Raw genomic sequence first — 72,089 nt, 5'->3', positions numbered from 1 at the left:
GAATCGTTGAGCTTAGCTTACCTGGGTTGTTTAGAGTGTGTGCTGTGCATGTGTAATGCAGAGGTCAGCAAGAGGCCTTGGGCAAAGTTTACATGGTCTTTACTACTTTATTTCCAGCTGCCATGTTTGCCCAAAACCGTATCACCTAACTCTTTAACCAGTAAGACTGCATGTTTTATATTGGAGTATTGGCTGTCCAGTTTGGCACTGAGACATGCCCTCAGGCAGATAGCTGTAAAACCAGGAAACTCTCCCATTGATACTACCTATTTCCACCTGTAGACTTCCTTTCAATTTCCATCTGTTTTTGCTTACTCTCTAGTGCTTTTAGGTCGTTGTTTTCTAGGTCAGCCTGGATGAATGTCAGTTTTGTCAGTGTTTTCAAAGAACAACTTTTGGTTTTATTCATACTTTCTTTTTCTATTCTGTAATTTCATATATATCAGTTCTAATATTTATTATTCCCATCCTTTTGGAAGCCTTGAGGTTAGCTTGCTCTTCTTTTTTCCTATTTTGTTAAAGCATAAAGTTACATTATTGATTTGGTAACCTCCTTTTATTAGAATATATATTTATACATTTTATTTTTATCATGAAGTGATTTCAAAAGAAGAGAAATTGAAAGGGAGAAAGTATTATATCCTAAATGGCAATATACAATATATGTACAATCCAGCTTAAAATATAAATAATTTCAATAAAGAACTATTCCCTAATCTTTCTGGATCTCATTATCCAACCTCCCAACCAGAGTTAATCATCATTTTGAATTTGAAATAGTGGTCCAAATTTTTATTTATTGCTTTATTGTTTTCTGTTTTAATATTTAAATTGTATCATTATGATGATTCATTCAGCTCTGTATGGTTCATTTCTAGAGCTGTATAATGCTCTTCTGTATGCATCTACTAAAATTTATCATCTATTCTTCTGCAAATAGACATTTTAATTATTTCTAAATTCTTGTGATTTTAAATACTGCTCCTGTGAGCATTCTTTTTTTTTTTTTAAGGATTTTATTTATTTATTCATGAGAGACACACATGAGAGAGAGAGAGAGAGAGAGAGAGAGAGAGGCAGAGACACAGGCAGAGGGAGAAGCAGGCTCCATGCAGGGAGCCCGATGTGGGACTCGATTCCCGGTGTCCAGGATCATGCCCTGGACTGAAGGCGGCACTAAACCGCTGAGCCACCCGGGCTGCCCTCCTATGAGCATTCTTGTATACATCTTGTTAGAGTACATATTTAAGTGTTTCTGTAAGGCATCAACCTAGAGTGGAATGGCATGGTAAAGCATATGCATCTGTTCATATGCAACTTTACCAGGGGTTCACCAACTCAATTTCCTCTCTCTTTTGTTTTTTTTTTTTAATATATGCATTTACAATTGTAAGTTCCCTAATGAGCACTGCTTTTGCTATATTCTTACAGATTTGGATATTTTATTATTTTCATTCATCTCAAAGTATTTTATTTTTTCTTGAACTAAATAAATTATTATTTTTCCAGTTTTATTGAGAAATAGGGGAGCCCGGCTGGCTCAGCGGTTTAGCGTCGCCCTTGGCCCAGGGAGTGATCCTGGAGACCTGGGATCGAGTCCCGCGTCTGGCTCTCTGCATGGAGCCTGCTTCTCCTTCTGCCTGTGTCTCTACCTCTCTCTCTCTCTCTCTCTGATGAATAAATAAATAAAATCTTAAAAAAAAAAGAGAGAGAAAAATAATTGACATACATCCCCAGCATGGTTTGATTTACTATTTTGTAGTGATTACCACAATAGATTCTGTTAACATCATATAGATACAATAAGAAAAAAAAGAAAAAAGAAAAAAATTTTCTCCTTGTGATGAAAGTTTAAGGATTTACTCTCTTACTGACTTCCCTGTATATCATACAGCAATGTTAGCTATACTCATCATGTTGTATATTATATCCCTAGCACTGATTTATCTTCTAAAAGGAAGTTTACCTTTTGGCTGACTTCAAAGTATTTTCTAATTTTATTTATAAGTTCTTCTCTGACCTACAAATTGTTTAAGATTATGTTGTTTAATTTCTACGTATTTGTGAATCTTCTATATTTCCTTCTGTTACTGATTTCTAATTTCATTCCACTGTGGTCTGAGAAGATACTTGGGGTGATTTCAATCTTTATAAATTTATTGAGACTTGTTTTGTGACCTAACATGCTGTAACTGGAAAACATTCCATACACACTTGAGAAGAATGTGTATTCTGCTGTTGAGTGAAATGTTCTACATGTCTGTTTGGTCTAGTTAGTGTGTAGTGTTTTTCAAGTCCTCTATTATTTCATTATTGGTCTTCTGTCTACTTATCTATCCATTATTGAACATGGACTATTGAATCTCCAACCATTATGGTAGAACTATGTGTATTTTTTCTTTCAATTATGTCAGTTTTGGGACTCTTTGTAAGTGTATATAATTTTATAATTTTTATGGCTCCTTAATGAATTGACTTATCAATATATAATGTCCTTCTTTGTTTCTTGTAATAATATTGACTTAAAGTTCATTTTGCTTCATATTGGTATAGCAATCCCAGTTGTCTTTGGTTCCTATTTGCATAGAATTACATTTTTCTATCCTTTTACTTTCAACCTGTTTATGTCTTTGGGAGAAAGTCCCTTTTAGACAATATATAGTTAGATAATTTTTTTCAAAGATTATATTTATTTATTTGACACAGAGAGAGAGAGCACAAGCAGGGGGAGTGGCAGACAGAGGGACAGGGAGAAGCAGGCTCCCTGCTAAGTCTGGGGCCTAATGTGGGGCTCTATCCCAGGATCTGGGATCATGACCTGAGCTGATGGCAGCTGCTTAACCAACTGAGCCACCCAGATGCCCCAGTTGGATCATTTTTAAAATTCATTCTGCTGATCTCTGTTTTTTAATTGGAGAGTTTAATGCATTTACACTTAAAATAACTACTGATAAAGAAGTACTTCTGCCATTTTGCAGTTTGTTTTCTGTATGTCTTATACCTTTTTGTTCCTTAGTTATTCTATTACTGCCATTTCTTTGCTTGTTTTTTTTTCTATTTTATTACTTTGATTTCCTTTTCATTTCTTTTTTTAAAAAAGATTTTACTTCTTTGAGACAGAGAGAGCATGAAAGAGAGTGTGAGCATGACCGGGGGGTGGAGGGGTAGAAGGAGAAGCAGACTCTCTGGGGCCTGACTCCAGGGTCCTGGGATCAGACACTTAACCAACTGAGCCAGTCAGGTGCCCTCATTTCTTTTTCTTTCTTTTTTTTTTTTTTTTTGGTATAATTTTTATTTTTTTTTCCTTAGTGGTTACCCTGGGGATTGCAATTGACATCTTAACTTTATAACTTCTTTATAAGTTTATAAATTTCTATGATAGATTTATAGGTTGGTTCTTTGTTGGGACGCTCCTTCAATGCCCTGCCAGAACTTTGCCTTACCCTTTGCTTTTTGCCTGCACAGAATTTACAGGCCAGCCAGAGGTGAAAGCTTTGAGTATTCTTGGGCTTTTTCTGAGCATGTGTCCTGCCCTGGGTATGTTCTTGGCCTTCTTGATTCCCTGTATACATGGGAATTTTTAAAATCCCTATTCCCCCCGTATATCTCCTTTCTTAATTCCTTCCATTCTAGTCTGTCTCTTTCTTGTCTCAAGTCTTGTCCCTTGCTCCAGGCTGTGGTGTCTCATAACTTTGCCTTTAAATACATTTAAATGCTTTCAGCAAAAGCTACCCAGAAGTAGTCTCAGCCCTGGGAATGCTCTGAGTAGGATGGAACAAAGAGAGACCTTTGTGCAGTTCCCTGAGGGAGCTGCCAGAGAGGTCAAGACCTATAACCACACTGTTTGGAAAATAAGGTTTGTATTGCTTTTCTGGCACTAGCAACCTGCATGAGGGTTGCAGGCTGTCATCCTCATAGCTACCTTTATTGTTGTTCTTTGTCTTTATAGAAATACTTTTTTAACTTCAAATTAAACTATTGTATAGGCATTGGGCTATTCGTTTTATCTATTCCTTTTTTAAAAAAAGATTCTATTTTTAAGTAATCTCTACACCCAATGTGGGGCTCACACTTACAACTCCATGATCAAAAGCTGCATTCTCTACCTTCTGAGCCAGCCAGGTGTCCCTACCTATTCCTTATTGAGTGAATTCTGGTAATATCTTTCAAGGAGTTTTTCTGTTTCATCTAAGCTATCAAAAGTCCTGGCATTAGGCTACTCATAATAGTCTCCTAATGTCCCTTTGACTATATGATGTGTAGTGATGCCCCTTTTCTTATAAAAATATTGGCAGTTTTTGTCTTCTGTTTTCTTTTTTTTTTTTTAAATCTTATTTATGTATGAGACACACACACACACACAGAGGCAGAGACACAGGCAGAGGGAGGAGCAGGCTCCATGCAGGGAGCCCGACATGGGACTGGATCCCAGGACTCCAGGATTACTCCCTGGGCCAAAGGCAGTGCTAAACCACTGAGCCACCTGGGCTGCCCCTGTTTTCTCTTTTTTTGGTAAGTCTATCTAATGTTTATCAGTTTTGTTGATCTTTTAAATCTTTTGTGTTTATTGACTTTATTGTTTTTGTTTTCGTTTTTCTAAAAATTTTATTTATTTATTTATTTATTTGAGAGAGAGAGAGATAGTGACAAAGATACGGAGAGAGAACATAAGTGGAGAGGAGAGGGAGAAACAGACTCCCCAATGATCAGGGAGCCTGATGCAGGACTGGATCCCAGGACCCCAGGATCATAACCTGATCCGAAAGCAGATGCTTCCCTGACTGAGCCACCCAGGTGCCCCAGTGCTGGTTCTTTATATGAAAGAAAAGTGTGGGGGAGTAGGCAGGATTTCATCCTATCCATAGGGGCGGCTGATTACCACATGCGCATCTATCCTACCATAGGAGGCTCTCTCAGTTTTCCTACTTAACCTCAGTTATTTATCACCATTAATCTGAGGCATGGGGGATGATAGGTGGGCAATTTAAAACACTGCAGTGCTCTCTTAGCACAAAGCAGTAGCTTCTTTCTTTACCAGGTCTTCTGGTTGTGGTAAGTTTTCTTTTTTTTTTTTTTTTAAGATTTTATTTATTCATGAGAGATGCACAGAGACACAGGCAGAGGGAGAAGCAGGTTCCCTGCAGGGAGCCTGATGTGGGACTCCACCTAGGTCTCCAGGATCGAGACCTGAGCGGAAGGCAGATGCTCAACAGCCACCCAGGTGCCCTGTTGTGGTACGTTTCTGAGTAGGTTATAGAGTTGTGCAAAAGTTGATTCTGGTTTAGCCAGCTCATTAGTTGCTTTTGCAGAGAAGCCCTGGAATCTCTACTCCATCATTTTCAGTTCATGTTATATATTTTAATGAACATAGTTTTGGTCTTTGAATAAAATTCTATCTGGTAGATTGAAATAATTTACTTATAATTTTTCTATCATTGAATATTTAGCTAGTTTACAATTTTTTGCTATTTTAGGTAAGGTTACAAGGAGCATCTTTGTAAAGTAAACTTTTACCATTTCATTGGGTTCTTTCTTTTGGATTTATTTCCAAAGTGTCATTATGAGGTCTGAGAGTATAACCATTTTAACATTCCTAATGCTATTACCAAATTGTTGAAAAAGTTGTATCATGGACATCCCCGGTGGTTCCGCGGTTTCACGCCGCCTTCGGCCCAGGGTGTGATCCTGGAGACCTGGGATCCAGTCCCATGTCGGGCTCCCTGCATGGAGCCTGTTTCTCCCTCTGCCTTGTGTCTCTGCCTCTCTCTCATTCTCTCTCTCTCTCTGTGTGTCTCTCATGAATAATAAAAAAAAAAAGTTGTATCAATTTGTACTCCAACCTCATAAGTAATTTTAAACTTTGAATTTTTCTACAGTGGTCCTGTTATTGGCAAAAGTCTTTATGAGAAGTATTATATGTTTGAACTTAATGAAGTGCTTCTCAAAACTGCAATGTGCGTAAAAAATTAACAGCAGATTTTGTTAAAAATGTAGATTTGCTAAATATAGTGCATCTGGGGTGGATCTCAAGTTCCTGTTTTTCTAATAAGCTCCCAAGTTGTTCTGATGCTGCTGGTCTGATCCCATTGCAAGTAGTAAGGCTTTAAGAGGCTTAAGCTGTGATAGAAAAGGAAGTGGGAAAGCCTTTACTGAGTTTTAAAAATGAAGCAAGTTTGAGAAATGTCACTTTTTTAAAAAGTCCCAAAGAAAGTAATCTCCCAAAATTGTCTAAATTAAATCAAAGAAAAAGAAAAAGATGCAGGGTTGTAGATGATATTAATGAAGGGGGGGGGGGGCGTTAAAACTAGAGATACTGCCTGTGGTTTGGACTAAAAGACTCAGGTTGGAGAGCCTCTCTCTCTGTAAGGAGTATGCTGAGGCTTGAAGCCTGATGTTAAAATTAATGTTAAAGATAGTTTTTAAAATCTAGATAAGTAACATTTTCAGTTTTGTCAATCAAATGTATAAGTCTCTTTGGTATCATGATTTTCTCTGTAGAAATTTCATATAGTACACAAATATGTCTAAGAATGTTCTTTCCAAGTTAAACAGATGGTTATAGATATCTGTATTTCTCAATAGGCTAATTTTAAAGATTATTGCTATTTTAAACAAATTCAAATTTCTTAATGGATACTTGGATCTTTAGTCAAGGCATTCAACCCATCTACACCCAAGGCATTGGCTAATTTAATCATTGAGTGTCCTAAAAAATAAAGGATAAAATTATGTAAAAATTTATTTTCTGTTTACATCATTAGACATCATAGTTATATACATGATTGTCATTAACCTAACACAGAGACTGTCTTTTTTGTGTCCTCTCCTGGGAATGGGTTAAAAAAGTTATGTACATGCCCTTTGGCCTTTGTGTGTCTCAAGTCAATTCAGTAAGTGTTTATTGAGAGAATATTTATTGTCCTAGGCTTTTTATTACTTTAACTGTGAAATAATTACCACATAATCTTATTCAGGGAGGAACCTGGCAAACAAATCACTGTGACAGTCCATCTCTTGGTATGCTACAAGTTGTGTTGGGTTGAAATTAAAGTGTAGTATTAGAGATTGCAAGGTGAAAAAAAAATGACTGTCACTTTTCTAGTCATTTTTAATCAATGACACAAACAAATGTCAAATTGTTCTTGCAAGAAATAGTGGTCTTCAAATGTTCAGCATTTTATAAGTGGGTTTATCACTATGTCACAGTTGTGAAGACAGATGACCCTGTAGAGTAATATTTCTTAGCCTAAAACATATGCCTCTTTTTATTAAATAAAAAATTCATACATACACACACACCATCCAATGAGGCTCTGATATTAATCCCCTTCTCCTCATTGCTAATAATCTGTCTAGAAAGCTCTGGGCCAGGCAGGATATGACACTGTTATTTCTTCAGTAGTCAAGTCTCCTAGCTCCCTGAAGATTAAATATTAAGATCAAGTATTTCAAATGTGAACAAATCTGCATGTAGACTTAACTTTAAGGGCCATGTCAATATTAAGAGTCACACCCTTAACATAGTGTTAATTTACTGGTATTGGCATTGGTGCATTAGTGTTCCATGTAGGACAATTCACCCTTCATGCTTGGAAGATAAATTAAGGTAAGAATGCTTTTGCTCTATTTTTAAATGATTCCATGGAAGTTACTGCTTCTTTCTTGATACTTTCCATTATTTTGTGGCTCCTCTTCCAACTCCTAATTTTTGCCTACGGACCTGGGCCAGTGTAGTAGGCAGAGTTCCTGGGGATTCCTGTGCTGAGGCAAGCAGGGTGCTGAATGGTGAAGAAGGCTAGAGGGCTCTGTTGGAGGAAGAATGTGGGCTCCCTTCTAACTATATGGCACAGCTACAGATCTCCACCAGGGAAGAAATGATTAGGGGTACTGCTAGCTATGGGAAGCCCCAGAAATTAAATATCCAGTGCCTACTGGGTTCCTATATCTTATAGAGCAAGAGGTAGTGAGGGCAGTTTATTAATTCTAGTCCAATATTATGAATTTGACCTTATTTTGTGAATGAATTTATCAGTATCATATACAGTTGTGTTTCAACTCTAGCTCTCCATTGGGATAAACTGGCAAATTTTTAAAAAAAGATTTTATTTATTTATTTGAGAGAGAGAGAGAGCACACATGAATGGAGGGAGGGGCAGAGGGAGAGGGAGAAGCAGACTCCCCGCTGAGCACAGAGCTATTGCCAGGCTGGATCCCAGGACGCTGAGATCATGACCAAAGTCATGCCAAAGTCAGACGCTTAACCAACTGAGTCACCCAGGTGCCCCTCAACAGGGAAACTTTTTTTTTTTTTTAATTTTTATTTATTTATGATAGTCACAGAGAGATAGAGGCAGAGACACAGGCAGAGGGAGAAGCAGGCTCCATGCACCGGGAGCCCAACATGGGATTCGATCCGGTGTCTCCAGGATCGCGCCCTGGGCCAAAGGCAGGCGCCAAACCACTGCGCCACCCAGGGACCCCCAACAGGGAAACTTTTTAAAAACTCCAGGGCTTGGGCTTCTTTTCAGATCAGTTGAATCAGAGTCAAAAGACAGCAATTTTTTCTTGGCCTTGGTAATTACCCAAATGCAACAAGGAGAGTGAGAAGCAGAAATGTAAAAGCCATTTTTGATAGATTTAGGAAATACCTATAATCATGAACCAGAAAATATGAAGAGGGGCTGTATGAGAGAAGGATCCTCATAGCTGCAAAACTCAGATCACATCAGCAGGAGATGGTTCTCCAAAACTTTATGCATGCCTTGATCTGAAAGGTAAAAATGTCTTTGGATTAATAGGAGTAGGATAGGCAAGCTGGTAGCAGAAGCTTCCCTGCAACCCTATTACCTTCTGTAGTTTCACTTCCTCTGTTTCTAGGTAGCTCCTTCAAGGATCTTAACACTAAGAATCCTTCAACAGTCCCCTCCTGGACAACCCATTAATACTTTCTGTTGCCCTTATTCACCTATGTCTTCACTTCCTTGCTTACCCAATTAAAATTCCATGATTGGCTATTCTAATCAGTTATTTGCACATACCCTCAACTTCTCTGCCCTATCTTCACTTCCTCTGACTCACCTTGGAAAACTCCAATCCCAAAGGAGCTAGAGAAAAAACAGCAAATAGATCCTACACCTGGCAGAAGAAGAGAGTTAATAAAGATTCGAGCAGAACTCAACGAAATAGAGACCAGAAGAACTGTGGAACAGATCAACAAAACCAGGAGTTGGTTCTTTGAAAGAATTAATAAGATAGATAAACCATTAGCCAGCCTTATTAAAAAGAAGAGAGAGAAGACTCAAATTAATAAAGTCATGAATGAGAAAGGAGAGATCACTACCAACACCAAGGAAATACAAACGATTTTAAAAACATATTATGAACAGCTATACACCAATAAATTAGGCAATCTAGAAGAAATGGACGCATTTCTGGAAAGCCACAAACTACCAAAACTGGAACAGGAAGAAATAGAAAACCTGAACAGGCCAATAACCAGGGAGGAAATTGAAGCAGTCATCAAAAACCTCCCAAGACACAAAAGTCCAGGGCCAGATGGCTTCCCTGGGGAATTCTATCAAACGTTTAAAGAAGAAACCATACCTATTCTACTAAAGCTGTTTGGAAAGATAGAAAGAGATGGAGTACTTCCAAATTCGTACTACGAGGCCAGCATCACCTTAATTCCAAAACCAGACAAAGACCCCACCAAAAAGGAGAATTATAGACCAATATATCCCTGATGAACATGGATGCAAAAATTATCAACAAGATACTAGCCAACAGTACATTAAGAAGATTATTCTCCATGACCAAGTAGGATTTATCCCCGGGACGCAAGGCTGGTTCAACACTTGTAAAACAATCAATGTGATAGATCATATCAGCAAGAAAAAAAACAAGAACCATATGATCCTCTCATTAGATGCAGAAAAAGCATTTGACAAAATACAGCATTCATTCCTATCAAAACTCTTCAGAGTGTAGGGATAGAGGGAACATTCCTCAACATCTTAAAAGCCATCTACCAAAAGCCCACAGCAAATATCATTCTCAATGGGGAAGCACTGGGAGCCTTTCCCCTAAGATCAGGAACAAGACAGAGATGTCCACTCTCACCACTGCTATTCAACATAGTGCTGGAAGTCCTAGCCTCAGCAATCAGACAACAAAAAGACATTAAAGGCATTCAAATTGGCAAAGAAGAAGTCAAACTCTCCTTCTTCGCCGATGACATGATACTCTACATAGAAGACCCAAAAGACTCCACCCCAAGATTGCTAGAACTCATACAACAATTTGGCAGTGTGGCAGGATACAAAATCAATGCCCAGAAGTCAGTGGCATTTCTATACACTAACAATGAGACTGAAGAAAGAGAAATTAAGGAGTCAATCCCATTTACAATTGCACCCAAAAGCATAAGATACCTAGGAATAAACCTAACCAAAGAGGTAAAGGATCTATACCCTAAAAACTATAGAACACTTCTGAAAGAAATTGAGGAAGACACAAAGAGATGGAAAAATATTCCATGCTCATGGATTGGCAGAATTAATATTGTGAAAATGTCAATGTTACCCAGGGCAATTTACACGTTTAATGCAATCCCTATCAAAACACCATGGACTTTCTTCAGAGAGTTAGAACAAATTATTTTAAGATTTGTGTGGAATCAGAAAAGGCCCCGAATAGCCAGGGGAATTTTAAAAAAAGAAAACCATATCTGGGGGCATCACAATGCCAGATTTCAGGTTGTACTACAAAGCTGTGATCATCAAGACAGTGTGGTACTGGCACAAAAACAGACACACAGATCAATGGAACAGAATAGAGAATCCAGAAGTGGACCCTCAACTTTATGGTCAACTAATATTCGACAAAGGAGGAAAGACTATCCACTGAAAGAAAGACAGTCTCTTCAATAAATGGTGCTGGGAAAATTGGACAGCCATGTGCAGAAGAATGAAACTAGACCACTCTCTTTCACCATACACAAATATAAACTCAAAATGGATGAAAGATCTAAATGTGAGACAAGATTTCATCAAAATCCTAGAGGAGAACACAGGCGACACCCTTTTTGAACTCGGCCACAGTAACTTCTTGCAAGATACATCCACGAAGGCAAAAGAAACAAAAGCAAAAATGAACTATTGGGACTTCATCAAGATCAGAAGCTTTTGCACAGCAAAGGATACAGTCAACAAAACTAAAAGACAACCTACAGAATGGGAGAAGATATTTGCAAATGACATATCAGATAAAGGGCTAGTTTCCAAAATCTATAAAGAACTTATTAAACTCAACAGCAAAGAAACAAACAATCCAATCATGAAATGGGCAAAAGACATGAAGAGAAATCTCACAGAGGAAGACATAGACACGGCCAACACGCACATGAGAAAATGCTCTGCATCACTTGCCATCAGGGAAATACAAATCAAAACCACAGTGAGATACCACCTCACACCAGTGAGAATGGGGAAAATTAACAAAGCAGGAAACCACAAATGTTGGAGAGGATGGGGAGAAAAGGGAACCCTCTTGCACTGATGGTGGGAATGTGAACTGGTGCAGCCACTCTGGAAAACTGTGTGGAGGTTCCTCAAAGAGTTAAAAATAGATCTGCCCTATGACCCAGCAGTTGCACTGCTGGGGACTTACCCCAAAGATACAGATGCAATGAAACGCCGGGACACCTGCATCCCGATGTTTCTAGCAGCAATGTCCACGATAGCCAAACTGTGGAAGGAGCCTCGGTGTCCATCGAAAGATGAATGGATAAAGAAGATGTGGTTTATGTGTACAATGGAATATTACTCAGCCATTAGAAATGACAAATACTCGCCATTTGCTTCGACGTGGATGGAACTGGAGGGTATTATGCTGAGTGAAATAAGTCAATCGGAGAAGGACAAACATATGGTCTCATTCATTTGGGGAATATAAATAATTGTGAAAGGGAATAGAGGGGAAGGGAGAAGAAATGGGTAGGAAATATCAGAAAGGGAGACAGAGCATGAGAGACTCCTAACTCCGGGAGAGGAACTAGGGGTGGTGGAAGGGGAGGAGGGCGGGGGGTGGGGGTGACTGGGTGGCGGGCGCTTAGGGGGGTACATGACGGGATGAGCACTGGGTGTTATTCTGTATGTTGGCAAATTGAACACCAATAAAAAATAAATTTATTATTAAAAAAAAAAGGAAATCTCCAATCCCACTTTAATTGAACTTTCTCCATTCTGAGTTTTGACTTGTGCAGCTGAATGTGGGTGGAGAAAACCCGATGTTTCTGAGTCTCACTATAAATTCTTGATGTCTAGCAGACTCTTAGTATTACCTGGTTATCAAACTACATTTCCTCGGTCCTTTCAACCTCCTGCACTTCTAGATGACTTCATTTTTTTATCTTTAAACCCCAACGTCTCCACCCACTCCCAGCCAGATTCATTGTCAGTTGATGACCTTATTTCCTATGCATAGAAAAAAAATAGAACTAATTAGTAAACAGAAGACTCAGCTATCATTAGTGTACCCCTATAACCTGACTTCTTTTACTTCTGGCAGCCCTGGAAGTACTCTGCTCAAGGGAACCTGCTGCAAGAGTGTAGTTGGATGATGGTCTCCAGTGGACACACGTAGGGTTTTACTGCAGAGTTTACATGGGAGCCCTCCCTTTCTTCACACATCTACTCCTCTTCTTGGGTGTCTCCTAAGCAAGGACCGAGTACGGCAAAAATAGTAAAGCTATATCATTTGCCCCACACATGATTCCTCTAATAGGCAATCTCTGCTCAAAGACTTCCTATTGACCCAGTCAAGACTTTCTGAGTAGCACTTCAGTCTGAGTCTCTTCCTATTCAATCCCCTTGTTTTCTTTTTTTTTTTTAAAGCTTAGTAGAGATATAATTCATATACTATGCACTTCACCTACAGTGTTCAATTCAATCATTTTTATTATAGTCACAGAATTGTGCAACCATTATCATGATCAATTTTTAGAACATTTTCATTATCTTAAAAGGAAACTCATACCTTTTAGCCCTCATGGTCCAAACTGCCAATTCCTTACAGCCTTGGACAACCATAAATTTACCTTCTGTCTTTCCAAATTTTCTCCTCCTGGATGATTCATAGAAACAGTCTTGTAACACCTGGTCTTATGTGACTGGCTTCTTTCACTTAGCATGTTTTTGAGGTTCATCCATTTATCATGGCTTCCTTTTTATTGCTGAATAATATTCTGTTATATGGATATACCACATTTTATTTATCCATCCATCAGTTGATAGATACTTGAGTTGTTTCCACTTTTTTAACCATTATGAATAACAGTGCTGTGAATATGTGTGCAAATTTTTGTGAGGACATTTGTTTCTATTTCTCTTGGGTATATTCCTTGGAGTAGAATTGCTGGCTCATGGGATAGCTCTGTTTTTAACATTTCCATGAACTACCCAATCCTCTTTTATTTCTTCTTTTCTTTCACAGGTCTCAGACTTGCATCATGGTCTGAAGGCTCTTCCCACCTGCTTCTTTTACCGTTCATAAGAGTTTCTCCCAACAAATCTCTTTCACATCTAATTTTATCCTGGGATCTGCTTCTCCTAGGACCCAAACTTACACATCCTGGATGAATGCTTTGTGCTGCCATGTAAGGCCAAACTTTTCTTTTCTTTTTTTTTTTTTTAATTTTATTTTATTTATTTATGATAGGCACACAGTGAGAGAGAGAGAGAGGCAGAGACACAGCCAGAGGGAGAAGCAGGCTCCATGCACCGGGAGCCTGACGTGGGATTCGATCCCGAGTCTCCAGGATCGTGCCCTGGGCCAAAGGCAGGCGCCAAACCGCTGCGCCACCCAGGGATCCCAAGGCCAAACTTTTCATATGTGATCTTGATCTATTTCCTCTTCCTATTCAAGGACATAAATCCAATACTTTCCTTCCTCCTTCCCTCATCATGAATTGCTACCTTTATACTGAACCATTTCATTGGATTACATGCATGCTGTTCTTTCTCATGATTAATTATTTAATTAATGAAATCATTTTTTTCTTGGCTCTGCTTCCCCTTCCAGTACTTCCAACATTTCTCTCTTCTCCTTTAATAAAAATGCCCCCTAGTAGTTGTCTGTATCTGCCATCCTCAGTATCTCTGCCCATCCTCTCTTGAACCTATTAGATCAGGATTTTGCCTCACTGATTTGTAACTGCTTTTGTCAAGGTCATCATCAGTGACCTCCAGTGTTAAATAAAATAGACAATTCTCCATCCTTATCTTACTTGGTATAGCAATATTTGATGTAGTTGTTAGTAACCTTTCTTTAAAATACTTCATTTAGCTTCCATATCATCATACTGTATTGATTTTTTTTCTCCTATTTTGCTGGTCCCTCCTTGTCAATCTCATTTGCTTGTTCCTCATCATGTCTGCAAACTGTGAACATTGGAGTATACCAGTTCTGTGTCATTGGACCTCTTCTCTTTTCTGTCTAAATCTACAGTCATTCTTTTGGTGATTTCAGCTAATCCCATGGCTTTAAATATAATTTGTATTTGTATGTTTATGACTGTCAAATGTATATCTTTGGTTCAGACCTGTCTCCTAAACTTAGGTCTAGTGTTAGCTCCTTATCTGACTTCTTTTGTTACCTAATAAGCTTCTCATACTTAACATATCCCAAACTGAACATAGCTTCTTACCCAGTCTTCTTCATCTCAGTTAAAGATAACCATCCTTACAGTATCTCAGGCCAAAATCTTGGAGTCATCTTTGACAGCTTTCTTTCTCTCACACCCTGGATCCAATCTATTAGCAAATCTGTTGATTCTAACTTCAGAACATATTTAGAATGCTGTAACTTCTCACTGCTTCCAAGGCTATCACTCTGATCCAGTCCAAACCATTTCTCACCTGGCCTTTGGGATAGGCTCCTTATTAGTCTCCATATTTCTACTTTTCGCCCCTACCATCTATTCTCAACACAACATCTAGAATTATCTGATTAAAATGGAAGCTGCCATAATAACTATCAAAATATTTCTTTGGGACAACTAGGTACAATTTCAGTATGAATTGGATAACACATGATATGAAGGAATTATTAATTTCTTTGTGCTATGATACTGGCATGATAGTTATGTTTTTAAAAAGTGCTTACTAGTTTGAAATAGATACAGTTAGAGGTGCACACTAAAATATAGGGAAAAATTACATGATAAACAGGGATTGCAAAAAGTTTAGAGAAAGGTAGAAAAAACAAGATTGGCAAATGTTGATAGTTCTGAAGGTGAGTGAAATAGGCTTAAGAAAATTTATTATCCTGTTTCCAACACTAGAAGAGAGGAGGAAAATACCTTCAAAGTCCTCAAGGAACTAAGGCATGATCAGGAAATTTATGGTAACCAAACTTGTTTAAGTAGAGAAGAAACAGAAAAACATTTTTGAATGTGCACCTCTTAGAGACCAGTTTTCAAAACCTTCTTGAAGAAACCACTAAAGGCTTAGAAGAAACCATAGCAAAATGACTGATGAATGTTCCCTCTCTGTTATTGTAGAACTAAGAATACTGTAAACATGGAGGTTATAGCTGCAGAACAGAATGTAAATTTTTAAAAGAAACCACATAAGTTATCAAAACAGGTCAAATGCTACCCATTTTTTAAATATTTTTATTTTTTATGATATTTTCTAAATATATTTTATTTTTTTTCTTTTAATTTTTTTATTGGAGTTCGATTTGCCAACATATAGCATAACACCCAGTGCTCATCCCATCAAGTGCCCCCCTCAGTGCCCATCACCCAGTCACCCCATCCCCCCACCCACCTCCCCTTCCACCACCCCTTGTTCATTTCCCAGAGTTAGGAGTCTCTCATGTTCTGTCACCCTCTCTGATATTTCCTTTTGGGTTTTCTATATATACTCTCATGTCATCTGCACATAATGAAAGTTTTACTTCTTCTTTACCAAGTTGGAGGCCTTTTATTTCTTTTTCTTTTCTTTTTTAGATGAGGGGAGGTGCAGGGGAAGAGGGAGAGAGAAAATTTCAAGTAGGCTTTTACACACTTATTGCAGAGCCTGACACCGAGCTCAGTCTCACAAGCTGAGATCATGACCTGAGCTGAAATCAGAGCCAACCGGTTGCCCTACCTTTTATTTCTTTTTGTTGTCTAACTGCTGTGGCCAGGAATTCCAGTACCATATTAAATAACGGTAGTGAGAATAGACATTTCTGTCTTGTTCCTGACTGTAGAGGAAAAGCTCTCAGTTTTTCCCCATTAAGGACATATATTAGCTTTGGGTTTTTTCATAGATAGCCTTTATTATGTTGAGGTATGTCCCCTCTAAATCTACTTTGTTGAGGATTTTTATCATGAATGGATGTTGTACTTTGTCAAATGCTTTTTCTGCCTCTATTGAAGTGATCATATGGTTTTATCCCTTCTTTTATTAATGTAGTGTATTATGTTGATTGATTTGCAAATATTGAACCACCCTTGGGGCGCCTGGGTGACTCAGTGGTTGAATCTCTGCCTTCAGCTCGGGGCGTGATCCTGGGGTCCTAGGATCAAGTCCCACATCGGGCTCCCTGCAGGGAGCCTACGTCTCCCCCTGCCTATGTCTCTGCCTCTCTCTGTGTCTCATGAATAAATAAGTAAAACCATTTAAAAAATATATCGAACCACACTTCCAATGCAGAAATAAATCCCACTTGATCATGGTGAATGATTCTTTTAATGTATATTTTGAATTTGATTTGCTGGTATTTTATTGAGAATTTTTATATCCATGTTCATAAAAGTTTTTGGACTATAGTTCTCTTTTTTAGTGAGGTCTTTGTCTGGTTTGGGCATCAGGGTAATGCTGGCCTCATAGAATGAATTTGGGAGTTTTCCTTCCTTTTCTGTTTTTTGGAATAGTTTGAGAAGAACAGGTACTAAGTCTTCTTTAAATATTTAATAGAATTCAACTGTGAAGCCTCTGGCTCTGAACTTTCGTTTGTTTGGAGATTTTTGATTACTGATTCAATTTCTTTACTAGTTATTGGTCTTTTCAAGTTTTCTATTTCTTCCTGTTTCAGTTTTGGTAGTTTACATGTTTGTAGGAATTTATCCATTTCTACGAGGTTGTCCAATTTGTTGACATAAAGTTTTTCATAATATACTCTTGTAATTGTATTACTGTGGTGTTGGTTGTTATTTCTCCTGTCTCATTTGTGATTTTATTTATTTGGGTTCTTTTTCTTCTCTTTTTAATAAGTCTGGCTAAACGGTTATCAACTTTATTAATTCCTACAAAGAACCTGCTCTCAGTTCATTAATCTGTTCTATTGTACTTTCGGTTTCAATATCACTTATTTCCTCTCTAACCTTTATTATTTCCTTTCTTCTGCTAGCTTTAGGCTTCTCTTGTTCTTTTTCTAGCTCCTTCACATGTAAGATTAGGTTGTTTATTTGAGATTTTTCCTTCTTGAGGTAGGCCTGTATTGCTATATACTTTCCTCTTAGGGCTGCTTTTGCTGCATCCCAAAAGTTTTGGACCATTGTGTTCTCATTTTCATTTGTTTCCACATATTTTTAAATTTCTTCTTTGATTTCTTGGTTGATCTGTTCATTGTTTAGTAGCATGTTGTTTAACCTCCATGTATTTATGGTCTTTCCAAATTTTTGCTTGTGGTTGACTTCTAGTTTATTAGCACTGTGGTCAGAGAAGGTGGATGGTATGACTTCAGTCTTTTTCTATTTTTGAGGCCTGCCTTGTGACATAATATGTGATCTGTTCTGGAGAGTGTTCCATGTACATTTGAAAGGAATGTATATTCTGCTGTTTTAGGGTAGAATGTTATGAATAAGTCTATTAAATCCATCTGGTCCAGTGTGTCATCCAAAGCCATTGTTTCCTTGTTTACTTTCTGTTTAGAAGATCTGTTGATCTGAGTGGGGTCTTAAAGTCCCCCACTATTATTGTGTTACTATCAATTAGTTCCTTTGTGTTAGCTATTAATTGTTTTATGTATTTGAGTGCTCCCATGTTGGGTGCATAAATATTTACAATTGCTATTCTTCTTGTTGGATGATCTCTTTATGATTATATAATCCCCTTCTTTGCCTATTTTACTGTTTTTGTTTTTAAGTCTATTTTTGTCTGATATAAGTATTGGTATTCCAGCTTTCTTTTGATGTCCACTTGCATGATAATGTTTGTCCATCCCTTCACTTTCAATCTGCGGGTGTTTTTCAGTCTAAAAAGGCTACCTCTTTTTTTTTTTTTTTTTTTTTTTTTTTTTTAGAGGGAGTGAGCAAGAGAGCAAGATAGCATGTGAGCAAGGATAGTGGAGCAGAAGGAGAGAGAGAATTTTAAGCAGGCTCCGCATTGAGTGTGAAGCCTGACACAGGCTTGATCTCACAAGTCAAAATCAAGAGTTGGATGCTTAACTGATGGAGCCACTCAGGTGCCCTTAAAATGAGTCTCTTATAGGCAGCATTTCTATGGGTCTTGGGTGTTTTCTCCCATTCTGACATGCTATGTCTTTTGATTAGAATGTTTAGTCCCATTTAAAAGTAATTATGATTAGATATGTATTTATTGCCATTTTATTGCTTGTTTTGTCATTGTTTCTAGAGATTTTCACTGATCCTTTTTTGTTTTTTGTCACTTTTGGTCTCCTTTGCATTCAAAAAGTGCCCTTTAATATTTCTGGAAGGGCTGACTTGGTGGTCATGAACTTCTTTAATTTCTGTTTGTCTGGTCTCTCCTATTCTGAATGATAGCTTTTTTTGGATAGAGTCTTCTTGGTTGCAATTTTTTCCTGTTCAGCACTTTAAATATATCATACCACTCCCTTCTGGCTTGCCATGTTTCTGTTGAGAAATCTCTAGCTTGCTTTTGGGTTCTCCCTTATAAGTTTAGGACTTTTTTTGTATTGCTGCTTTTTTTTTTAAGATTTTATTTATTTATTCATGAGAGACACACACAGAGAGAGGCAGAGACATAGACAGAGGGAGAAGCAGGCTCCCCACAAGGAGCCTGATGCAGGACTCAATCCTGAACCCTCGGATCATGCCCTGAGCTGAAGGCAGATGCTCAACTCCTGAGCCACTCAGGCATTCCTGTATTGCTGATTTTAACATTTTTTATTACTGTATTTTGCAAATTTAATTACAATATGTCTTGGTATTGGCCTGCTTTTGTTGATTTTGATGAGAGTTCTCTGTGCTTCTTGTATCTGGATGTCTGTTTCCTTACCCAGATTAGGAAAGTTTTCAGCTATTATTTCTTGAAATAAATCTCCTCCTCCTTTTCTCTCTCTTCTTCTTCTTCTTTTTTTTAAGTTTTTATTTATTTATGATAGTCACACACACACACACACACAGAGAGAGAGAGAGAGAGAGAGAGAGGCAGAGACACAGGCAGAGGGAGAAGCAGGCTCCATGCACCGGGCGCCCGACATGGGATTCAATCCCGGGTCTCCAGGATCGTGCCCTGGGCCAAAGGCAGGCGCCAAACCGCTGCGCCACCCAGGGATCCCTCTCTCTCTTCTTTTGGGAGTTTATAATATGAATGTTTTTAGGTTCGATGGAATCACTGAGTTCCCTAAGTCTAGTCTTGTGTTGCATAATTCTTCTTACTCCCTTCTGTTTAGCTTCATTATTTTCCTTTTTTTTTTCTTGTTATTTTCCATTATTTTTTCTTCTAGGTCACTAATTAGTTCTCTGCTTCTTCCAGCCTGCTGTTCATTGTATCATTCCTGTTTCCAATCTTGTTTATTGCATTCTTCATCTCTAATTGATTCTTTTTTAACTCTTAAATCTCTATAGTGAAGATCTCATTGATATCTTCTATTCTTTTCTCAAGCCCAGTGACTATCCTTATGACTGTTACTTTAAATTCTCCTTCAGGCATGTTATCTATATCTGTTTCACTTAGATCTCTGGTCTTATTTACTTTTTCGTTTGGGATAAATTCCTTCATCTTGGCATTTTATCTAAGTCTCTGCCTTCTCTGTGTTAGAAAAGCCTGTTATGTCTTCTGCTCCTGAAAGCATTGGCTTTTTGAAGAAGAGGTCATATAGTGACTACTGCTTCATGGAGTGTCTTTGGTTTGTGCTGTGTGTTCTCTGTTGTGGTTCGGCTGCCCTATCCTTCAGACCAGTCATTTGCAGAGCTGTCCTTGCCTGCTGTGGGCAGTGTTTGGTTCTGGCCTGAATGTGGTGAGTAGGGGTGCTCTGGTCTCTTTGTCAAATGACACCTAACACCAACTCCACCAGAACTGACACCCTGCAGAGCTCTCTGATTGGGATACAGGATGAAGGGAGGAGTTCATGTTGGTCTTCTCAAGGAGGGGCCTGCCATTGACTTTTATTTTTTTATTTTTATTTTTTTAAAGATATCATTTATTCATGAGAGACACAGAGAGAGAGGGGCAGAGACACAGGCAGAGAGAGAAGCAGGCTCCATGCAGGGAGACCAGATCACGCCCTGGGCGGTGGGCGGAAGGCAGGCGCTAAACCGCTGATCCATCCAGGGATCCCTGCTGATCCATCCAGGGATCCCTGCCATTGACTTTTACAACTCAGGCTTTGATCCCTATTGGTTGCAAGAACTCATGAAATTCAATCTCTCTCATTTTTCAAGCCAATGGCTTTGGGGAAATGTTCTTATTGTGTGTGCACCTGTGGTGCTCTTCTCTCTGTGCCTCTCTCTCTCTCTCTCTCTCTCACTCTCCCTTCTCTGTGACCATGGCTCACTCACCTCTGCATTGTGATCCGACTCTTCCCTAAAGCATGTCTCTGCACTTTTTACCTTCTTCAGTATGGTCTCTTCTCTCCCTTTATTTTTAATTCTTTTTAATTTTTATTTATTTATGAGAGAGAGAGAGAGAGAGAGAGAGAGAGAGAGAGAGAGAGAGAGGCAGATGGAGAAGCAGGCTCCATGCACCGGGAGCCCGACGTAGGATTCGATCCCGGGTCTCCAGGATCGCGCCCTGGGCCAAAGGCAGGAGCTAAACCGCCGCACCACCCAGGGTTCCCTCTTCTCTCCCTTTAATTGTGGAGTTTGTTCATCGGTCTTCAGGTCAATTTCTGGGATATTTAGGATGATTTGATAGTAATCTAGTTGCGTTTGTTGCACAAGACAAGCCTAGGGTCCTCCTACTCTGCCGCCATTGTGAAAAGTGAGTTGTTTTTCTTAAGTCCATAAACGTGCATCTAATTTATAACACAAAATAAAATGTTTTAAAATTATCTTTCACCATCCATCTCTTGTTTCCCTACACATACTGCAGCAACATGAAATAAAGATATCTTCTTTTTGGGCATCCTCCAAGTCAGGTTCCATATTTGGACCTCACATATCTTTCATCATTCCCCCCCCTTCTCTGCACCATCTGTTTATTCCAAAAATCAGTCTAAGCTCTAAGCTCTTCAGCTGTTTCTTTACTTTTCACTTCACCTATTACATGGATTCCCTACAACAGCGGTTCTTAAACTTTTACATGCATCAGAATCATTGAGGTCTTGTTAAAAATGCAAGTATATTTGAATGTGATTGAATAATTACTTCATTGGTCAAGATGGTTGGTAATTTTACAATCTAGTATTATTATGTCTACTTTAAAGTATATTAAAGACAAGTGGAGGCAAGGATGGGAAAAATAGTGGCTGTATGACAAGCTAGTGAATGTGTGACATTTGTAGCACACCTGTCACATAACAGCTGTTTAATAAATATTTGTTGAGCTATTGGAATTCATGTGATTTGGAATTAAAATTACCTAAAATTAAAGATTCATAGCATCCAGAGCTAGTGAGATTACAGAGAAATGGACCTATTATGAAATTTTTGGAGATCAATTTGGCAATAGCCACCATATTTTAAATATGTATTTCCTTTGGCCCAGATAGCCTAGTGTCCATCCTAGGGAATAGCTTTGTGCCCATGAAATGTATGTATAATGATGTGCAAATTTAGCACTGCTTGTAATTGTGAAAATTACAAGCCTAAATGTTGATAAATGGAGGATTATTTAATAAATGACGAGTTGCCTATTAAACACTGTATGAGAGTTGAAAAGCATAAGGGAAAGCAATAAATGTTGAGTGAAAGATTTCCAGTATGTGTTAAGTGAAAAAATGGTCACAGAAAAAAAGTGTAGAATTATCTATTTTGTTTATAGAGCCCCAAATTATATCTATAGGAGATATGTAGGAAAATCCTTAGGAAAAAGTCTGAAAGGTGATACACCAGACAATCATTAGTGGTTGCCTCTGGCAAGGGAAGAGGGACAGGAGAAGAGGACCAAGGGGGAGCTTCTCCTTTGTACACTTTATAGTCGATATTATTTGGAACGTTTACTTGTGAGATCAAAAAAGAAAAAAGCTTGCTCAATAAATGTTCTTAATCCTTTAATAAGGACAGTAGATAATAGCATAATAAGGATAATAGATGCATGATTCTTGCTAAATACTTCATTACTTTAGTGCTGCCAATTCCCAGAACATGTCCTGTGAGTAGTACAAGAGTTGAATTGGCATCTGGTCGGAAGGCACACGATACTAAAATCTCTGTAGCATTAGACTGCCTGACCCAAAGAGTTTGCCTTTGGACTATGACACCATTTCTTTTTTTTTTTTTTTTTAATTAATTTTTATTGGTGTTCAATTTACCAACATACAGAAAAACACCCAGTGCTCATCCCGTCAAGTGTCCACCTCAGTGCCCGTCACCCATTCCCCTCCAACACCCGCCCTCCTCCCCTTCCACCACCCCTAGTTCGTTTCCCAGGGTTAGGAGTCTTTATGTTCTGTCTCCCTTCCTGATATTTCCCAACATTTCTTTTCCCTTCCTTTATATTCCCTTTCACTATTATTTATATTCCCCAAATGAATGAGAACATACACTGTTTGTCCTTCTCCGGTTGACTTACTTCACTCAGCATAATACCCTCTAGTTCCATCCACGTTGAAGCAAATGGTGGGTATTTGTCGTTTCTAATTGCTGAGTAATATTCCATTGTATACATAAACCACATCTTCTTTATCCATTCATCTTTCAATGGACACCGAGGCTCCTTCCACAGTTTGGCTATTGTGGCCATTGCTGATAGAAACATCGGGGTGCAGGTGTCCCGACGTTTCATTGCATCTGAATCTTTGGGGTAAATCCCCAACAGTGCAATTGCTGGGTTGTAGGGCAGGTCTATTTTTAACTCTTTGAGGAACCTCCACACAGTTTTCCAGAGTGGCTGCACCAGTTCACATTCCCACCAACAGTGTAAGAGCGTTCCCTTTTCTCCGCATCCTCTCCAACATTTGTGGTTTCCTGCTTTGTTAATTTTCCCCATTCTCACTGGTGTGAGGTGGTATCTCATTGTGGTTTTGATTTGTATTTCCCTGATGGCAAGTGATGCAGAGCATTTTCTCATGTGCATGTTGGCCATGTCCATGTCTTCCTCTGTGAGATTTCTCTTCATGTCTTTTGCCCATTTCATGATTGGATTGTTTGTTTCTTTGGTGTTGAGTTTAATAAGTTCTTTATAGATTTTGGAAACTAGCCCTTTATCTGATAGGTCATTTGCAAATATCTTCTCCCATTCTGTAGGTTGTCTTTTAGTTTTGTTGACTGAATCCTTTGCTGTGCAAAAGCTTCTTATTTTGATGAAGTCCCAATAGTTCATTTTTGCTTTTGTTTCTTTTGCCTTTGTGGATGTATCTTGCAATTGGCATCTGGTCGGAAGGCACACGATACTAAAATCTCTGTAGCATTAGACTGCCTGACCCAAAGAATTTGCCTTTGGACTATGACACCATTTCTTTTTTTTTTTTTTTTTTAATTAATTTTTATTGGTGTTCTGTGGCCGAGTTCAAAAAGGGTGTTGCCTGTGTTCTCTTCTATGATTTTGATGGACTCTTGTATGACACCATTTCATGCTTGCTCTCTAACAGGTTAAGGTGGCAGTGACAATAAAAGAAAGGAAAAACAAAAGCAAACACAAATAAACCAAAGCACCATTATGCAAAAGGAGAAAGCAAAGAAATGGTATTTTTTTCCCTCCAAATGAATGGTTATATCAATATTTACTTGAAGACAGTATTAGGTGTGGATAAGGGAAGAGAAAGTTGTGTTTTAGGCTTTTCTCAGTTTCAGTCTGAGGAATGTAGGGGTGGTGTATTTCCTATACTGCTGTAACTAAATATCACAAACTGGGTAGCTTAAAACAACAGAAATTTATTCTTTCACAGTTTTGGAGGCTGGAAGTCTGCACTCAAGGAACTGGCAGTGTTGTGCTCTCTCTGAAGCCTTTAGAGGAGATTTCTGCCTTGCCTCTTGCAGTTTTTGGTAGCCTGAGGTGTTCCTTGGTCCAGATGCACTACTCCAATCTCTGCCTCTCTTTCACATGGCTGTTTTGCCTTGTGTGTCTGTTTTCTCCACTTCTCATAAGGATACAAGTCATGGAGTGCCTTAGTGGCTCAGTTGTAGGCTCAGGTCATGATCTCTGGGTCCTGGGATGGAGCCCTGCATCGCCTTGGGCTTCCTGCTCAGTGGGGAGTCTGCTTCTTCCTCTCCTTCTCCCTCTGCCCCTCCCCTAGCTCGTGCACTCTCTCTCTCTCAAATAAATAAAATGTTCATTTTTTCTTTTTTAAAGATTTTATTTATTTATTCATGAGAGAGAGAGAGAGGCAGAGACACAGGCAGAGGGAGAAGCAGGCTCCACGCAGGGAGCCCGATGTGGGACTCGATCTCCAGTCTCCAGGATCATGCCCTGGGCTGAAGGCGGCGCCAAACTGCTGAGCTACCTGGGCTGCTCTATACCTGTTTTAAGTAAAACATTCTTTTGTAAAGTAGAGCATGATTATAATAGACATTTTGCATCTTTCACCAAATAATTATCCTCATTTGAAGAAGGTTATTAATTTCTGCTTTACAGAGGGGAAAACTTTGGGTTTTCATGCACCGAACTTAAATTTATCTGGGTATCTCAAGGGACAGAGGTTCTGCTTGCCAGGAATACCTTTATCTTTGGGACTATAAGGAAGGGATGAGAGATTTGATGTAGAGATAGGGATCTGCTGAAGTGCAGAGGAGGTTTTGGACTATTTTTCCTTCCATATCTAACCAAACTTTGAAATGAATGATTCTAAAATATCTGGATGATTCAAAGTGAAAAAAAAAAAAAGAAAGAAAGAAAGAAAAGAAACATTGCTTGCTCATCTGTCTACCTGATTCACACTCTTAACTTTGTCTTTTGGTTTATATTACCAGACATAGAATAAATCAGCCTTTGTCCATAGCTACTCCCCTTACCTTCAGAAAAGTACTCTTACCTATCTTGGAAAAACAAAGTAACTCCCAGTCTATCCCCAAACATTTGCTTGAACCTGTTTCCCTTTTCAAGGGCTTTCCTATGTCTTTTCTTTGCTCTCACTTTTTTTTTTTTTTGCTTAAGAATGATGTTTTCATTATTTCATCATTTAATGCATAGTTTTTTTTAAAAATCCAAATGCAAGTCTTTGCATTTATTTCTGTTACAACTCAGCCCTATCATTCCAGCCCATACAGTTCTGTGGAATGTGATAAATTGTGACAAATGCTTCAGGATTACTAATAAAATCCAACATATTTATTATACCTCCCAGCTTGGTGGTATCTATAAATTGACCTTATCACAATGGTAATATGCATTTAATAGCTGTACTAAGGGTTTAAAAATACCTTTTCATCTAATCTTCAAAATGACTCAAGGAAGATATTTTATCCCCATTAAAGTGTTGAGAAAAGAGAAGCTTAGAAAATCTAAATTACTTCCTGAGTAAAGGCTGGGATTTATACCTAGGTCTGCCAGACTCTCAAGCTTCAGTTCTTAAACCCTTGACCATGTATTTTCAACCTTGGCTTTGCATCAAAACCACCTAAGAACTTTAAAAAGAGATAGCAGCCAAAGCCCCATCTGACAATATTGTCACAGTCTTATTGCAGGTGCCTAAGTATAGCTTAGTCGAACTTCCGTTCATGGCTTAATTTTTATCACTGCTGTATCCTGTGGGGGTGTGGCTTAGCAAGGTGTTATGAGCTACTTACAAGTGTGCCTGATACCCGCTCCTTTAAAGCATTAGTGATTTTAAGGGCATTCTCACTGGGCGTGGAGGCTTGCATGTGTAAGCTTACTAAGGACTAATAGGAAGCCTAGGACCAAACCTTTGTGTTTATGGAGTCTTATGACTCATCTTGGCATTTTCAGTGCCTTGCTTTACTAATTAAGCTACATTAACAAATGTTTATGGCATTGTATGCTATGTTAGTGAGTGTGTGGGTATGGGTTGTGTATTAAATAGAGGGATAAAGTTAAGGAAACCCTATCTATAGATAGACTGCGAGATAGGCATATAAAGTCGTTTTGTTGAATTAACTGGGGTTGTGATGTACTTGTATAAAATTTAGATGAGGCTTATGGATGTTGCATAGACTTAGTCCTGTTTTTGGGGTTTCGCGGGACATAAATAAGCATATAGTAAATAACATGAATTTATGGGGGGTAAGGGAGGTTTGGATTAATTTAATGTCTCGCATGTGTGCGCATACGTGTATACGTGTGTATGTGTACACATGTGTATGTGTATACGTGTGTATGTGTGTATGTGTGTATGTGTTCCTGCCATGTTTTGCTATAGCTGAAGGATAGGATCTTGCTGTGTGCCATACACACCACCCCACAGGTCACAATTAGCTACTAATTTTTACTTTTAGATATGGCCATACAATCAGTTTTGAATCTAAATATGTAATCCTCCAACCCACATTTCTTATTTTTCCATATTGTGTGAAAGAATGTCATAAAAAACTTGCTCAAGTTTGTTCTCTTGGGGGCCACAGGGTTGCTCAGTTGGTGAAATATCTTTTGATTTTGGCTCAGGTTATGATCTCAGCTTTGTGGGACTGAACCCCATGTTGGGCTCCTTACTGGGCATGGAGCCTGTTTAGGATTCTTTCTCGCTCTCTCCCTCTGCTCCCCTACCCCCACACTCTGTCTCTCAAAAAAAAAATTGTTCTCTTGGAATTCTCTTTTATTCTTATAAAAAATAGGGATATCCTTCTGAAACGTTTGCCCAGGGAGCAAATTTCTAGCCCTGCCACTACCAGGGATCACATAAAGAGCCAAACAATTCTCTATAGGGTGAAAAGAACTCAACATTCCAGGACAGTATTGACTTAAAAATCATACTTTCTTAGTGAGAAAAGAGGTTTCCATTCTCTGAATGACACTAAGCAGGTAACTTTATCTTTTTGGGCAGGTAGATAGATTTCTCAATTCTATAAACCTAAGAATAATGTATTTTCTTTCCAGTCCACCTGTCTTCCATATCCAAATCACTTTCATAAAAAAGTGTCCCTTTGTAGAGGCTCATTTTTCAGGCAAACAGTCTTGACCAATGGAATGTAGAAAAGGGGACCCACCCCAAAATATCCACATGCCTTAACTGACCAACAGGCTACTTACACTTAGGCATGGTTACCAAAAACAGGAGAATTCCATCATTGCCATAGGTTTTCATCTTTTCCCTTTTAAGAAGGGCCCCCAGGGGCACCTGGGTGGCTCAGTGGTTGAGCTTGTGCCTTTGGCTCAGGTCATGATGATCCTGGGGTCCTGGGATCCAGTCCTGCACCAGGCTCCCTGTGGGGAGCCTGCTTCTCCCTCTGCCTATGTCTTTGTTTCTCTCACTGTCTCTCATGAGTAAGTAAAATCTTAAAAAAAAAAAAAAAAAGAAGAAGGGCACCCACCTACCACCTCATTGCAGACAGCCTCTCCTTGGCTGTCCTGCCTGCCCCATCTCTTGCAGTGTAGTCAATAAACTTCTATCTCCTTGTTCTGTCTTAGGTGAACTCTTTCACCTCCTGAGCATCTACACTGTTTCAGAGTTCTAAAATGGGCATTTTTTTTTCTCACAAAAGAGAACGTTTCCATTGCCACAGTTCAGATAAATGATTTTAATCTTAGGGGTGACATGAAGGACAACTTTGCCTTTTTATCTTGTGTAGGTCTGTGTTCTGGTTTCTACTCTTGTAACAGTTTTCGTTTGCAGGAAAAGGGAACTCTTGTGGCGGTTGCCGCTTTTGACTTCTTCAGCCTTTAGGTTGTAAGCAGATTTTAGATTTGCCATTGACTCCAAACTATTTTGATTCCCTTTTAGATATTACAAATAAGGACTCTCCAGTGTATTTTGCTTGTAGAAGAGTAGCCATAGGGATGCAGTTCTCCTGTAAACCTCTCCCCCTTATGAGAAAACAAGAGCTGTAGTTCATTATTTACTTTAAAGGAGTCAGTGTGAATTCAAGTCATTTCCTATCCTGCTATCATTTGCTCAAAGACCTTTTGCAATGGATCTTATGTAAGAAGAAATGCAGGAGTTGCTTTTCTGAGTGGATTTAAAGAAATCATTAAATACAAGTTAGACCTGAAGCTTGGCATTGTTTGTGATTGTAGAAACAAGGGCTATAAGTACATCAAGTCTTTCAGATTGAAAGAGGGCTAAAAAGTGAAAAAGACGCTACACAGTTGGGTCCCAGGCTACTCCTTTGGACTCCTCTCTTACCACTGTCCTCTCCTTCACTGTCTGCCAGGCATAGTAACCTCTTTCCCGGTCCTTGAACTTGTCAAGCACATTCTTATCTCAGGGTCTTTGCCTTTACTGGTCTCTCTGCCTGAAACTCTTTTTCCAGGTACTCACTTATTCTCATCCCTCACATCTCTGCTCAAATGTCTGTTACTCTGGGACGTCTCTCCTGGCTGCCTTCACTAAAATAGCACAGTGCCTCCTCACTTTCTATTCCTTTGCTTTGTATTATTTTTCTTAGTAGCAATTATACACTGGCACATTATGCATTTAAGGAATGTTTGTCACTTTACCAGAATACATGCTCCAGTAGAGCAAGTAGAATGCGGGTTGCGATGACACTGCACCCTCCTTAGGGCCCTTACAGCCCTGGCACCTGGCAGAGGCTATGCGAATATTTGTTGAAAGAATGAATGGGCCTTTTTGGGCTGGTGGGCTTTGTTTCTCCTCATTCGCCGGGCGTACTCGCCAATCCGCAGGCAGCTGGGAGCCTCGTCCCACCCCCACCCTCCTCCAGCCGAGGCGATGGGAGGGAGTCAGGCGCTCAGGATTGCAGCTGCAAGACACGGCGGGCGCAAACGCCGCCCCGACCCTGGGCACCCCTTCCCCTCCGCCCGAAGGCCTGGACTGGGGAAAGCCAGGTCAGCTGCACGCGAAACGTGGAACCGAAAGCAGAAGAGGTACGAACAGCACAGCAGCGCACGGAAGGAGGACGCTGTGGTGCCCGGCTGCGTGCAGAGGGCGCCTTCCCCGCTGGGCTGACTCATCCCCAGCCGCCTCCACGGCCGGCGGACACACACACACACACACACACACACACACACACACCCACTCACTCACTCTCTCCCCCTCCGGTCTGGGGAGGGTCGGGCCCCGCGCCGGCGCTGAGCTCCCGCTGGCTCTGGGGCCCGGCTCGCCAGCTCCAGCTCAGCTTCCCCGCCCGCTCACGCCCGGGGAACGCCCCGGGAATCTCCGCGCGGCCCCGCCGACTTCCCGAGAAGCCCGGGGCGTGCGTGGCCGGCGCTGGCCACGCCCACTGCGCGCGCACCCGGAGAAGGGCGGTGCTGTGGCTCGGCGCACGCGCGCAGGCGCAGGCGCAGTCCGGGGTCGCGCGGCCGGCCCCCGCCCCCGCCCCCGCCCCCGCCCCGCGGGACCGCCTCAGTCCGCCGCCAACCGGCCTCCTGAGCGGGTACCTACTCCGACGCGCCCCGGGCGCCCGAGCCAGTGTCGCCTGAGGCGCTGGGAAGACGGTGTGACCGGGAGCGGGTGGAGACGACGCCTGTGACGACGGGCTTCCCGGCGGCCCGAAGTGGGAGTGGTGTGGGCTTGGCGGAAGGGAGAGAGGAAGAGGAGCCGAAGGGGGCAGCGGCGGCCGCAGCCAGCGGCCTCCCCGCGCCCTGACAGGCTGGGCCGGCGCCCGGCGCGCTCGGGACTTGCCGCCGCCGCCTCGGCCGCTCGGCGCCTGGGCCCGGACTCGCGGCGCGCGTCGGGGCGGAGAGCTGCGGCCGCCGCGCGGGGACAGGCCCAGGGCTCGCCGCCCAGGGATGTGAGTGGGAGCCGAGCCCGCGCGGGAGGGCCCGGGACGGCCCGGCCTGGAGGACGCCGGGACCCCTGCCCACGCCGGGGGCTCCGCGGGCGCCGCGTCGGAGCAGCCCCCGCGGGCCGGGGGGCTCGCCTTCGCCGCCGGATCGCTGCAGCTGGTGCGTGCGATGGCTGCGTGGCCTCTGGGTGGGGGGCAGCGCGCGTCCGCCCACCTCACCTCCCTGCCGCTGCGGGGGGCGTAAACTGGTCGGCGGGGACAGTCTTCCGCTTGGAGGGGAAGCCGGCGGCGGCGCGTTTCGCTGTCGCCGTCTGCATCCATGTGCGCCTCGCATCCGCCTTCCCCCCTCGGCTCAGACCTCTTCCAGGAGGTTCTAGACGCCTGAATCGCCTGGGGAAGAGCATCTATCTCCCCTGGATTTCTGCGGTAATAACCGCTGTTGCTGCCCTTTTTTTTTTTTTTTTTTTAGGTTTCAGAGTCAGGCGAGGGAACAAGATGTGAACTGTTGCGCTTCTGCAGAAGAAGGCCCTTCCTCCCCTTCCCGCGAAGGTGAGTGCGCGGTGTTCGCGGCGGGCAGGGGGGCTCCTTGCGGCTCGGTCCTCTGGAAATGGCAGCGCCGGACTTAGAATGTTGGTCCGCGGGGGCGATTTGGGGGGTGTTTCTGTTGCTCTCCGACCCTTCGAGAGACCTTCGCTGCCTCTTTCCCCGCTGATGATTCAAGTAACGAGACTTTGCGGAAGCAGCATTTGCCAGTTTACCCGTCCTCCTCCAGTATCCAGAGAGTGTTCACCTCTCAAAGAGGAACGTTTTCGACTAATAACAGATACCTGTTGAGAGGACACTGCCAGCTGTTCTTGCTGGAGCCTCTGCTACCACAACGAGTGCTTCCTGGGTGGTTTTATCTGCCTGTTTGCTGTGTCGGTTGAATTTACCCAGTTTGCTTTCCGGTGGTGGTTAATCAGGAGAAACTCCTTTTGTCTGAATGGAAGGGCAGAAGCGGCTGAATATGTCAGAGATGGGGGGGGGTGGAGGGGGAGGAAGACCGTGGAGAAGGAAAGTAGAAGTGAGACTGAGAGAGAGGACAGTCGCTTTTGGTTTCTTAATAGGTTTGTACAAGTGTGAGTCGTTGGGCTCCTGAAAATATTCTAAGCAACACCCAGCAGATTTGAAGATGAATAATCAACCTTTGACCTCTCTTTCCCCACCCCCTTCACCTTTTCTCACGAATGTGAAAATCACTAGCTTGCATGTGCAACAACGTTATCTGTTAGAGTGTAACAGATCTGCACGCTGGTTGTGTCCAGCCCCTGCCTTAATAGTACACGTATTTACTTGTAGAGGAAAGCGACAGTTCTTGCTGACTACATAAGCATGTAAAGCTTGTTTTTCAAGCTGAGACAAGTGTCTCAGGTATGGGAAGGGAACGTGGTCTCTTCTCTCTGCTTCACCTGGCTGTTGCTGAAAGGCCGGATGCTTTTGAGGCAGAATAGGGAAATGCATTGGCTCTGGAATCAGATCTGGGTTTGAATCATGGTGTTCCTGCCACTTAATAGTTGTATTATTTAAAATGTCTTTGAGCCTCACTTTTCTTAAAAGGTGGTTGTGACGACTCAGTAAGATTATGCGTGGGAAGTAGTAGTACATTGCTTGGCTACTGTTGAAGTCTTGGCTACTCTCATGGCCGGGCAGGCAAAGGGGATTTAGAGAAGGGCAGAATCACTCAGCATGAGGTGGTCTGCCAGGGGCCTGTGTTTCTTCCTCGTTAGTAGAAGGAGAAAGACCACTTTCAGGTCTTGAACTGGTCGAGGGGGTCTTAACAGCCTTTTTATGGAAGGGTTCCACTCTTCTCTCTCCCCACACCCCCTCCCCCATCATTGCGCGGCCTCTACCGACAGTTGTGCTGCCCTCTTGTGGTTAAATTGTGCCAGAGCTTTCTTCCGCTCCTCCCCTCTTAACATTTTTTCCCTCCCTCTGTTTAGGCCCCTCGCCTTTGCTCCCAGTTTCCCAAACTGTGTGCTGAGGTGCCCTAGAGCAGCAGTCACCTCAGGCTTGAACTGTTTGAGCTAGTTCACAGTTTCAAGATTAAATCGACACATTTCTTTTCTACAATGCCCCATCTTTGCAAAGCTGTCTTTTAAAAGTTCCTCTGATAAAAAGCAACTACTGTGTGAGAATCAATGTGATACAGGAGAGTGTGATGTCCAATTTGATTCCAAGAAGTTGTACAAGGCTGAGCAAGCACTACGTTGTAAAAATACTAAGTGATTTGAATTCATCTACTGACCTTTTTCTTTTGGCTTAGGGGTGCTATGAAAATATTACTAAGAACTCCCTGAATGGAGAAACTTTGGGAACCTTTTGCTTTGGCTTTTGGTTGGCTTTTCTGATATATACAAAACATTTTTGAAATGGAAAAACTGCATTTTTTTAAATGTTGGTCACTGATTCCTATCTCCACCAAAAGTATTGATACAAAAATTGGTAAAATTATTGATACAAAGCTAGTACCAGCTGGTAGTGGCTTAGTATATTTCCTCTCCTATTTAATATCTTTATAGCTTCTGCCCATTCCTTTCATTTTGAAGTGAATTCTATTGCTTATTTGTCATTCTAGTCACTTCCTGGTTTTTCCAGTCCTCCTCTTCTAGTGTTTTTGAGTGTCTCCTTAGACTCACCATGCCCCTAATGAAAAATCATCATTTTTATACCCCTTTGGAATTTTCTTCTCTCCTGGTCATATAGGCTTTAAATTAGGCACCATCTTTAAACTACTACTTTCATGCGCCTCTTGAACTAACCCATTCAACATGTCCTGTCTATATTTCTTTTATCTCTCATCTCTCCTTGCCTCACTTTACCACCTGAATTCCAGGACTTAGTTCCCTGAGTCTAGAATGTTGAAAGTCATTATCAGCCTCTCAGAATCTAGCATCTCTTTCTTCTGTTCATCTACAATAGAAATGTCACTAATACTCCTTTTTGTGGCATTCCTTTGCCCCCAAATCTTCAGTGAATTCCCACTTTCTACCTGTTAAATTTAACTTTCTCTTTCTGGTTCTCAGGATAATTGTCATAATTTCCTGCCCTGTTTATTCAATCTTTAGCCTAAGGACCCACAATGAACATTCTCTGCTATGGTCTTTCAAGCCGCTTTTCACGTTTTCTGATAATGGTTATGCTTATTTCAGTTTTTAACTTCCGTTTATGTTTTCCATCCTTCTTCAGTCAAGCCCAATTCTGTATCTCTACCACTCACTATTTCGTAATGAAGGAGGGCCTCATTCTCATTTGAAAAAATGAGGATGACTGTAGCACTCTTTCTATAGGATTGTAGTCAGAATGAAGTGAATTAATACATGAAAAGTCTTCAAGACCAGTGCCTGGCATATTAAGTACACCTTAAGTTTTAGCTTTTGTTATTATAATTATCATCACTATTATTATTACTACTATTACTATAATTATACTCCTAGCTAAAATTCAGCCTAATTTCTGAAACTGTTTCTCACTAAATTTTGTTTTTTTCCTTTCCATGTTTTTATTCTTTTAGTTACAGAGGATCCTCACATAATTTGTTTATATATCCTGCTCTGATTGTTTGATAATTTCCTTAGTGTTAACCTTATCTTTTCAAGTTGATCGTATACCCTTTGAGGAATACATACGTAGAGTGCTGAGCACATGGGGAAATTCTGTAAATGTTGTGTATTAAAAAGCAATTTTAGTCACCAAACAAATATCTATTAATACTTAAAATGTAGAAGGTACATTGCTATGTCCAAAGAGATGCAGAAAAATATAAAATAGGTTCCTTTCATTGAGAACTTAAAATGTAACTAGAAAGATAAGGTAAATAATAAAAGTTATAGATATTTGAGGCCACTTAGAGGTGAAGTGAGCAGGGAAGGCTCCAGAGAGGAAGGAGGTATTTTGCATAAGAGGAAGGACTGTGTATAGGTCATAAACAGAAGCAAAATTTGCATGACATTTTCAGAGATCAGTACATAAGACAATTTGAAATGAAAGTTTGAATGGCAGGGTAATAAGAAATCAGGTTGATAATATAGATTGAAGTTACATTTTGGAAGCCTTTAAGTGCTAGGATGAGAAGAATGTACATTGCTCCATAAGTAACAGAGAAGCTTTAAAAGTTTGGATTGAGAAAAAGCATATAAGAGAAGTATTTTCGGAAAAACAAAGTGGCACGAGTGGCACAATGTAGAATATGAATTAGAGAAATGATAGACTAGGAAAATAATTTAGGCCTAGTGTTTGGATTTAGTGAAAATAGGGCTGGAGAGCTGTGGCATAAGACTTCATTCTAGATTGGATAGGAAAGGAGGATGTGGTCGGGGGGAGGGGAAAAGGAGTAATCAAAGATGACTTTGAAGTTTTGATCCTCAGTGACATAAGAAATTGAAGAGTGTTGGAATGCCAGGACATCTTGAGAACATCTGGGCGAGTCTATGAATTTTGTACATTGGGAATCTGAGGCCTAAAGAGATGTGAAAATGTGTCCAAAGTGACCCAGCTAGTTGGTGACAAAGAAAGAATTAGAATTTTTTAAATGACAGTACTGACAAATAGATATGAAGGTTTTAGTAGCTGGTTGAAGAGATTCAAACAGCTGGACTTATATTTTTGATGTTTAATTTGACGTGACAGTGAGATAAGTGAAAATAGATAGCTAGACAGTAGATGAGTGGAACTTGGTAGAGAAGTTTAAGGCTGGAATTGTGGTGGTCAGAAAGAGCGGTGGACCTGAAATTGAGCCTTGACAATTGCCCATAATTACAGGGTGAAAGAAGAGCAATTGGCAAAAGAGATAGAGAAGGAGCTGTCAGTCTGAGAGGCAAATGGGTAGGTAGATTAAGAGGGTGGGAATGATTAACATGTTGATTATTGTTGATCACTGTGAAGAAATGAGAAGAGTCACAACTAAAAAAAGACCTTAAAAATTTCCTAACATGAAATTTAGAAAACTAGAAGATGAAAGTTGGTTTTAGGTTTCTGCTGCAGAAATACCTACTGTTAATATTTTATTCTCTCTAGTATAATATATGACCTTTGAGTTTGACAGTTGGGTAAGTAATGGAGACTTCTATCCAAAGTTATCACTGGGACTAAAGATGAGAATTTTAGGTATAATAAAGATGGTAAGTATTTTTGACCGTTTCTGTCATTCGTTTCCTTTTATATCACACTGTCCAGGTACTGCTCTTCCTTGTGGGAATTAGCCTTACACTTATATTATTTGAATGAGTAGACATTCAGTGGTTCTTACTAGACCTTCAGTGGTCTAGCAGGTTAGACAAATGATCTCTGGGTGCATTCATACTAGTAAAATCTGAATAGAATGATAAGGTATTAATTTCTAAAAGGAAAGAGAAACCCTTGGTTAGATAACTTGTGAAAGTGAAGGTAGCATGGTTAACAGTGTTTAGGAGAGCTGGGAAGGGCAAAAGGAAGCATTATCTCTTTTTAAAGCCTGTACAGTTTAGCTATCAGAGGTGGACTAGCTTGAGATAGTCCATGGGCTGTTTTGCTTGAATGCTTATTTTCATTTCCCAAGGACGTATTTTGGCCTGTTTTTCTGCTGTCAGTCCTTGGGATTAGGGTATTCATTGTTGCTTACTAAATGACTTTAATACATTCTGATTATAAAATAAAATGCCACTAGGTAATATTTTGTAATATGAAAGGCAGTGTGATGTGAAGAAGTGCACTGTTTTTGGAAATCAGGGGATCAGGGACTAACTGCTGTCAACATGAGTTTGAACAAGTCACGCGATCATTGAGCCTCTTTTCCCTCTTATTTGGAAAATGAGGGAATGGAATAAATCTTTGTTCAAAAATACTTTGTTTATTTTAGAAACGTGGAGTCACATGGTAAAATGTGAATAAACTTAAGAGTTACTACGGTTTATAGCAAGAAACAGCCTCTTGCTCTTTCTGCATCTCTGATTCTTGTTTTCCAGTAAACCACTTTCAGATTTCCTAAGTGTCTTTTGGTGCTTACTTCCGTTTTTTTCTAAATACCACAGTCCATCATCAGTAACACCCTTCCTATCCTCTACCTGTGCCTACACTCCTTTTCCCCTTTATTTACTTATTTGTCTTGTAAATATTTTGAGAGAGAGTGTGTGAGTGCATGAGCAAGGGAGGGGCAGAGGGAGAGGCAGAAGCAGACTCCCTGCTGAGCAGGGAGCAGGATTTGGGGACCATGACCTGAGCCACCCAGGCGCCCTTGCCCTTTTACCCTTTAAAATGAGTGAACTGGTCAGGGTCGCATCTAAGGCTTCTCCATCTGCATGTGCAGAGAAACCCATCTCCTTTTGTCTTCAAGGACTTTGCTATTGTATTTCTCTCTCTCTCGCACTCTGTTTTTCCCCCTGTTGACTCCGTATGTTTTCTGGTTGCTGTTGCTATTTACTATAGTGATAGAAAACAATTGCTTTATTAGGCTCACAGATATTATGGGCCAATAATTCAGATAGGCTACACCAAGAATGCCTTGTTTTTATTCCACAATGTCTAGAACCTCAGGAAGACTTGCTGGTTGGGGGTAATTTAAAGGTTGGGGACTAGAATGTGAAATGGGAAATCTTGTTATGGCCATCTCTGAACAAAACTCTTGCCATAGTTTGACACCCCCCCCCCCTTTTTTTTTGCCATACTTCACATGCCTCACATGCAAAATACATGCAAAATACACTAACCCCCTTCTCAGAGACCTGTAATTTACATCCTATCATGATACCAACTCAGGATGTAGTATCCTCATCATCTAAGTCAGATCCATATGCTGTTGAGGTTCCTTGGATATGGTTTCTTGAGAATGATTTCTCTTTAACTGAAGACCTGTGAAGAGACCAGGAATGTGCCCCCATGGGATTAACATTCAAGATTGGAAAGGCATGTGTTAATTGCATAGACATTACTGTTCAAAAAGAGGGATAAGGGAGCCATATGGTAATAGTCCACTGCAATTCTGAAACCTAGTGGGGCACATGCTGGCAGTTCCTTGACTAGAGGTCAGTCCTACTGTCTGTACATTGTTCCTAGTTGGCAGTGACTGCTTCTTTTGGTCATTGATTTCACCTTCTGAATCATTCATTTTTTCCCAAGGGAACTGATCTGTCTTTGCAACTGAGTAGCCATCTGAACTTGCTTACTGCCTATAGTCATTCAGAAGCATCATATTAGGTAGTTACTGCCCCTTTTATTGTAAACTGATATAATTCCTTTAAAAAGTGTGTGGACTTCTGTGTATCAGTTCATAATCTACTCCATCAGACAAAAGCCATACCTACAAATCTCTTAGGAGTTTTTCTTACCTTAGGCTCCTTGTGAGGCTACTGTAGAACAATACTTTTAAGATCCTTAGATAATTTTTTGTCTGAAAGGATCAGTGAGGTACTTAGATCTTTCTGAGATCTTATAGTCCCACTCTAGATTTAAGAAAGAGCCCTGAAGCTCTTTCTTACTGTAAGAACACTTTGCTGGCTGAGAAGAGTATTCTGAGCCCTTGAAATTGACTTGAAATTGCTTTCCAAAAGTGATGGCTGATTTTTTAGCCGTCTCATTTCTCTACTCTCTTAGTTACAAAGGTAGTTAGAAGAAGCCACCTGCTTTTCTTCAGCATTCTACCTAGAATCTCCTTAATTCATTAGGTATACATTGCATTTTCCATGTTACTGTAGGTGATAGTTCTGTCAGACTTTTCAATACAGTAGAACTAAGGTCTCCTTTTATTCAGCTTTCCAATAGCATTTTCCTTGCTTGTCATTAAATTCTGACAGCGTGATTGAGGCCCTTTTGCTTTTATTAAATCTCCTCAAGCGCCTTTAATTATGTGAGCTCAAACACCAGATGGGCCCTCACCTGTTCCTTAGCTGTACTAGAACTGTTTCCTAACCTGGTGGTTCTCTTCATAATTTACCTTGAGAGCTAATTGAAACACAAATTGCTGGGCACCACCCCTGGAGTTTCTTTTTTCTTTTCTTTTCTTCTTTTTTTTTTTTTAAGATTTTATTTATTCATCGTAGACATAGAGAGAGAGAGAGAGAGGCAGAGACACAGGCAGAGGGAGAAGCAGGTTCCATGCCGGGAGCCTGACGCGAGACTCGATCCCGGGTCTCCAGGATTGTGCCCTGGGCCAAAGGCAGGCGCTAAACCGCTGAGCCACCCAGGGATCCCCACCCCTGGAGTTTCTGTTTGAGAAGGTCTAGAATGGAACTTAGTAATTTGCATTTCTAGCAATTTCTCAGTGATGCCGAGAATATTGATTTGGGGACCAGACTGAGACTCCCTGGTTTGAAACAAGTTGGCACGGGAACAACCCCTTTCTGTCTATGATGTTGCTGTTCACAGCTTTTCTTGATAGGCCTAGTACAGTGTCTTGGAAACAGGATTGCTGTGCGTTGAAGAGTCGGTCAGGAGCCTATCTTAGGGTGTTATGCTGTGCACGTTTTATTGGTGTACCATGTTTGATTTGTCCCTGATATATTTGGAGTTTTTCTGAGAAATGGAGCAGTAGGGCAGCATCAGCTTCTCAAAATACATTTTCAGCCTTTAAAAAGAAAATCAAGCAAATAGGGCTTGGCAAAGTTTTTCTATTAAGGACCAGATAGTAGGGATCCCTGGGTGGCGCAGCGGTTTGGCGCCTGCCTTTGGCCCGGGGCACGATCCTGGGGACCCGGGATCGAATCCCACGTCGGGCTCCCGGTGCATGGAGCCTGCTTCTCCCTCTGCCTGTGTCTCTGCCTCTCTCTCTCTCTCTCTCTCTCTCTCTCTCTCTGTGTGACTATCATAAATAAATAAATAAAATTAAAAAAAAAAAAAAAAGGACCAGATAGTAAATATTTTAGGCTTTGTGGGCAAGATTGTCTCAGCAGCAGCTACTCAACTCTGCCTTTGTGGTGCACAAGCTACCATAGACAGTACATAAATGAATGGACTTGTAAAGATTTATTTATAAAAACAGGCAGCTGGCTAATTTGATCTGTGAGCTGGTTTGCCAGTTCCATTTTACTCCTACTTGACTCCACATTCTCTTCAAGCTACTGCTTGCCCCATTGTCTATTTTCTTTAAAACTCTTGGGAAGAGTTGTCTGTATTTTCTCTTCTTTTTATTCACTCAAAAAATTTATCAACTCTTTTTAAAAGATTTTATTTAGAGAGTACTTGAGTAGGGGGAGGGGCAAAGGAGAGGGAGAGAAAATCTTAGGCAGACTCTACTCTGAGCACAGAGCTTGATGCAGGGCTCAATCCCATGACTCAGAGACCATGACCTGTGCCAAAACCAAGAGTTGGGTGCTCAACCACTGGGCCACCCAGGTGCCCCAAATTTATTGACTTTTTGAACAGGTCACACATTTAAATAGAATTGAAAAGTATTTTAGAGAAGTGTTTTATAATTCAGAAAGTATTAAATATCTTTGCACATATGTTAATATGCATGTATGGAACCATAACTATAGGTTAAATACAAGAGGAATTGCTGATTCAGAAGTGGTATATGTTACTAATTTCAATAAATACTGTCAAATTGATCTTCATAGAAATGGCAGTTTGTATGTTTCTACACCTGTTCTCAGATGGTTTGGTATTTGTCAATTTGAGATGTAAAAAATAAAATCTTACAGTTTTAGTTTGTTCTAAATTTTCCTTTTCTGGAACTTGTTTATTCATCTCCTAGCCCATTTTCTTTTCTTCTTCTTCAAGATTTATATATTCTGGAAGGAGAAAGTACCTGCGCAATTCTTTTGCTTGTGAGTGGGGGCAGGGACAGAGGAAGAGAATCTCAAGCAGACTCTCAGCTGAATGTGGAGCCTACCTCGGGTTCCAGTGCCAGAACTCTGAGATCATGACCTGAGCTGAAACCAAGAGTCAGAGATTTAACCGACTGAGCCACCCATGCCCACCTGACCCATTTTTTTATTGGATCGTTGACCTATTATTTTGATTTGTGGGAACTCTTTCCAGGCTAAGGAAAATAGCTCTGTGTTTGTGAAATAAATTGTAAAATATTTTCCCCAGGTTGTCGTCATCTCTTTTTTACACTGTAGTGTGATTTTTGTTTGTCATGCATTCATTTTTGAATTTTTATTCTATTCTATTGGCCATCTTATTTATTTATTTATAAATTATACTTAGATCTCTGCTCTAAAATTATATTTTGAAACTCCCCCATGCTTTCTTGATTCACCTGGAATTTATATTGGTGCAAGGTATAAATGAGATCCAACTTTTCCCCCTCAAATTGTTGTTCTAATACTATCTGTTGAATAATCCTTTTCTTTGCTGTGGGAAATGCTAATGTTTTAAATTGTGTATATAGTTGTGTCTGTTTCCAGCCTTTGTTTTGTTCCAATAGTGGCTCCTATGAAACTACTATGATTTCAAGGTCAGGAAATATTTCTATTAATTTCTTTAGTTTCAGGTTCTATACAAGTTTAGCATATGGAAGGAATTTAAATGTTTGAAAATAAAATGAATAACTCAACAGTATAGGGTTATAAGTAGATCTTTGTGCCTACTATTCGATTTAATCAGTTTCTTCACTCTTTACACTTGGATTTAACCTTGGTTTTCTGTGTATTACTTCTTTTTGGCTTATTGTGAGGTTTTATTTTTTTGTATTTGAATGGGTATTTGTTAACTTGTGAGTCTGTTCTTATTAATCTATTTTTGGCCTTAAATTGTGAAAAACTAACAATATGGTGTATCTTTTGCATATGAAGAGAAGTTTGTCATTTCATAATAGCAATCCACAAGATAGTCCATTTGAGACTTGGATTTCCTTAAGTTCTAGTATATTGGTTTCATAAGGGTTTGACATGGCAAGATTCATTAGGAGAGGATTTTAAGACTAGGGAATGACCCAGAGAAGAAAATGGTGAATAATTGTGTCAGTCCGTCTAATTTATGATGGGAAATTGAGGAAGTGGAAATTAATTCAAAATAGAAAATGCTTCAGTGTCTAGAGAATTTGTGTGAACATAGTCCTCATTCTTTGCTTGTTTGTCCATAAGTGCTTATTTTATTTTTTATTTGATGCATTATAATCTTTTTAAAATTTTTTTTTATTTATTTATGATAGTCACAGAGAGAGAGAGAGAGAGAGAGGCAGAGACACAGGCAGAGGGAGAAGCAGGCTCCATGCACCGGGAGCCCAATGTGGGATTCGATCCCGGGTCTCCAGGATTGCGCCCTGGGCCAAAGGCAGGCGCCAAACCGCTGCGCCACCCAGGGATCCCGATGCATTATAATCTTTAAAGAGTTCTTACAGAGGAATATCTGAAATAATGTTCTGACATGGTGTATTTTTAAAATCATTATGAACTTAAATTCATACTGACTTCAATAACTGAGATGTTTTTTGAATGTCAGTAAATGATAGTACTAAATACTTCACTAATAGGATTAAATTTCCTGTTTCTATAGGCAAATTCATCACTTCTGAAAATTAAAAATTTTCAAGAACCTTTTGATGATATAGGTTTGGAATATGATGGTTTTCAAAGGAGATCTTAAAGGTGACCCCTGGCAACTTTTAAAATGTATTCGAAGCACTTTCCCCAATTTTCATTCACATTTTTTTTTCCTGTGTGTTTTATAAATTTGAAATACACCTTTTCCTATGGAGTCATCATTAAGCACAATTCTAAAAGTAGTTCAAAAGTTACTCCCTAAGACTAAAAATAGGGAAGGGGATAAATTTGTAGAATAATTTATATTTTCTCACCTTTCTGTTCATATATAATTCATGTCTGGTTTCCTAGGAGGACTTATAAATTGCATTATATGTTATATATGTACTTTTGTGACTGGTCCCAGGTAAAATGGTTTTAGTAACCCTTAAATTGACTAAGTTTTCATCTTATATCCCTTGTTTCTTATGTGAAAGAATCATAATGTTTTAAAAAATATATATTTGCATATATTTTATACACTCTTCTAAGAGGCATCAGTAGTATACAAACTTTGAACAATATTTCTTTAAATAGAAAAAATTCAAGTGAATAAAAGTGATTATTTAAAAAATTACATTCAGCAATCAGAGGTGCAAAAAGAATTGTAAATGCTGCTTATGATTGACAGAACTTGCTTAAGTTTTGATATCTTTCTGGATGTTTCTGTGTAGTGACGTGAATAGAGTCCTTCTTATTCTAATTTGAACGTATAATTCAGCAGTGTATTGTGGGGGTCTTTCCATTTCAGTGGTTAGAGATTCATTTATTCATTCAATCATATATTCAGTCCTTTTTTCACCCAGTTCAGAGGGTCAGTCAGTTCACTCCCATCAGTTGCTTACTCTTTTGTCTGTCATTTACTTATTCCATCAGTCACTCATTCATTCTGCTGGTTAGTAAGTCACATTACTCAGTAGATGAAGCTAGTTAGTCACTTACCCACCTACACATACACTCAAGCAATCAGTTAGCATTTAATCATTCATTAAATAAATCATTAATATAATCATTTAGTAAAAACTTATGCAGTGCCCATTTTGTGCTATATATAGGATATAATGCACAGGATATAATGCACAGGATATAATGAAAGCCATGATGTAAGCTATCATTTTTAGTATCTTCATCATATTTTCATTGGCTAAGCATACCATCATTATCAGATCCTTTTAATGTTATCTAAGTTTTTTTTTTCATTATTATAAAGTGTTTCATAGAATTCATAGATATGTATCCCATTACTCTTATCTTTTTAAAAGGAACAAATTCTTAGATATTGTTCCTTTCACATCTTTGCCAACACTGGGTTTTGCCAGTCTTAATCTTTGCCAGTCAGATAGGGCAGAAATAATATTTTTATTTACCTTTTTCAGATTATTAATGATAATCAAATTTTCATTTTAGGGAATACTTGTATTTTTTTGTGAAATGCCTATTCATGTTCTTCATCTATTTTCTTACTGATTAATGTGATTATATTAAACCTAATTGATTATATTAAAACTTTGCGGCATATGTTTTTCTCAGAGAAGCTTTTAAAAGCCTTTAAGTCTTTATTTTCTGTATTCTTTGCTGAGATGTTAGGTTTGGAAATGATGCACATACACAAAAGATTTTTGGTATAGAATTAAAGTGATAGATTTAAAACACACCAAAAAATGTATTGAAAATATCTAATTTCAGATGTTTAAGGGGGCAAGTAAGAAGAGCAGAAACTAACAGCATTGTTTTTTAGAGTATTTACAAACACTTGAAAATATTTAAGTCATTTTGAAGGAGTAAGATCCAAATAAAAAGAGAAGTTTAATGGAAAAGTGAAATAAGGGCAGCCCGGGTGGCTCAGCGGTTTAGCGCCACCTTCAGCCCAGGGCCTGAGCCTGGAGACCCAGGATCGAGTCCCCACTTCAGGCTCCCTGCATGGACCCTGCTTCTCCCTCTGCCTGTGTCTCTGCCTCTCTCTATCTCTCTGTGTCTCTCATGAATAAATAAATAAAATCTTAAAAAAAAAAAAAGGAAAAGTGAAATAAATGCATATACTCATTGCAGAGATTGTTTCCAGTAACAGTTATATGAACTTTGAAGTAATTTTTGGACTTTGATATGTGTACTTTCAGTAGTTTTCTTTTTTTAATTTTCAAACATTTCCTTAAGGTCAATTTTTTATAAATATCCCGTATGTGCTTAAAAATATATGTTGGGTGGAAGGTTGTAATATATTGTCATTTTTCTAGTGGTTTGTGTCCTGTTTATCAACTTATAGGGCTCTTAGATATTGGAGATATCTACTCCTTTTTTGGTAAATGAATTTCAAATATTTAATCTTCATATTTTTTGGTTTTGTTTATGGTTCCTTTTCTCTAGAGAGATTGAAAATTTAATATAACTTTTTCTTTATTGTACATTTAGAAAACTTGCATGTCTTCACTGTCATTAATGTGTTTAAAAGGTTGGTTATAAGATAGTAAGGAGAAGTAGAGACGGGGGAACTGGAGATAGAGATGCATATCCTGCTTAAGGCTTTGAAATTCAAGTGGTTATAGGGACCTTGGGTGGCTCAGCTATTGAGCGTCTGCCTTCAGCTCAGGGTGTGATCAGGAATTCTGGGCTTTGCTGCTTGGAGCCTGCTTCTCCCACTACCTATGTCTCTGCCTCTATGTCTCTCATGAATAAATACATAAAATCTTTAAAAAAAATTCAACTGGTTATAAAAAATGCTTTATTAGCCAAAATAAATATGGACCCATACAGCCAATTTGTGTGACTTTTGTTATATGAGTTTTGGGTTTCCTATCTTGTATAACACAGTTTTTTGTTCCAGCTAAAAGTCCTATCAGAGGTTCTTCCAGTATTTTCATTATTTTATTTTGGACATCTTTTTTTTTGTTAAATATTTATAGATAATTTTTTAAAAAAGATTTTATTTATTCATTCATGAGAGATAGAGAGAGAGAGAGGCAGAGAGATAGGCAGAAGGAGAGCCCGATGTGGGACTCAATCCCAGAACTCCAGGATCACGCCCTGAGCCGAAGACAGATGCTTAACCGCTGAGCCACCCAGGTATCCCTAATTTTTTTTTTAAAGATTTATTTATTTATATGTGATAGACATAGAGAGAGAGAGAGGCAGAGACACAGGAGGAGGGAGAAGCAGGCTGCATCCTGGGAGCCCGATGTGGGACTCAATCCCAGGACTCCAGGATCACGCCCTGGGCCAAAGGCAGGCGCCAAACCGCTGAGCCACCCAGGGATCCCCACATCCCTAATTTTTAAATATAAAGTATAGATTTAGCATGTTTTCTTTGGTTGTACTGTCAGTTACGCCAGTGTTTTTTGTAAATAAGTATCTTTTTTTACTGTATTGAAATGTCATCATTATCACCTTAAGTTCCCATATATACTTGGATTTATTTCTGGATGCTGTCTTTGTCCACTGATCTATGTGTATGCCAGTCCTCTTTTGGTTACAGTTTTTTAATAGTAAGTTTTAATATATAATGGGGTAAATTTCTTTGTCATATTTCTGACAAATATATCTATGACAAATACGAGAAAGGAAAAATAGGAAAAAGCCACAGACAGTTCGTAAATATACATGGACAACAAATATACCTAATCTTCACCAATATTTAGGAGAATACAATTAAAACTTCATTCCTTCTTTCCCAGTGTGAGATTTCTAGTAGATAGTATGGAAGCTATGGAGGAAAAAAAAAATCCGTTCCTTAATGGTAATAACTTTTAAATTAAATGCCTATCAAATACAATCATACAGAATTTAACAGGATCTGCATTTAAAAAAAATACCTGGTTTGCATTTAATCTTGTTTTTAGGTGGTAGACATGTCCCTATCTAATAATAATGAGATCCTTCCATTATCCCAGACACTCTTCATTAGTCCTTTTGTACTGTTACAGCTTTTATATGGATTTTAAAGCATATTTTGAACAAGTAAAGAAAGATCACCAAATAACTGCTTTTTGTGTACCATGTTTTGGTTTGATATGTCAAAATCACAGCCTTTTTCTTTAGCAAATACTTCTAAGTTTTGGATAATTAAAATGTGTAATACCTCCCCTCCCACAACCAGAATATTTTAGTTTTAACGCATTCAAAACCCCTGCCTTTACAAAATTTAGTTTGTGGTTTTCTATTAAGTGTACTTAATATAATAGTCTCTACCATTTCTGACTTTGTAACATTTTTTGCTAATATTCATATTAAAAAAAGAAGTACAACATAATGGATTAGATAGTGTGAATAGGAGATAAAAACGCTTAAAAAGCTATCTCCTTTTGAAACCTTTTTTTCCCTAAATTAATTTTTTCTGTATTCTTGATAACTATATCTAGAATCTGTTTTATTATGCCATGTTAGGAAGACCTTCTATTTTTGACAGAAGAAGAATAGTCACTCTCTCTTTAAAGAACATACAAAATTGAATCAGTTTACATGTAATTAATGTAGTTAAAATTAGTGTAACTCCATTTTCTAGCAGAAATTGAGGAAGAACAAGTCTTAGACCAAGTAGTCGATAGAGCATAGACCACATCTCCTTTTCTTCTTTTTTTCTTTAATAATAGCATAATTGTATAGAATGGCTGTAATTAATGCTGTAAATAATCCACCCTTATCCCCTGGAAGCTTCAGTGTGCTTGAGTAAACTTCTGACAGTATTTGTTTTTTTTTGTTTTTGTTTTTTTTGTTTTGTTTTTGTTTTTGTTTTTCTGACAGTATTTGCATCTATAACCTACTGACTCTTCTTGGAAATGTAGGAAGTCATGCTTGCAGCGCTTTTGGTGGGCCAGAAGTGCTGTGAAATTAACACTCCTGGGTGCAGCCCTCAGCCACAGACTTGGACTCTCAGGGTGTGATACTGTATAAATAGAACAGTTGAACATATTTTATACTGTTTCTGAGAGCTTTTCTGAGGGTTAAGCCCACTGTGGTAGCTGATTTAAGAGTGCAGATTTATTGGTTGTCTTGCCTTCCCTATACCACTTCTTTCTCTGCCATTGTTACCCAAACTTAAAAACTAATATACTTTCTTTTGAATCCTGTATCAGGTTTTGCTTCTAGGAATATTAAAATTAAGGCAGTATGACTTTGGGGGTAGTGTGACCAAACTTCAATGAGAAGTTTCATTTTCAGCAGTTTTATTTTTCAGCATGTATGAATTGCTGTATTTTTTTCACCCTCACTGTACATGTGATTGGAAGAGGAAAAAAGGAAAAGGGAAAAAAAAAAAAAAGAGAGAAAAGCTCTAGTGTTGTCTAATACAGTGTGAGGAGAAAGGAAAGTGCTTGTCTTTGGGTGAGATTATTTCAGTTTATTGCACTTAATCCTTACAAAAATACTATGAAATAATAGATGAAACTGATTTCAGAGATACATCACAGGGGACAGGATTCAAACCCACTTGCATGGGATCCCTGGGTGGCGCAGCGGTTTAGCGCCTGCCTTTGGCCCAGGGCGTGATCCTGGAGACCCAGGATCGAGTCCCATGTCAGGCTCCCGGTGCATGGAGCCTGCTTCTCCCCTGCCTATGTCTCTGCCTCTCTCTCTCTCTCTCTCTCACTGTGTGCCTATCATAAATAAATAAATAAAAATAAATAAACAAACAAACCCACCCAGTTGCATTTCATCGGAGATACATCACAGGGGACAGGATTCAAACCCAGTTGCATTTCAAACTTGGATCCTAAACCAAAGGCTATATATATTCTTCCTTTTTTTTCCTTTTTATTTTAGTATTTGAAGAAAAAATTTCGAAATATTCTTAACATAGAGGAAAGTAGAAAATATTAATCTGTATTTGCCATCCAATTTTATTTTATTTTTTTAAAGATTTTTTTTAAAGATTTTATTTATTCATGGGAAAAACACGCACACACACACACACACACAGAGAGAGAGAGAGAGAGAGAGAGAGAGAAAGAGAGAGAGAAAGGCAGAGAGACACAGGCAGAGGGAGAAGCAGGCTCCATGCCGGGAGCCCGACCCGGGACTTGATCCCGGGTCTCCAGGATCACACCCTGGGCTGAAGGCAGCACTAAACCGCTGAGCCACCCGTGCTGCCCTGCCATCCAATTTTAACAGTATTTGGTTACTTTTTGCTTTAGATCTTATTTTTTTAAAGAAATAAACATCATAGTTTCAGTTGAAACTCCTCTACCTATTCCTACTCCTGTGTCTTGACCCCCATTTAACTCACTAGAGGGTAGTCACTAGCCTGAAGTTAGTATCATTTTCATGCATATTTTAAACTTTTACTACATATATGTATCAGTGAATAATATGGTAGTATTAAATCATGAATTTAAACCTTAAATTGTATCATGCAAAAAAAAAATCAGTCTCTTGCTACAACTTTTTAAACCTCACTTATCTTTATGACAGTCATGTATCCATGTTTTGATATATAGCTCTAGTTCATTCATAAAATTGATGAATATTCTTATTGTAAGAAGATTCTACAGTTTATATATCATTTTTTTCTACTGCTCAATATTTAGGTTATTTTATTTTATTATTTTATTAAGTTTTCATTTTAATTCCGGTAGTTAACATACAGTGTTATATTAGTTTCAGATGTACAATATAGTGATTTGACACTTCTGTACATTCCTCAGTGCTGATCAGGACAAGTGCTCTCCTTAATCCCCATCACCTATTTCACTCATTCCTCCACTCACCTCCCCTCCTGTAATAATTTCAGTTTGTTCTCTATGGTTAAGAGTCTGTTTCTTGGTGTGTCTCTCTCTCTTTTTCCCTAGAAATCTGAAACACCTCATGAATTTGTGTGTCTTCCCTGCACAGGGGCCATACTAACCTCTGTATTGTTCTGATTTTAGTATATATGCTGTCAGAGCAAAGCACTATTTCAAATAATACCACTGTGAACATTATGCAGGAATTTCTGGTTTGTAGGATAGTTATATCTTCTGATTAGTTAAATGTACCCTAACTGCCCTCTAAAACCAGTTGTTTGAAGGGTTCTACATCCTCTCATCCACACTTGGTATCTTTAGACTCCTTGATTTTGGCAGCCTGATTGGCATGATTTGATATATTAATTTGCATTTACTTAACTATAAGTGAGATCTACCATCTTTGTTTATTGATCTATTCATTTGCTTCTTTTTTCCTTGGGGTTTCTTTTGATTTTTTTTTTTTTGTAGTTTCTTTAAGTTTTGTAGCTTGGCTAATTTTAATCAAGAATTGGTACCATTTGACGCCGGTCAGCTTGATAAAAAATGTCCTTTTTTGCTGAACTTTCTGTATGATTTTTGTTATATGTCTCTTCTTAGCACTGTATACCTTGATTTTTAAAAAGGAAATCCAGTCTGGTGTACCAGAGTGGCTCAGTTGGTTAAGTGTCTGACTTTGGCTAAGGTCCTGATCTCAGGGTCCTGGGGTCCAGCCTAACATCAGGCTCTGTGCTCAGCCAGGAGTCTCTTTGTCCCTCTGCCCCTCCTCCTGCTTATTTTCTCTCTCTCTCTCTCTCTCATTCTCTCTTTCAAATAAATAAAAAAAAAGGCTTAAAAAAAAGAAGAAATCCAGTCTGATGTTCTTTGTCTTTTATTTTTATTATTTTTTAAAAAAGATTTATTTATTTATCTAATCTATCCAATTTATTTATCTATTTATTTATCTATCTATTTATCTATTTATCTATCTATCTATCTATCTATTTATTTATTTATGACATAGAGAGAGAGGCAGAGACACAGGCAGAGGGAGAAGCAGGCTCCATGCCGGGAGCCTGACGTGGGACTTGATCCCGGGACTCCAGGATCACGCCCTGGGCCAAAGGAAGGCACCAAACCGCTGAGCCACCCAGGGATCTCCTGTTCTTTGTCTTTTGGAAGGTGAGTTTCATTGGCTTATTATTTACATTTATTGTATTTGTTGACATTTGGACTTAAAAATTTTTTATAGTCCTTTGTTTTGCTTTTAATTTTCTTTTTTTCTGCATTCTTACAGATTATAAATCTTTTCAATTGTTAACATTTTCTGACATGTATACTTGAATATTCACTTTTATAAAAAAGCTCAAAATTATTTAGTATACCTCTCCTACTAAATAGGCAAGGAAGAATCAAAAGCTATCTTTTTATTTTTTATTTTTTTATTTTTTTATTTTATTTTATTTTATTTTTTTTTCAAAAGCTATCTTACTTTCATCTAAAGTTTCAGTTTTTCATGTTTCTTTTTAGGTTTTCCATTTTTAAAAACCTGTCAGTATCTAATACCCCTTTTTTTTTTTTTTAAAGTTTCTTTTTTTTTTAAGATTTTATTTATTTATTTATTTATTCATGAGAGACACAGAGAGAGAGAGAGAGAGAGACAGGCAGAGGGAGAAGCAGGCTCCATGCAAGGAGCCCGATGTGGGACTCAATCCTGGATCTCCAGGATCACACCCCAGGCTGCAGGCGGTGCTAAACCACTGCGCCACCGGGGCTGCCCCTCTAATACCACTTTTACTGTAGTTAGAGATCAGAATCTTTAAGAGGAAAATTTTGTAGTAAATATTATGAGCAACTTTTGTTTTTAAATGTACATGAGAGATGAATTGTAAAATATAAAATAAAATATGGGACTTCACTCCCTGAAATTTTCTAATTGAATAACCTGAAAACACTCTTACTAAGAAATGCTAGATGAAATATAACAGACATCCCTTAAGAAAGCTTTTTTCTTAGGGAGAATTTTGAACATACAAAAGTGTATATATAATGGTATAATGAGCTCTTACACAGTAATCACTCAGCTGCAATAGCCCTTATGACCTGTGGCCATTTCTGTGCCAGCTGCTTTCACCATTAATGTGTTATTTTGAAGCACATTGTAGACATATCATTTCTTCCATTAATATTTCAGTCTTCAGTCTGCGTCTCTAAAATACAAGAACACCTTTTAAAAGTAAAAACATCACAATTCCTTAATATCTTTAAATATTCAGCAAGCATTCAAATTTCTGAATATTTGATATACCATAAATGGCTTTTTAAAATGGTTTTGTTTTCTTTTTTTAAACTAGGATCCAAATGAGGTCCACACATTGTGACTTTACAGTCTTTTAATATTTCCTGCATCCCTTGGCTTTTTTCTTTAGTAACCATGTTGGTTATAGTTTGCCACACTCTAGATTTTGCTGATCCCATTTTCATGGTGTAGTTTAAGGTGTTCCTCTGTTCTCTGTTGCCTGTAAATTGGTATTTTGCAGACTTGATTATATTCAAAATTGTCCTATACCACCCAAAAATATTTTCTTACATATTCTTGTCTTACTGTTTTTTGTTTTGTTTTTTTTTTTTGTTTTTTTACTTTTTTCAGCTGATTACCTTCAGAATTCCCCTTTCCCTTGGAAATTTGGATTTCTATAGCATTTGTTTCCTGTTCTTTACCTTCACTGCATGTCCCTTTCCCTAACGGTATCCTGTCACATCTACTCTAGGGTCTAGAGGAAGTATTTACAGTGCTGTTTCCATAGGGTAATATTTATCACCCTAATACAAAAAACAAAAATCTTGTCCTTTGGATTAATATGATACAGTATATTATCATCCTCAGTCTCTCCCGTTGTCCTCTGCTGTCCTTTACTTGCCTACTCCTATGTTATTAGTTGAGACCTTTTGGCATCTAACTTGGTTTTCCTCTAAACTCCCTTTCCTGATATTATCATAGGTTATGTCATTATCTGGGTGAAGAACTCCCCTAAAGATACCTTCAATTTTCTTAATATATTTGACTCTGCAGTGTCATCCACACTCGACAGCAGTACTGCTTTCTCATGACCTCATTCTACTGAAGCCCTGTTATCATCTCAAGTTACTCCATTTCTGAAGTTGTACCAACTTCATATTCTCTCGTTATGTTCTCTTGTATTTTTTAGGTCTTTTATATTGTATTCCTGTGCTCCTGATCCTGTTCATGGCTGTTCTAGGGTTAATACCTCCCTCCTTTGTTTTCCCCTTCTTTCTTTGGTGTTATCACTGTTGGCACCTCCAGTAGCTTAAGAGTGATTTCTTATTTTTTTGTTCTCCTTTGGTCTTTGTCAGCAGCTATCCTGTCTCTTTTCTGCTCTTTACCCTTAATAGCCTTGCTAACTTGTTTTCCTTTTTCTCATTATTCTTCTTAAATCTTTCCTTTAGATATTTCATATACATTGGTTTAAAAAATCAGATCATACAGAAGAACTTAAAATGGAAATACAGAAGAACTTAAAATGCAAGAACCTAAAATGACAAGTTTTATTCTTTCCACCTCAATCCTTTTCTCCAGTTAGTTTTTTTTTTTTTTTTTTTTTTAAGATTTTATTTATTCATGAGAGACAGAGAGAGGCAGAGACACAGGCAGAGGGAGAAGCAGACTCCATGCAGGGAGCCCGATGTGGGACTTGATCCTGGGACTCTGGGATGACGCCCTGGGCCAAAGGCAGGTGCTAAACCACTGAGCCACCCAGGGATCCCCCAAGAAATCATTCTTAATTCCTCATATATCAAGCTGATTACCATGAATCTTCTTATAGGTGCTCATGTTCCAAATATTTAAAATCCACTTTCCTTTCAGACTTACTTTTCTGTCTTGGTGCTTAGCTACTCTTTCTTTATACTTAGTTGCTCAAACAAAAATCTCAAATTCAAATTAGATTCTTCCCTTGCCTTCACATACAGTTAGTAATAGGGTGGATCTGTGCGGGAAATCTAGGTAGTACACACGCCCTGTCCTTTCACCTTGTGTATTCTATTACAGTTCCTGCAACACTTTATGTATTCTTTTATATATGTCCATATTATTTCCTTTCTAGCCAAGAAATGGCTGTCACTATACTTGGATGTTTGACTATGATTTAGGGAGGTATTGCGTTAGATGTAATTGGCCAAATGCGAACTTTAAAAGTATGTTTGGCAGCCACATATCTGGTAGAAAGAGCTTTTGAGGCAGAGTGTTATCTTTCTTTTGGAAAATGTTGAATGTGTAAATGAACATGAGGTAATTTGAATGAGGTCAGATGATATCATAGTATGTAAACAGAAAAGTGATGGAATATATTTAGACTAGAAAATTTGACATGAATAAGTTTAAAAATTACAGAATTTCTTATAAGCTAACAAGTATGGTACATACCTGTTTTATATAGGTTTTGGCTGAATTACTCCTAAAATATCTTTGTAAAGAGAGGGGAAATATATAGGTAAGCACAGTATAATGACATTTTATCTTGTTTTTGTCAAGGATTCATAAAGCAACATTTTATATTTTACTGTATCACAGGAAATTTCTTTGATGGTTATGGATTATTGTGGTATAGTCTCCAAAATAAGCTCTATTCTGTGAACATTGGCTTTAAGCGATTTTTTTTCTACTTCTATTTTTTTATAAAAAATAATAGAGAATAGTGGAAACCAATATACACTTACAGGGAACATGGCTAAATTTCAACAAATAGAATATATTCCAAATATTAGCAATTAGCAATCATTGCAAAAAATATTTTATGAAATGTATACCAGAGTTGTTTTAAGGTAGCCTAGAGGCCAATTAAGACATTTTAAATAGTATAGCAAAGAAAAATTCTACTTAACTAGGGGATCCCTGAGTGGCGCAGCGGTTTGGCGCCTGCCTTTGGCCGGGGGCGCGATCCTGGAGACCTTGGATCGAATCCCACATCAGGCTCCCGGTGCATGGAGCCTGCTTCTCCCTCTGCCTGTGTCTCTGCCTCTCTCTCTTTCTCTCTCTATAACTCTCATAAATAAATAAATTAAAAAAAGAAAAAAGAAAAAAAAAAGAAAAATTCTACTTAACTAAAGAGGTGATAGAAGCAAAAAACTAAGGGAAAGAACACTGATGCCAGAAAATAGGTTTTTTAGGAAAGGATTCTTTTATTTTAGTGTATAGTAAAGCCAGTTTCTTAAACTGACTAATTTAAAAGGTGAGGCTAAAAAACAATTGATATTTCTTGCTATTCCCTTTTTAGCTGTCATTCCTCAAGTGTCAGTTTAGTCTTTGAGGAGTGTAGGGATACAGAAAAAGAGGTCCATTAATTCTATAGCATGCTATTAGTGTAATTCTCAGTGTTTCTTTGTCATTACTGTGGGAAATTTGATAAAGAATATCTGAGAAAAAAAAAAACATCGGAGACCTTTTTTTTTTTTTTTTTAACAATAGTTGTTGAAAAGTAGATCCAAATTCTTACTAATGATTTCTATTGAAGACATGATGTTCCCGTTACCATTGACAAGACGCTCATATTGGACTTTCTCTGCCCTTGTGCAATTCACACATTATGTAACTTTTCTTGGCTGATACTATACTTGGATGTTTGATTATGGTTTAGGGAGGTATTGCGTTAGATGTAATTGACCAAATGTGAACTTTAAAAGTATGTTTGGCAGCTACATATCTGGTAGAAACCAACAAATCTAAAGTAGGAATGAGAAGAAGTAAGGACAACAGAAGTTTGTTTTGATGCTAACAGGTATCTGAGGGAATTGTTTCACATTTTCTGTGTAAGAATAGGCATACTTTTTAAAAAACTATTTTAATCGGTCCTAATTCACATACCATATATTTTGCCCCTAACCATACGTTTTTGTTTTAAATTGTAGAAGCAAAACTAGAGTCTATATGAAAGTGAGTAGTGAGAAATTGTGTTTAGCTATTATTCCCAACTACTTTAGTATGTAGGTTTTATGCTTTTCTCAAACCATTCTCAAAGAATGGTTTCTAGGCTTATTGGGTTAGGATAAGGGATTATGAAGATGACAACCATTTGTCTTCTTGAATGGTATTATAGACGAGGAACAGAAGGAAAGTTCTCCATGTTATAGATTTTTCCATTCATAACTTTTCCTCACTAGGTTCTGTGATTTGAGCTAAGAAACCATATCAGATCAAACAATAGGCTTAAAGAGTGAGAGTATTTTTGTGCTGTACTTCAGTATTTTTGCCTCTTTTATCAGAAGCTGCTAAAATTAGTAATTATCCCTAAGGATAAAAATTGGTGAGGGAATGTCTTTTTGGATGCATTTCTTTTAAAAAACAAATGTGCTTTTATGGGAAATTCTTTTGATTTAAGTCTGTTTGGGCTTAAGGTAACGTATCTTTTTGACTGAGTTTGCATGTAAGCAGTACTTTGTATAAATGCAGAATAAGGGAGCCCTGGAAAAGCAGCAGTTCAAAGAAAAGATTTATTTACTAAAGTGTTTTAAAAGTTGAGATTTGGATAAGCTTATCAGTTTGGTTTTGGTTTGGCTGCATATAACCAAAAATACAAGATTTTTGTGTTTCAAGTAAAAGAAGTGTGAAACTGGATTATGCTGGACCTTTGGCTCCATGATTATTAGTTACCAGCCATCTTTTTCTTTTCCTGACCTTTATCCTGACCATTATCAGGATCACCTTGTGGTTGCAAGAGGGCCATTATAGCTCCAACCATGGTATGTATGTTCATTCTGTATAGCCTAAAGGAGGAAGGGGCAACAAAAAAGAATGCTACTTCACAGCTAAATCAGCAAAGAGTGGGATTATTGCATCATAGTGTGGATATATGTGTAGCAGGGCCCAGTGGGTACAAGAGCATCTGGCCCCTGGGGTCCCAAACAGACAAGTTCTGCCCCTCAATGCTGACAGAATCCTAAGGCCAGGGGATCCCTGGGTGGCTCAGCGGTTTGGCACCTGCCTTTGGCCCAGGGTGTGATCCTTGAGACCCGGGATCAAGTCACACATCAGGCTTCCTGCATGGAGCCTGCTTCTCCCTCTCTGCCTGTGTCTCTGCCCACTCCCCCCCCTCTCCGTCTCTCATGAATAAATAAATAAAATCTTAAAAAAAAAAAAAAAATCCTAAGGCAGAGAGACAAGAGGTGGTAAAACAAAGTAATTTATTTCAGTGAAGCCAACCCTGGGAAGACCGCGGGCTGACCTCTCAAGGACTACTTCCCAAGTCCGGAAAATACTTGCAGGTTTATGTGGGACAGAGGTAGGTGGGTACATGTATGTGGACAGTAAAAGTCAAATTGATCCTTGTCTTGGGATCAGTCCCCTGGGATCTTGCTGGTATCATGGCAGTCATTTTTGAGAGATTTTGGTTCCCATTATGGGCTTCCTGCCCGCCCCCCCCCCCGCCCCCCAGGGTCTTTTGCCTAAATTAAAAAATAAGCTGGAAAGAATTTAGTCAGTGGAAACTACAGACTCAGGTCAAGTGGAAGTAATTAAAGTCCTCTCTCATTTGTATAATTTTGTAAGAAACTGCCAGTTTTGCAGGATAGTCACTCAGTTTAACATTCCCACCGGCAGTGAGAGTTCCAGTTTCTCTACAACTTTGGTGTCATTAACTTTTTAAAATATTTGCCATCCTAATGGATGTGTGTTGGTATCTCATGGTTTTAATTTGTATTTTCCTGAATTGATGGTATGTAGCAGGTTTTCATGTGGTTTTGGGCAGTTTTTAAAATCTCCCGTTTGTTAAGTTTGTTTAAATATTTTGGCCTTTTTAAAATTATTGGATTATAAGAGTTTCTTCTGTATTCTAAATACAAATCCTTTGATATCTGTATGTATTGCATATATTTTGTCCCCGTCTGGCCTATTCATTTTCTGAACAGTCTTTTGATGAGCAGAAACTAAGTTCTAGTAATATCTAACTTGTCACTTTTTAAAAAAATGCCTAGTATTTTGTGTCTTGTCTAAGCTAAGAAACCATTATAACTCTAAAGTTGACCAATTGACTGTGTGTGGTTCTACTTCTGGACTGCGTCTTCTGTTCCATTTATCTATTTGTGTATTCTTGTGGCAATACCATATGTATTGATTTTGTAGTTTTATAGACAATCTGGAAATCAGGTAGTGTAAATCATGCAACTTTGTTCCTTTAAAAATTTTTTTTGACTTTTATAGATCCTTTGCATTTCTTTTTTTTTTTTTTAAGATTTTATTTATTTATTTGAGAATAGGGACTGAGAGTGAGTGAGAGAGAGAGAGAGAGAGAGAGAAAGAGCGAGCAAGTGAGCATGCGCATGTGCTAGGGGAGGGCGAGAGGGAGAAGGAGAAACAGGCTCTCCCGCGATCAGGGAGCCCAATTTAGGGCTCCATCCCAGGACACTAGGATCATGAGCCAAAGGCAGACACTTAATCATCCAAGCCACCCAGGCTGCTGCTAGATCCTATATATACATTTTAGATTTACCTTTTCAATTTTAGTATTTTAAAATGCCTGATGGGATTTTGATTGGGATTGCATTAAATCTGTATATCAATTTGGGGAGAACTGACAGATTAGCAAGATAAAATCTTCTAGTCCGTAAAAATTACTTAGGTTTTCTTTAATTTTTCTAAAGATTATACTTTTTTTTTTAAGGTTTTATTTATTTATTCATGAGAGACAGAGAGAGAGAATGGCACATACATAGGCAGGGGGAGAAGTAGGCTCCATGCAGGGAGCCGGATGTGGGACTGGATCCCAGGACTCCAGGATCATGCCCTGGGCTGAAGGCAGATGCTCAGCCACTTTTCATCTCATGTTAAATTAGAACATCTTTCATCAACTGTATCTTTCCATATTTCATTTTCTGATCCTGTCATGACTAGTATCTTCAAAATTTTATTTTGCCGTTGTTTGTTGTTGGTATGTATTTTAGAATGGAGCTTTTATTCAGGTATGGTGAGGCCAATAGATCAGGAGATAATTACCATTGATAAGTTAATTGTTACATTCACAAATCCCAAGAGGAGGGCTTATGCTGTGGGGGGGGGGGGCACACAAAGAGAAACAACAGGATCAGTCAGGAGGCAGAGAGAGTGAGGGGAAGATGTGGGGAAGAGATGTTACTGTGTTTTTTGTGGGACACATCAGATGTGGCAAGGTAAGCTTGTTGAGGATTGACTAGTCTGAATGATTTTAGTGGGTCCTGAGGCATAGAAGCTGTCCTAGTTGTCTTAATACCTGGTCCTAGGAGGACTAAGGCCCAGGATGTAAAGAACTTGGTAGAGGAGGTGGTTGGGGCTGTGGGCTCTGGACTGGTTGATTTGTACAGGAAAGGTGCACTCTTAGGGGAGTTCTCTACTATCTTCAGGAATTGGCGAGGCATGGAACGGGCAGTCCCTCCAGGATTGGCAAGGCCTAATGAATGATAAAGCATAAAAAATATAGAATAAAGACATAATTAAAACAGAATAGAATAAACTTGGTTTGGGTTATTTTGTGATATATCACATGATATTGGTAAATTCACTTTAGGTTCTAGTGAATTCTTTGTAGAATTGTGTGGATTTTTTGTGTACACTATCATGTTGTCTGTATGTAAAGATAGTATTACTTCTTTATTTTCAGTCTCTATGTCCTTTAGTTCTCTTTCTTACCTAATTGCATTGGATAGAGCCTCCAGTACTGATTAGAAACAATGATATTGGACATCCTTGTCTTATTTCTGATTTTACAGAGAAAACATTCAATATTTAATCATTAAGTGTGATGTTAGCTTAAAATTGTTTATAGATGTTCTTTATTGAGAAACTTCCCTTCTTTTCCTAATTTGTTGATTTTATCATAAATTGCTTTTGACTTTTGTCAAATGCTTTTATTGCAACAATTCAAATGATCATGTGGTTTTGCTCTGTTATTGTGTTAATAAGGTAAATTACTTTTATTCACTTTCAGATGTTAAACCAACCTGCATTTCTGGGACTAACCCCAGTTGGTCTTGATTTTTTTGACTTTTTTAATGTGTTGCTACTTCCATGTTCTATTGTTTTGCTGTGTTCATGAGAAACATTTGTCTTTTGTGATACTCACATCTGGTTTTGGCATCAGGGTAATGATTAGAAAATGAAATGATTTGGGAAGTATTTCCTGCTTCTCTATTTTTGGTAAGAGTTTATATAGAATTGGTATTATTTTTTTTTTCCTTAAATGTTGACAGACTTTACCATTTACCAGTAAAGTTGATTTGGCCTGGACTTTTCTTTGTGGATAGTTTTTTTTTTCTTTTCTTTTTTTAAAGATTTTTAAAATTAGAGAGAGAGAGATAGCATGGTGAGGGAGGTGGTGAGGGTGCTCCCCTCTGAGCAGGAGCCTGATGTGGGGCTTTATCCCAGGACTCAGGGATCATGACCTGAGCTGACAGCAGATGTTTAACCCACTGAGCTACCCAGGTACCCTTTGGATAGATTTTTAATGAAAAATTTAATTCATTGAATAGATATGATACAATTAATGTTTTCTATTTCTTCCTATGTCAGTTTTGGTAATTTCTATCTTCCATGGCATTTGTCCATTACATCTAAGTTGTTGAGATCATTTGGCATAAATTATTATAGCCCCCTTTCCAATTACTATCTATAAGATTTGTAGTGATGTTGTTTTTATTCCTGCTAATGATAATTTGTGCCTTTTTTCTGTCTTTCAAAATTGATTCTGCTTAAAAATTTATAAATTTTATTAGTTGCTGCTCTTCATTCCTACTTTATTTTCTTTTTTTTTTTTTTTTTTGTTAAGCTACTTAGGAAGTTTAGATCATTGACTCCAGATCATCTTTCTTAATGTAACTACACATTTAAAACTACACATTTCCCTTTAAATACAATGCAACACTGTATCTTAAAATTTTTATTTTTTAAATGATTTTTCTTTTTTAGTATGTAGTAACCTTTTTATTCCTCCACTAACCAAAAAGATAAGTGTAACATTGTTTTCTTCATTTTCTTTGGGTAGTTTATCAATTCTTAACATTTTCTTGAAAATATTTTGTGGTCGGAGCCCAGAAGTCAAGTAAAACTTTAAAAAAAATTATTTTTAAAGATTTTATTTTTTCGTGAGAGATACAGAGAGGCAGAGACACAGGCAGAGGGAGAAGCAGCTCCATGCAGGGAGCCCGATGTGGAACTCGATCCCTGGACTCCAGGACCACACCCCGAGCCAAAGACAGACACTCAACTGCTGAGCTACCCAGGTGTCCCTTAAAAAAAGTTTTTAAGGCCATATTTCTTCCAGCTTTATGTCCATAAATTCCCGTTGTGTCCGATGCCCTGCTTCACTTCCAAGACATAGAATGTTTCCTGGTACATAGAATGCACTCAGAAGTATTTATGAATGAATAAAAGAATGAATTGGTTTTCCTAATACCTCTTTACAGTCTCCTTAAATCTCTGCTCTCCATTTTGTATGAGGGCTATAATTTTGTCTGGAGAACCAATCAAATTGAAAAGGGTGTTCCCATAAGCTGAAGCTCTGATAATGTTTAGTATCTATCTAATCATAGTATGTTCCCCTGGAATGTAGCCCTGATTAGGCTTACTAACAGTTTTCCTGATAAAAAGGGAAGTCAAAGAGTCATTGTTCTGAGAAGAAGAAACAGACAAATTTGGGACATTGGAAAAAGAGAAATGAGCTGCTTACTTTGGAACTTGCCAGAGAAACTGTTTGGCTTCACCATCTTATCTCCTCCAACTCTTGAGTCCTGTGATTTCTCCAGTGAGATGTGAACTGGCCTCATTCCTTAAAATTATGGGAGTTCTGTCTCTCTTTAGACATCTGTCATATCCAAACACCTTTTTTTTAAATGTGTGCTTGAGCCACACGTGTAGACCAGAAGTGGGGGGAGGGGCATAAGGAGAGGGAGAAGCAGACTTCCTGCTGAGTGTGGAGTCCCTCCTGGAGCTCGATCTGAGAACCCTAAGATTATGACAGGAGCGGAAATCAAGAGTCAGGTGCCTAACTGACTTGAGTCTCCCAGGAACCCCTCAAAGCAACATCTTAGGATCTTTTTTTTAAGATTTTATTTTTTATTTATTCATAGAGAGAGAGAGAGGCAGAGTCACAGGCAGAGGGAGAAGCAGGCTCCATGCAGGGAGCCCGACGGGGGACTCGGTCCCGGGTCTCCAGGATCACACCCCAGGCTGCAGGTGGAGCTAAACCGCTGCACCACCGGGGCTGCCCCTCTTAGGATCTTTGTATTTCATTCTGTTAGTATTTGCTCCACCATTTTCCTTTTCCATTTTTGAGTATTTGTGTTCTCTTTCCATTTTGGTCTTGAACTACTTACTTAAAAGAGTTATTTTAGCTTCCTACCCTAAAATCTTAGGTCTGTGCTGTCTAATAGTAACTACCAACCACGTGTGACTAAAATTTAAAGTAATACAGTTAGGTAGTTAAACTTCATATCTCAGTAGTAATGGCCACATTTCAAGTATTCTGTAATAATGTATGTCTGGCAAGTATTATATTGTGCAATGTAGTTACAGAGCATTTCCTTTATCTTGGAAAGTTCTGTTGGCATGGTGATCTACATCTTATGTTTTATTTTTTGTTGTGAACATTCCATTTTCTGTTTCTCTGAATTTCCTTTTATGAATTTCATCAGGTGATTTTCTTCATTCTTTAAACATCTTTAGATACGTGCTTAATTTCATCATTTAAAAATTAATGTGTATTTAAGATAAATAACCATGTGAATATTGTCTTAGCTTTGCTCCATTTGTATTTACAACTGTATTCAAATGTTAACACTTTTCATAATGTACTTAAAAATTTTTGCGTCAACTTTGTTTAAAAGAGATTTTCCCCCTTTTAGTTGGCCGATTATGTCTTCATTGGTTGTTTTTTGACATTATTTTATTATTTATAAGATTGTTGCATATTCTGTTTTTTAAAATAAGAAATTTTCCTCCATCCTGGTACATAAACTTATATGCAGTGTCCATTATGTATCTTGAAAATCGATCTGTTTCAGCATATGATAAAGCTGTTTCAGCTTTCATAGATAAAATTTTAGAAAAATTGTAAGCTGAAATCTAATTTCACCATTCCTGTTTTGCTCTGAATGTATTAGAGTTGAAAATCATGAAAGATTGAACTTTGATTTGTAATCCAGTCTGAGATGATACATCTCTTCATTTTAAATATTAATTGATGTACATTTGTTTCGATTTAGTACTTTTCTCATATTTAAAGCAACTTTTTTATACCCTATGATTTGTGTTTGCAAACTGTGAATTGCTGAAATGTTAGAGATGGAAACAAACCCTCTGTTATGTCAACTGCTATATCCTTAGCATCTGGAATAGTGCCTAGCCCATCACTAGTGTTGAAGTTTGAGAGAGCTCATTTAATAATGTCACTTTCCAGAATGTAGTTACAAATTGGAAAAAGGGAAATGGCAGGTGAGTGAGTATAAGTAGATATCAGTTTTTTTTTTTTTTTATTGACAGATCTGTTGGGGAACACAATTTTAGTGTGGAGGAACAAAGGTCCTTAAAGTATTCCAGAAGTAACAATGTGTACAAATAGCCCTGGGATGGCTGGAAGTAAAAGACCTTCTCCTTCATAGTTAGCAGTGCCTTTAAAATGTTAAGGCACTATTGAGGAAGCAGAATGCCTCCTTCCAGTTAGCTCTTTGAGATATGGGGCAAGAACCTGTGGTGTGCAGTCACTCATCCTGAAGTCACCAAAGATATGTCATTATTCCTGCTTTAGTGAGAAGTTAGTGTATTTTTGCATGAAATACTGAATAGTTCTTTTCTTTTATTTATTTTTTAAAGATTTATTTATTTATTTATTTATTTATTTATTTATGCTAGACATAGAGAGAGAGAGAGGCAGAGACACAGGAGGAGGGAGAAGCAGGTTCCATGCTGGGAGCCTGACGTGGGACTTGATCCTGGGTCTCCAGGATTGCGCCTTGGGCTGAAGGCAGGCACTAAACCGCTGAGCCACCCAGGGATCCCCTGAATAGTTCTTTTAAAGGTTGCTTGTATTTCCGTGGTTTTTGAAATGTATTTAATCCCTGTTTTCTGAGATAGTTTATCGATTTTGTTGACCTTTTAAAGAATCAGCCCTGGTTTCATTGATCTGTTCTATTATTTTTTTACTTTCTGTATAATTTATTTCTGCTGTAATCTTTGTTATCTTATGCTGGGTTTAGGTTTTGTTTGTTCTTTTACTAGCTCCCTTAGGTTTATGGTTAAGTTATTTGATATTTTTCTTGCTTCTTGAGTTAGGCTTGTATTGCTATGAACTTGCTTAAACTTCCCTACTTGGAGGAGGGAAACAGATATCCAGATCCAGGAGGCACAGAGACCCCCCACACTCCTCCAATTCAACCCAAGGAAGTCTATACCAAGACACAAGTAAATGGCAAAAAATATCAATAAAGAAAAAAAACTGAAAGTAGTGGAGAAGATACTGACATAGGTGAGCTAACAGTACCACAGTGGTGCTGCTGGAGCGTGAGCAGTTCCTGATGGAGCTGACCAGACTTTTCCAGAAGTGTGGGTCGTTAGACAGTGTGTTCATCACCCTGAAGAAGTAAGATGGTTGAACTAAACCCACTCCAAGGAAAGGTGCTGTAGAGAGCTTTGAGGCCTCAGACAAGTGTCTGTTAAGACCTACTGATGGGAAAAAGATCAGCACTGTGGTAAGCTCCAAAGAAGTGAACAAGTTTGGATGGATACACATGTCCTATGGTATTAGAGGCTTTATCAGGCTTACTGGAACCTACTGAGAACTAACATGGATGGGCTGAAGAAGAGGGAGAAAAAAGTAGGAGTCAGAAGAGCAAAGCAGCACAGTGAAGGGCACCAGATATCCTGCTCTCCCCAGCTAACCTCTAAATTACTATTTTTCCTTTGGTTTTTACTTTCTGGCCACAAAAGTAGGTTTCTGGTTCCCCTATAATAATTTTTCATGCAAGATGAAGGTCATTTTGGGTGGAGGAAAGGCTGCATTGTTTACAGGATAGTTGTAAGAAGCCAAGTTTATTTTAGAATTGGCCGATTGGTCTGTGTTTCATGGTTGTATATCTTGGGATTGTAAAGTCTCTGTAGCCATCTACGTGAAGAACAATGGATCATTAAACCTGTATTTATCTGCCAAAAAAACAAAACAAAACAAAGGCAGCAAGAAAAGAGTTACGTATAAAGGAAAGCTCATAAGGTTAACAGCAGATTTTTCAGCAGAAACTTTGTAGGTCAGAAGGGAGTGATATGATATATTCAAAGCAGTAAAGGAAAAATCTGTAGCCAAGAATACTCTATCCAGCAAGGCTGTCATTCAGAATAGAAAAAGATAAAATGTTTCAGACACAAAAATCAAAGGAGTTCATGACTACTTAAACCAGCCTTCAATAAATATTAAAGGATACTCTTTGAGTGGGAAGGAAAGAGTATAAGTGAGAGTATGAAAAGTAAAAAACAAAAGCAGTAAAAATAAGTATTTCTTTAAAAATCTGTCAAAGGATTCATAAAAAATGAAAGACTGTAAAATATGACATATACCTAAATGTACCTAAAATTTTGGGGTGGGGGGTAGAGGAATAAATAATGGACTCAAGCTTAAGTGACCCTCAATATAGATTGCTATAGGAAGAAGATGTTACATGTGAACCTAATGTAACCACAAATCAAAAACCATAATAGATATGCAAAGAATAAGGAGAAAGGAATCCAAGTATATCACTAAAGAAAGCCAACAGACCATGAAAGAGAGCAAGAGAAGAAAGGATCAGAAAAATCGGTAGAAACAACCAGAAAGTTAACAAAATGGCAATAAATACATATCTATCAATATTTACTTTGAGTATAAATGGACTAAGCACCCGTATCAAAAGACATAGGGTGACAAAATGGATAGAAAAATAAAACCCATCTATATGCTGCCTGCAGGAGACTTATTTCAGACTGAAAGATACTTGCAGATTGAAAATGAGGGAATGGAGAAACATTTATCATGCATATGGATGTCAAAAGAAAGCCAGAGTAGCAATACTTGTGTAAGACAAAGTAGCTTTTAAAACAAAGACTGTAACAAGGCAAAAGACATATGATAATAAAGGGGACAATCCAACAAGAGGATATAACAATTGTAAATATTTATGCATTTAACATGGTAGCACCCAAATACATAAAAGTAAATACCAAACAAAAAGGAAATAATTTAATACAATAATACTAGGGGACTTTTAACATTTCACTCATATCATTGTTCAAATGAGCCAAACAAAACCAAGGAAACAGTGGCTTTGAATCACACACTGGACCAGATGGATTTAATGGACATATTCAGAATATTCCATCCTAAAACAGCAGAATACATATTCTTTTCAAGTGCATATGGAACATTCTCCAGCATAGATCTCATATTAGGTCACAAAACAGGCCTCAACAAATACAAAAAGATTGAAGTCATACCACACTATTTTTCTGACCAAAACACTTTGAAACTAGAAGCCAACCACAAGAAAAAAATCTGGAAATAGCACAAATACAGGAGGTTAAATATGTTATCAAATAATGAATTAGATGAACCAAGAAATCAAAGAAGAAATTAAAAAGCACATGGAAACAAATGCAAATGAAAACACAGCTGTCCAAAATCTTAGGATGTAGCAAAGGTGATTCTAAGAGGTAAGCTTATTGCAATACTTGCCTGACTTGAGAAACAAAGAAAAATCTCAGATAAACAACCTGACCTTACATCTAAAGGAGCTAGAAAAAGAAGAAAAAACAAAACCCAAACCTAGCAAAATGAAGAAAATAATCAAGATTGGACCAGAAATAAATTATATAGAAGCCAGGAGAAAAAAAAAGAACCCGAAACAGTAGAAGAGATCAGTGAAGCCAGGAGCTGGTTCTTTGAAAGATCAACAAAATTGATAAACCTCTAGCCAGATTCATTGGGGGGGGGGGGGGGGGGGGGGATAGAGAGAACCCAAATAACACCACTAACGAATGAGGAGATAACAACCAATACCACAGAAATACAGACAATTGTAAGGGAATGTTATGAAAACCTATATGCTAGTAAATTGGATAACCTAGGAGAAATGGATAAATTCCTAGAAACTTATAACTTACCAAAACCAAAGCAGGAAGAAATAGAAAATTTGAACAGACTAATTACCAGCAATAAAATTGAATCTGTAATAAAAAAAACTAACCCCCCCCCCCCCACACCAGAAAAAACACCCAGGACCAGAGGACTTTACAGGCACATTCTGCCAAACATTTAGAGTTAATGCCTATTGTTGTCACACTATTCCAAAAAACAGAAGAGGCAGGAAAACTAAATTCATTCTGTGAGACCCGTATCACCTTGATACCAAGACCAGATAAAAAGACATCACAAAAAAAAAAAAAAAAGATAAAAAAGAACTATAGGCCAATATCTCTCATGAATATAGATGCAAAAAATATTAGGAAACTAAATCCAGCAATACATTGGAAAAATTATACCCTGTGTCTAAACAGGGTGCAAAGGTGGTAAAATATTTACAGAACAGCCTGTGTGGTACATCACCTCAGTAAGAGAAAGGATAAAAACTGTATGATCATTTCAATAGAAAGCATTTGACAAAGTATAACATTCATTCATGAAAAAACTTTCTGTAAAATAGGTCTAGCGGGAACATACCTCAACATAATAAAGGCCTTTTATGAAAAACTCACAGCCAACATCATCTACAGTGGTGAAAAACAGTTTTTCCCTTAAGGTCAGGAATAAGACCAGGATGTCCACTCTCACCACTCTTATTCAGCATAGTACTGGAAGACCTAGCCACTGGAAGTCCTAGCCATAGCAGTTAAACAACATAAAGAAATAAAAGGCACCCAGATTGGTAAGGAATGCATGTGACATGATACTATGTATAGAAAAACCTTAAAGACTTCACCGAAAACTACTAGAACTGATAAATGAATTCAGTAAAGTTGCAGGACACAAAATCAATGTACAGAAATCTATTTCTGTATGCTACTAATGTAGCAGCAGTAAGTGAAATTAAGAAAAAAAAAATCCGGGGATCCCTGGGTGGCTTAGCGGTTTAGTGCCTGCCTTTGGCCCAGGGCGCGATCCTGGAGTCCCAGGATTGAGTCTCGTATCAGGCTCCCGGCATGGAGCCTGTTCCTCCTCTGCCTGTGTCTCTGCCTCTCTCTCTATCATAAATTTAAAAAAAGAAAAAAAAATCCCATTTACAATTGTACCAAAACTAGCTTAATACCCAGAAATAAACTTACCCAAAGAGGTGAAGGGTCTGTACTCTGAAAACTAAAACACTGATGAAAGAAGTTGAAATGATGCAGAGAAAGCTATTTCATGTTAATGGATTAGAAGAATAAATATTGTTAAAATGTCTGTACTACCCAAAGCAATATGTAGATTTAATGCAACCAACAGCATTTTTCACAGAACTGGAGCAAACAATTCTAAAATTTGTATGGAACCACAGAATAGCCAAAGCAATATTGAAAAAGAACAAAGCTAGAGGTATTCCTCTCCCAGATTTCAAACTATACTAGAAAGCCATAGTAATGAGAACAGTATGGTACTGGCATGAAAATAGACATATAGGTCAATGGAATAGAACAGAAAACCCAGAAATAAACAATAAACCCACAATTATATGTCAATTAATCTTTGACAAAGGAGGAAAGAAATACGATGGAAAGTGTCTTCAACAGATGGTGTTGGGAAAACTGGACAATTACATGCAAAAGAATGAAACCGAACCGCTTTTACTATACACAAAAGTAAACTGAAAATGGATTAAACATAAAATGGATTTTATGTTTTTTGTGAAACCATAAAAATCCTTGAAAAGAGCACAAGTTGTAATTTTTCTGACATTAGCCATAGCAGCATTTTTCTATATATATCTCCTGAAGCAAGGAAAATAAAAAGAAAAATAAACTATTGGGACTACATCAAAATACAAAGCTTCTGCACAGCAAGGGAGATAGTCAATGAAACAAAAAGGCAACCTACTGAATGGGAGAAGATTTTTGCAAATGAAATATCTGATGAGGGGTTAGTATCCAAAATATGTAAAGAACCAACCAACACCCCAAAATCAAATAACCCAGTTAAAAAATGGGAAGAAGACATGAACAGACATTTCTCCAAAGAAGGCATACAGACAGCCAATAGATGAACAGATGCTCAACATTACCTATCATCAGGGAAATGCAAATCAAAACTACAATGAGGTTATCACCTTACCTATCAGAATAGCTAAAAACAACACAAGAAACAGATGTTGGCAAAGGAACCCTCTACTTTATTGTTATAACTTCCTAAATGTAAATTGAAACAGCCACTGTGGAAAACAGTGACTATACCAGTTTGCATTCCCACCAACAACGTGCAGAGGTTCCCTTTTCTCCACATCCTTACCAACACCTATTTTTTGTCTTTTTGATAATAACCAGTTTCATAGGTGTGATATAATATATGTGTTTTGCTTTGCATTTCCCTGATAACTAGTGGTGTTCTTGTTCTGTGTCTTTTCACGTTCCTGTTGGCTGTCTGAATGTCTTCTCTGGCAAATGTTTTTTCACAAAGAGCTTACAGCCTGTGTTTTCTTCTATTTTATGATTTCAGGTCTTACATTCATGTTATTACCCCATTTTGAATTTATTTTTATATATGGTGTAAGATAGTGGTCCAGTTTCATTTATTTGCATGTAGCTAATTAGTTTTCTCAGCACCAATTATTAAAGAAACTGTCTTTCTCCATTATATATTCTTGCCTCCTTTGTCATAGGCTAATTGACCCTATATGTGTGGGTTTATTTCTGGCCTGTTTTATTCCTTTTTTTTTTTTTTTAAGATTTTATTTATTTATTCATGAGACAGGCAGAGTCATAGGCAGAGGGAGAAGCAGGCTCCATGCAGGAAGCCTGATGTGGAACTCAGTCCCGGGACTTCAGGATCACGCCTTGAGCCAAAGGCAGACGCTCAACCGCGGAGCCACCCAGGCATCCCTCTCTGTTTTGTTCCATTGATCTGTTTGTGTCTGCTTTCATACCACTACCATGCTGCTTTATTATAGCTTTGTAGTGTAATGTGAAGCCTAGGAAAGTGATACCTCCAGCTTTGTTCTTCTTTCTCAAGATTTCTTTGGTTATTTGGGGGTCTTTTGTTGTTCCATATAAATTGGTAGGATTCTTGTTCTAATTCTGTGAAAAATGCCTTTGGTATTATGATGAGGATTGCATTGAATCTGTAGATTCCTTTGGGTAATATGTACATTTTCACATTAATAATTCTTCCAACTTATGAACAAAACGTCTATTTTTGTTTTCAATTTCTTTCATCAATATATTACCCTTTTCAAGAACATAATCCTCACAAATTCAGGCTTTTCAAATTTAATCTCTTCGAATTCACTAACCTTAATTTATAGACTAGACAGGCATATGATACAACTTAGTGAATATTCCATGTGCCCTTGAAGAGGATCTACATTCCACATTTGTTGGGTATAGTATGCTGTAAATGTTTAATTGGTTAATGATATTCAAGTCTTCAGAATTCTTATTTTTTTAATCTTTTATTTTTGTTAATTCCTACAGGAGTATTAAAGTTTCTAGGTATTATAGGTTTTTTTGCCTATATCTTTTTGCTTCTTGTGACATGAAACTATTATTACATGTGTATAAGAAGTCTAATATGTAAATCTATTTATTGTAGTTTCTTAATATCCTGTTTTAAGAGATGTCATGAAGATACTCCTTTTTCCTTGAATTTTTTTATACGACTTTTTACATATTGTTCGGTTATCCAGCTTAAATTAATATCTTTGTATGGTATAAGTTGGAGATCAGGGTTTTTCTCCCTTACCATTTAACAGTCATTTGACTGAGAAACGTTTATTAAAAAGGCCAACATTTATTCACCAAAATGTAGTTGATACATTTAAGATAGGTTACCTTATGTGAGGATATTTTTTTCAACTTTATTTGTTCCTTTGGTCTGTTTTTCTGTACTTAGACCAATACCAACTTGACTGACTTACTCTGACTTCATAGTGAACCTTGATGTCTGGTAATGTAAATCCTCCAACTTAGCTCTTCTAGATTGTTTTGACTCTTGTAATCCTTTGTTTTCCATGTAGATATTAATTTGTAAATTCCCGTAGCTGCTAAGATTTTAATTGAGACTGTGTTGAATCTATAGGTCAATTTAGAGAGAAGTTGATAATTGAATAATAGAGCTTTCCAATGTCTGGCCTTTATTTTTTCTAGCAATGTTGTATACTTTTTATTCTTACAGGTATTTCTATAGATTTATTCCTCAATATTTGACTCTTTGTTACTATTGTTAAGGATACTGTTTTTAATCTTCACTTTTTAAATTGTTTCTGGTATAAGGAAATCAATCAAGTTTTGTATATTGATTTTGTGTGTACTATTCTTGCTAAATTCACTTAGTAATTATTATATTTAAATTTTTCTACATGTATAGTCATACCATCTGTGACTATGACACTTTTACTTTCTCCTAATTATTATACCTTTTATTTCCTTTTCTTGCTTTGTTGTGCTGACCAGGATGTCCACTAAAATGTTAAGTGGAAATCATGATTTTAGACATACTTACTAATTTTTTTAATTCAAGAAGAATGAGATCAGTATTTCACCACTAAGTATTTTAATTCAAGATCTTTCATAGTTAACTTTTTATCAGAATGAAGAAGTTTGCTTTTATAGCTAGTTTAGCTGAGAGTTTCTAATCACAAACCATTGTTGAATTTTTTAGGAGTCAGTTTCTACATTTATTGAAGTGGTCATATATTACTTTTCTCATATGTTCTAATAATGTGTTAAATTCTGTTGATTGATTTTTGAATGTTAAAATAACTTTGTATTTCTGTGATAAACGAACCCAGTCCATATTTGTTGGTCTTTTAAAATATTACTAGATTCAACTTGCTAGTATTTTATTATTTTCTTCATATTTGTTTATTAGAGATATTTACATATAATTTTCTTTGTCACAACTTTATTTTGGCATTATGTTTGTACTCTTAAAATATGTGGAGAGGTGTTTTCTAATTTCTGTTTACTGAAATAATTTGTGTAAGTTCTTTATTTTTTCTTGCCGATGTTTGGAAAAATTCACAAGTCAGTGGGCATTGAATTTTCTTTGTGGAAAAGTTTTAAGTTCTATATTCAATATTTTAGTAAATATTAAAATTTTGAAATTATCTTTGTTTTGATAAGGAATTTTCTGAGAGGAGACAAGTTTAATTTTAAACCTTTCTTTGTTTTGATAAGCTGTGTTTTTCAGAAAACATTCATTTTCTCAAAAGTTTCAAATTTATTGGAGGATATTTCTATATTAACATATTTTTAATATTGGGAGCTCTGGTAATGATGTCTACTTTCTAGTTTTTTGTATTGGTTATTTATGTTTTCTCTTTTTAAAAAATCAGTTATTTTTAGTGTTTTATCAATTTTATTAATGCTTTTTAAAAGCCAACTTTGTTTTTTTCTTCTTTTTTCCTCACTGGTTTCTGCTCTTAAATATTTTTCCTTATATGGTCCTTAGCTTAATTTGTTGTTGTTTTCCTAGTTTCTTGGTATGAAAACTCATCCTGTAATTTTGTTTGGTCTTTATTTCTTTTCTCACATAAAAATTTAAGACTAAATATCCTAGTAAATAAACACTTCTACTGCATTTCTTTCATATTTTTATCATTTAACTTAAAATATTTTCTGATTTCTTTTTTGCACTGTTGTTATTTAAAAGTATGTTGCTGGGGCACCTGGGTGACTCGGTTAAGCATCTGACTCTCGGTTTTAACTCAGGTCATGATCTCAGGGTCATGAGATCAAGCCTTGCATCCAGCTCTGTGTTCAGTGAGAAGTCTGCTTGATATTCTCTCTCTCCCTCTGCCCCTCCCCTGCCCTCTCTCAAATAAATAAATAAATCTTTAAAAAAATAAAAATATGTCACTAAATTTCTAATGGGGAATTTCTAATCATTTTTATCTTACTGATTTTTAATTAATTAATTATTTTTAAAAAAGATTTTATTTATTTATTCATAGAGACAGAGAGAGAGGCAGAGACACAGGCAAAGGGAGAAGCAGGCACCATACAGAGAGCCTGACATGGAACTCGAGCCCGGGTCTCCAGGATCACGCCCCAGGCCGCAGGCGGCGCTAAACCGCTGTGCCACCTGGGCTGCCCTGATTTTTAATTTAATACCATTGTGTTAATAGAACATACTGTACAATAAGTGCATGTTATGGTACTTTTATCAGTGTTCATAGTTTCCATAAGAAATTTTTAATTTAAGTGCCATCAATTCACATGCAGAACATTGTATTTTTCAATATATTTTTTCTTTTTGGTTGAAGTTATTGAGAATAGCATGAATTACAGAATATTGAATATTACTGAGTATCATATGTCTTATTTTGCAATTAAATGTACTTCTTAATTTTCATCAAATTGTTAAGACTGTTGATTTAGAGAATAAACAGTGAGTAGACATAAATGTCAGTCACTTTTTTATGTGATCCTCTCAGTGTTGTTATTTCTTCAGTTTTTTAAGAATTACATAAACTAATCATAGTATATACAACATTAAGTCAACATTATGGGTCTTAAATAGAAAAAATAGTTGATTTGCTTCATTGTTCATATTTTGAATATATTCCTTTAGTATTTGTTGACAATTGCTT

General features: G+C 38.0%; 1 long non-coding RNA gene and 1 other non-coding gene across 4 annotated transcripts; one reads left to right on the top strand and one right to left on the bottom strand.

Annotated features, from left to right (window-relative positions):
* Positions 1 to 29,760: 29,760 nt before the first annotated feature.
* LOC112922051 (uncharacterized) lies at positions 29,761 to 55,636 on the top strand. 3 transcript variants are annotated; one of them, XR_012002169.1, is made up of 4 exons: positions 29,761 to 30,311; positions 30,621 to 30,700; positions 49,339 to 49,496; positions 55,521 to 55,636. It is a non-coding gene; the product is annotated as an uncharacterized lncRNA (long non-coding RNA). The 3 variants fall into 3 exon arrangements; XR_012002171.1 differs by lacking the exons at positions 49,339 to 49,496; positions 55,521 to 55,636 and adding exons at positions 39,878 to 43,462; positions 44,865 to 47,012; XR_012002170.1 differs by lacking the exons at positions 49,339 to 49,496; positions 55,521 to 55,636 and adding an exon at positions 39,878 to 43,640.
* Positions 48,400 to 48,504, bottom strand: LOC112922159 (U6 spliceosomal RNA). Its single transcript, XR_003235397.1, has one exon. It is a non-coding gene; the product is annotated as a U6 spliceosomal RNA (small nuclear RNA).
* Positions 55,637 to 72,089: the final 16,453 nt, after the last annotated feature.

Source organism: Vulpes vulpes, chromosome 1 (genome assembly GCF_048418805.1).
Source record: "Vulpes vulpes isolate BD-2025 chromosome 1, VulVul3, whole genome shotgun sequence".
NCBI classification, from domain to species: Eukaryota; Metazoa; Chordata; class Mammalia; order Carnivora; family Canidae; genus Vulpes; species Vulpes vulpes.
This window is presented reverse-complemented; position numbering and strand designations above follow the sequence as displayed.